Raw genomic sequence first — 72,089 nt, forward strand, 5'->3', positions numbered from 1 at the left:
TAATCATATTATCAAAAAAAGTAGATCTACTATTTATTGTGATGTTTCTAAGTATGTTGTGACAAGTTAAGAAATAACTTATCAGTTTAACAAAATAACGCAAGCATATAAACTGAAATCATGATAATTTTTAGAGAGATGATACTCCCGGTGGAAAGAGAGCTTCACTAGACGGTAGAGTAAGTATAACGTTGAACAACTATGGATGATCACTTTCTAGGTTTCCTATAACTTCAAACTACCTTAACAATTTCTAACCCAGGCTCCTCTTGTGTTTGAACTCTCCCACTTTTCACTCACACTATTCCAGTGTTTTAACAACGTTTATAACAATACATGTTTTACAATGACTTGAATCAACACACAACTAACTTTGTGATAAATCTCTAACAATCACTGTCAACAAAAACAGAGTATAAAACACACCTAGAACAGGGTTTCGGCGATGAAGACTGCAACAAAAATACCTAGATGTGTAACCCTACTAAAGGATAAAGCGACCCTTATATAAGACACAAACCAACGTAGTGTCCTTGGCTAGGGTTTTCCAATGCACTTGGAGAATGCTCATTGGACGATCGGAGAAAGTGCGGAAGCGAAACAGAAATAAAAGCATGTCAACAGAAATCCAAGTCACGGTATTGACGTGTAAAGCAGACACCTCATGTTCTAGGAGGATGTTTCCAACATCACAGAGAACAACAATTTTTCCATAACAAAAATAACCAACTCATCGTAGCAGCGATATATGTATAAACTTTTACCTTTTAATTAGTAATTTATTTACTTATTATTTTAATTATTTCAATATACCTTAAACATCTTTTTAGAGAAAACTTAAATAAAGCTCTAAAATTTTCAAGCAAGTTATATATTAAATTGACCAAATTTGCATTTAAATAAACATTGTGAAACTTTTTAAAAAATATTATGTGTGAGATTTTGCTTTTTATAAATTTCTCTTGTGTGTGGTACCTAGAATAGCCTAGTGGTAATTCTACACCACCTCCTGTGTGGAGGTCGTGAGTTTAATCCCCACTGCAGCGAAGCTGCCTTAAAAAAATAAAAAATATCTCTTGTGTGCTTTACCAAATAATTTATATGTCATCATACACAATTTTTATATATTCAATTTTTTTATAATGATAATTACAAAATTTGTATTTAGCTAATTTGTTAATGTAATTTTTTATTTTTGTTTAATTCTAACAATGTTTTGTTTTGTAGTTAAGGATATGAAAATTAAAATAGAAATATATATACTTTAGAGTGATTTTGTTTGGTTTTTTGGTGGAAAATATCTCATATGTACACATAGATATTTGAGAGAGAGAGAGAGAGAGAGAGAGAGAGAGAGAGAGAGAGAGAGAGAGAGAGAGAGAGAGAGAGAGAGAGAACAATCAGCCCAAATGCCCAATTGGTAAGGAAATGACAAAAGAGACAATTGTTAAAAATATACATATTTGTTTTCTCTCTTCTTCGACAATACAAATCGAGAATAAATGAAAGTAATAAGGGCCAAATAATAATTCAACTTTGCAAATTCTCCTTTAGTTATATAGAACAAGTTTAAATGCCCGTGCGTTGGGAAGTCTAATATTTTATTAGTAAATTAATTAAAGATAATAAATTAAAGGTCATAACTATTTTATATAATTTTTTTTTATTATAGGTACATTGATAAGATAATAAAACATAGTAGAAACAAATGATAAATGCAATAAAAAATTGTAATAATTTTGCACATCAAGAGCTTACTTTTGAAGATTAAGTAAAAATAAAAACTTTTAATCTGTTTTCATAACAATTAGATCTATAGAAATAGTTTAATGGAGTGATACAATTTACATTTATTAAGTATGTCAGTGTGTTAGGCTGTCTTCCATGACTTAAAATAACTGCATTATACAACTATAAAAGAGAACTCCGACCATGTATTTTTTCTTTATACATTCTAACCTGCATTTTTTGCATTTGTATTTATCCTATGAAAATTATTTAGTATTTGAATACTTAATGCTTACGGTCTGAGTATATCAATACCAACTTCCTTAGTTAGTACTTAGTATTGTAACTAATTCCGATGACTTTTTTTTCTTCTCTTAAATTAAGCTTATTAGTTAGTATTTTATTGTCTATGCTTTAATATATATATATATATATATATATATATATATATATATTTTAAAGAGAAGAAGTCGTTTAGTTATTCATAAAACATTCATAAATTTGTCAATACAAACACCTTAGACATTAAATTTTTTGAAGAAAAATACTCAACCTCTCGTCATATGTTAATGCACAACAAAGAGCTATGACTAAAAAAAAAATAAAAAAGAAGAAGAGAGAACTGTTACATTTTACAGGAAAACAAAAATCATAAACATTGTATACTTACAATTTAAAATTTTTTGTTATGTTATTTTTCCGGTAATTTAATTTATCCTAGAAAAAAAAACATATTCCTCAAATTCCAAAAAGATAATTGACTTCAATTATTATTTTATATTCATTTTTCAGGTTTGTTCGAAAGAGATCAACGACGTTTTATAAAAGCTACGTATATAAAAGTTAGTGTAATTAATTGATTTTTACATTGTCATGTTTTCATATCTTACCAGTAGTAGTATTTTATGAAAATTGTTTTTATAATAACATGAAAATATATATAATTTGTATAGTGTATCTTGCTTCTATGTCACACGTAATCTATAATCTATGCTTTTAAGAAATAGGGATATCATATATTTTTTACACGTCATCATACTTTTTTGGATCTTATTAAATACAAATGATTTATAGATCATTAACATTTTAATGATTTATATTATCATAATATCTGACCAAATAAGCCATCGAAAGTTTAAGAATTGATAGATAGTCAATTTTTTGTAAATAGCCAACTCAAATTATTTACAACACTCAAAATGACAAAAATACCCAAAAACATTCTCGCCTATTTTGGATTTTTTTTTTGTATTTTTAGTACTGTAAATAAATTAAAATGGCTATTTACAGAAAATTTACAAAAAATTTGATTATTATACAAAACGTTCTAAGTCAAATGACTATATAACTAAAAGAAATTCTATTAAATATTAATACATAAATAACATTAAATAAAGAGAGTCTCTTTTGCTTATTTAACTCATGCACACATTTAGGTAACACGTGTAGTTGCAATATTGCTTATACTTGATAGCATCATACATGTAAACACATATATGACAGTATACATAGCAGTATTGATATTGGCGACACGTGGCACGTCATGAACCTAATATTTTTGCATTGATTTTAGAAGTATAGTCGGTTACACAGCTCCGTGACATAGTATAAACATTGACTCAATGGCATTGAGTGAAAAAATAGCGATGTGGCTGTTGATAGTTGGAGAAGGGAGCTACTGTAGAAACTATATAGTATTTTCGTACTTTATTTTAATATATATAGAATGGATACGATATTATGTTTTATCTATAGTTTCTCGTCTAAAATATACTTACAGCTATTGTTTAAAATTAAGCAAGATTTGTGTTAATTCTCTTGAGTTTCTTGTATCCCATATTTTTAGTTACTAACTTCCACTTAATTAAGGAAAATTTGTCAAACGCTTGAAATAAGATGTCAGTCAAATCAGCAGTTTCAATAGAATCAATACAAGACCCTTTTCATTTTTTTTAATAAGACAAAAGGATACTAAAAAAACCAAAAGGAGCGTGACGTCAAACAAACTAAAGGATTAAGGTACTATTTACCGTTATGCGTCGCAAGTGTAATTTTACTGGTAAATCACGTAAGGCAGAAGAATTATATATATTAATAAAGATATAAATTATAATAAATCAAATTAATATTTTTGTGTTTGCTACCCTTTTTTTCATTTTTTTGGTCGTTGTTTTTCCTACAGTTTTCACGTTTTCCTAGCCGAATTTTGTGTAAAAAATGCCCGGATCAGCAGAATCTTAAACCATTAAACAAGAACCACCTTCATGTTGCTATATGTCACACTTCTGTAAAATTGAGTATCAAACCCACAATAGTTCATTTGACTACGCATGACTTATGTTAGTAAGTTATCGAATTGACTCCAAAATGTTGAGAGAATCAATAACTGATAAGGAGCCCCAAAAAATTAGGCCTCAGAGAATAACCAAATCGTCTATACAACGCCATGTTTCTTGAATTTTGGCGCTCCTAGATAGATAAGTCAAAGTCCATTATCATTCCCGAGTTTGAGGAGTGAAATCTCCACAAATGGCCTAGTATGCTCTAGCCTTAGATTCAGAGTGGCCTACTAACTGTTTTGAGATTAGGACCGCACGAAAAGAGCCCAAAAAGAAAATCCTTTAGCTTATAATAAATAGCCTGCTACATAAGGGTAATTTCTCACACCGTCAATTAATCCAACAAACATCCCTCACTAGCCGAGTCTGGTTTCGTATGTCTTGAAAGTTGAAACACTCAAGGCTAGAGAGAAAAGGTAGATGCTTGAATTTTCTCAAAACGAAAATAAAATGTTAAAGGAAAATATATAAACCCTAAATTTAGTCAGTTAATATTCCAACAAATTTCCTATAACTTTTTTTTCACCAAAATTCCCTACAGTATCAGCTCCAAGGCTTGAAAAATTAAAACCCAATTTCAATTAAATGTTTCCTTTTTTTATTTTCCCTTTCCCATAAAAATTCGAGTTCTAGATAGGGTTCACATGGTGTTTAAACTGCACAGCCTGAGTGACTACTAAACAATTTAAATTAAAACACGAATTATGCCTGAGTTTTGGGAACCATACTAAGCCCAAGAGTTTTGGTTATGTGTCTTTGCCTCATCAAATCTCTTGCCAAATTCACTGCCTGCCAATTACCAGCTCTCGCATATACGTTGGAAAGAAGCACATAAACCCCACTCCCCCGAGGTTGCAACACAGTTAAATGCTCTCTGATTCTATTCGCGAGTTCAACGTTTTCGTGTATCTCACACCCATTCAGAAGAGCACCCCAAACAACGACGTTCGGCTCGAACGGCATTCCTTCGACCAATCTCACCGCCTCTTCGAACCTCCCCGCCCTGCTCAGGAGATCCACCACACACGAGTAGTGCTCTTGCTCCGGGACAAGGCCGTAGACACGCCTCATCTCGTCAAAGTATCCGAGGCCCGGCTCGACCAGACCAACGCCACCGCAAGCCGACAGAACCCCGATGTAAGTGATCCGGTCCGGAGCCACGCCGGAGTCTCGTTTCATGGACTCGAAAGCGGTCAGGGCTTCCGAGCCCTGGCCGTGCCTCGCGAGACCCAGGATCATCGTGGTCCACGCCTCGGCGTCCTTGCTTCGCAGACTGTCGAAGACTCTCCGAGCGCTCCACAGGTCTCCCGTTTTCGCGTACATGTACACCAAGGTGGTCCCGAGCGTGAGGTCGTCTCTCGAGCGGGTTTTCTCGGCGCAGGCGTGCACGGACTGTCCTAACCCCGGAGCCGCGAGATTTGCGCAAGCACCGGCCACGACCACGAAGGTGGCTTGGTCCGGGGCCGGCCCGTCGGTCTTCATCTCGCGGAAGAGCTCGAGGCTCTCGCGGGGCCGGCCGTACTTGCTGTACGCCCCGATCATGGAGTTCCAGGCCACCGAGTTTCTCGCCGGCATTCTCTCGAAGAGCTCTCTGGCAGTTTTCAGGGTCCCGCATTTCGCGTACATGTCCACGATCGCGGAGGCGAGGATGACGTTGAAATCGCCGGATCCCGCGGAGTGCGAAAACGGGTCTCGCCCGAGAGCTTTGATCAGAGAGTGGGCTCGTTTTCCGGTTTCGATATCCCCGGTCCGAGCACTGGCGACCAAGGCGTTCACCGTGGCGATCTCGTTGAGCTCGATTCCCAAAGCGTCCATGCGCTTGAAGGCCCGGACGGCCTCGCCGGCTCTGTCGTTGTTGACGAGCCCGGATATGAGAGTGGCCCAAGCGACGACGCTCCACTTGGGAATATCGTCGAACACCTTGAGTCCCGATTGCATGTCCCCGCAACGAGAGTACATGTGAAGCAGCGCGGTGGAGGTGTGAACGCCGAGTCCGAACCCGGTTTTCACGACCCGGTTATGGACGGAAGTTCCGAAGGCGAGGTCGGCGGTGGCGGAGCAGGCTTTGAGGACGAAGGGGAACGAGAAATGGTCCGGCGAGAAGCCATTCCTCAGCAACCGCCTGTAAGTGATGAGAGCCTCCACTGGGGAATCGCTGTTGGAATAGCCTCTCATCATGGAGTTCCAAATGTAGAGACTCGGCTCAGCTATCCCCTCGAAAACCGACCTCGCGTACTCAAGATTTTGCTCGCCGCTCTTGTCGTCCGTGCAAAAATCAATGACCTTGCTCGCGTGAATCGTGCTTCTCATCACCGACGAGGTTATCATCACCCCGTGAAGTTGCTTCAACTGAGACATGTTTTTGCATTTGAGCAACAGAGAGAGAATGGTCTCATCGTTTATCTTCATGGCTTCTGATTTTTGGGTTACTCACTCACACCTAAATTGCATCATCACGCCTTGAGTCATCACCTTAAAATAATCCCGCCTTTTTTCATCACGGCGTACTTTAGTTAGTTAGTATACAATTCTTTTTCAACAAGGTTTCACGAGAAAAAAAATTGCATATTTCTATTTACCTTGCGTTATTCAGTTGTTTCATCGTCAGTTCTTCCATTTTTCTTTTTTCGTTTTTTCTTGTTGGAATAGAATTGTGTATATTCAAAATACATGAATACAAAACTGGGATCCTACGACGTTTAAAAACGGTCGTAAAAGCTTCTACACCGCTTGAATATCCGTTGTAGAAGTTTGGATTCTACAACGGATATCTAAGCGTTGTAGAAACTTCTACAACGGTATATCAAACTGGATATTAGAACCGATCAATAAGAAAAACTGGGTATTAGAAGTTGTGTATTTAAAATACTAATTTAGAATTTCGTTTTTAAACACATCAATTTGATGTTCTTGTTTACAAATGTGCTGACGAAAATGTAATTTGAACATGAGTTTCGTATCCGTTGACAAGTAATCAAATGTGCGTCTAAATTTACAAAGGTAATCTACCATTATAAAAAGTCTTGTACTGACAATAATATTGCAATGCGACGTGTTATGTTGTCATTTTCACAAACTAAAAACGACGAGACAAATCCACTAACAAGGCTCGAACCTACAAGCAAACCATCAAGTCAAACTCTCGGAGCGAAAACGATGAGAGCGCCTTAAACCCTTTGATCAAAATTCTCAAACGATTTTCAAATCCTAAAGTCAAACTCAAAACTAACCCGAAATCAAAACTCGAACTAAGTCTTCAAAATGGACTCTCGATTTTCAAACGATTTTCAAATCCTAAAGTCAAACTCAAAACTAACCCGAAATCAAAACTCGAACTAAGTCTTCAAAATGGACTCTTGAGTTAAGTGCTCAAAGACAAGTTCCTTGACCAAATTTTCAAGACGAAGTCACAAACAAGACCACTCGGCCAAGACCATCCGGCCACCAACCACTCGGCCAAATCCCATCCACTCCGTCAAGGCTACTACTCGGCCATCTCCACCTCCCGTCTATATAACTTGGAGAACTGTCTTCATCATGGTTGCATAACTGAGGTTTGGTTAGAACTATCCACCATCCAATATAGGTTTTATGAAAGAGTTTGAATTACACTAGAATATTAGTGCACTTTTTGATCTTCCTAGAATATTAGTGCACTTTTCATGAAATTATGCACAATTTAAGTTATTATCAATACTTAGTGTTAGATCTTATTAGATCTCGATCGTTGTTAAGCCTTGTTTCAAGTGATTTCATCTTTGTGTATGCGAATGTTATGCTCATACTCTAATAGAGTTGAAAAAGTAGATCTACTGTTTAGTATGATGTTTCTACGGATGTTCTAAGAGGTTAAGAAACAATTTATCAGTTTAGCAAAATAATCAAATATGTAAACTGAAAGTAAAAGAACACAAGAGATGGTAACCCAGTTCAGCCAATTATGCCTACTTCTAGGGGGATGATACATTCAATGAAAAGAGAAACTTCACTAAACGATATAGTAAATACAACTTCGGACGACCATGGATGATCACCTTCCAGGTCTCATCAACTTCAAACTACCCTAGTAATTTTTAAACCAGACTCCCCTGTGTTTGAGCTCCCCTCACTTTTCACTCACACTCTCCTAATGTTTCAACAACACTTGTAACAATATGTGTTTTACAATCACTACAACATTTACAACATTTACCGACGATTTTTTTCGTCGGTAATAACCCTAAAATCGTCGCTAAATGTATTTAGCGACGATATTAGCGACGATAAAAATCGTCGCTAATTCGCCGTGCCTAAATATATTTAGCGACGATTTAATCGTCGGTAAATATTTAGCGACGATATTAGCGACGATAAAATCGTCCGTAAATGTTGTGACGAGAAGTGTTTTTTCATTTTGAAACAGACAATTAGCGACGAATTTGTCGTCGCTAATTACCGCGGGAAAAAATCCCGCGTCAATTAGCGACGACAAAGTCGTCGCTAAATGTTGTGACGAGAAGTTATTTTCGTTGTGAAACAGAGTTTTAGCGACGACTTTGTTGTCGCTAATTCACGCGGGAATTTTTCCCGCGCCAATTAGCGACGACAAAGTCGTCGCTAAAACGTTGTGTGAATAATATTTAGCGACGATTTTATCGTCGCTAATTATTATTATTATAATTTTTTTTTCGTCGTTAATTATTTATTTTTTACGGTTTTTTGGTTGTGAAATTCTAAAATGAAAAATCAAATAAAAACTAAATTATATTATCCAAATCAACAACTATATAAAATCCGGTTACGTACGTTTTCGGTTATCGAGAAATATGTAAATAATAAATACACAAAACAACTAATAAACCACTAGTCGCGACGTTTGCTTTGTCGTCCCGCCACTCGTTTTCCCCCTCCTCGACGAGAAACGCTCTTCTGCTGGCGCTGAAGTTCTGCAGGCTGCGGCGCCGGAGTAGACTGACTTGGTCCGCCGGGCGTCGTCTGCTGGCTGGCGTCGGGAGTCCTCTGCTGGCCGCCCGTCGGAGTGTGGACGTCGGGCGTCGGAGTGTGGACGCCGGCCGTCGGAGTCTGCTGGCTGTGGGATGACGGAGCCTGCTGCGAACTCTGCGGAAATTGGGACATGAACGAGCTAAGGTTGAGGCCGGGCACCTGACTCTGTATTGTCTCGGCGAACGCGGCGAGGGTCGATGCCAACACCTCCTGCGAGACATATCCTGGTTGCGACGTCCCAGCCTCCGAACCGTAGACTTCGGCGACTTCAGCCGCCATCCGTGCTCCCTGTGGCACCAAACGTCCGACGCCGGTCAAGTGATTAGTCCGCGAACCCATAATATCGCGGATCGCCTGCTGCTCTAGAACGGAAATATCAACGTCCGCTCCTTGGTGCTCAGCCTCCGCTCGCAACGTGTTGAACCTAGCGACCAGTCGATCCTGATATAATTAACTAGTTAGTATATATTAATCGAAAAATAAGAAAAATAAATGTAAACTTACATAACGTGCGGAGGCTTCAGGAGTCAGCCATTCAGACTTGTCGGACTGATGTTGGCGCTTGTAGTTCGCAAACAAGCTCTCGAATGCGCCTGTCTCGACGCTCTTCTGCATGTAAACAAAACTTCAAGTGTTAGATAATTTTAACGATTTGATGTATCATATAAACATAAAACTTACGTTTTTCATGCGGTGGGTCGAGAACCCAATCGTCCCCTGTCGAGTCTTCGTCTTCTTCTTCGCGCGATTCGCCTTATTCTTCGCTTGTATAGCCTGTTGTAATATAAGTAAACGTACACGTAAATAACAAATCGTTTAATAAACATTCGAGTAACGTAAATGATTCGATATTACCTTAAATTCATCGCTCGTATATCGTTGTATCAGCGTCTCCCATTCGGTGTCGAGCTTAACGGTCTTCGGTTTCAGCGGCCGCGCCACTTGTACGCTGCTCTTGCAGTCGATGTCGAACCACGACCGCAATGTATGCCTCCAATCGCGAAGACGAGTCTTCGCGTCTCGAATGATTGCCGCATCGACAATCGCCTTCTTCTTCCCGGTTGCATCACCATCGACTCGAATGTCGTACTTGTCTCGAATCGCTGCTCGGATCTCGGCCTCCTTCGCCGGCCCCACGTTCGCATTCGTCCACCTTGGGACCGTAGGCGAGATCTTGTCTCGGACGACCAACCCGAGCGTGTTCGCGAACGTCGCGAGATCCGGATCCATCTCGCGCCCTGGCTGCAAGAACGACTGAAAGTCCTCGTTATAAATAACGACTTCCTTCACCCCGGGGCGCCGTGCACGCTCAGATCGAAGCCCGACCGTCGGCCCACGCACGACCGGTTCGATATCCTCGTCTTCTTCTTCGACGCCATCACGTACGGGCGCCGACTGGCAATAATTCGGGAGACGGGCTAAGAAGTCATCCCCGCCTCCGCTGCCTCCAGCTCCCGTAGCCGCAGCCATCTGAAATTAAAAAAAAAATTATTTAGTTATGCATTCTTAATGATTTAAATCAGTTAATTTAGTAAGTAAATGAAAAACGTTATATACTATCAATCATCGTCGTCTGACAAATCATCTTCTTCCATCAAATCTTCGTCCTCAGTTTCTTCATCATCGATAAACTCTTCTTCTTCAATATTTTCCAACAAGTTCACTGCGTCGTTGCTCACGGGCTCTGGTATCGCAGACTGATGACGCGTTGACAGTGAATCTAAATCTAACGGTTCTACTGACAACTGAACTGAAGACGAAGATTGACCAAGAATGAGGTCAATATCAGGAAGATCCCACACATTTCGATGATTACACTCTTCGACGATTCGCCAATCAGGACCATTCAAGTTATCTTCCAAGTAGAAAACTTGTTTCGCTTGAGTTGCCAAAATAAATGGCTCGTCTTTGTACCATTCTTTTGCCACATACACGCTTGTCAAGTTATTGTCGTTGCGTGTCCTTTTCCTCGGATCTTGATCACCGAACCAACAACATTGAAATAAGACGACGCGACAATTGTTCTGATACGTCAAGACAATGACGTTTTCTACTTGACCGTAGAAGTCGTGACCTCCTTCACTTGGTACACATACCCCGCTATTCTGAGTCGTTCTTCTGCTATCACGTTGACGGGAGATAAATTTAACCCCGTTCACTACACAACACGGATACGTCTGTGGTGCGAAATGTGGTCCCAATGCCAATGCATATAATTCGGAGGTAACGGATAATCCGTCTTGGCTCATGCGAAATACCTACATACAACCATTAACGAGTCGGTTATTAATTATCTCATATTCTTTAAGTTCGGTAGTGAAATACCTTTTCCCAAAACCACTTTGGGAACTCAAGTCGATTACGCACAAAGTTCTTGAGCGTTCCAAGGTATCTCTCAAATGGGTACATCCACCGCATATGAACTGGACCTCCGTTAATTGCCTCCTCCGGTAGATGCATTACCAAATGAACCATGATTGTGAAGAAATCAGGCGGGAAAATTCGTTCCAACTTACACAATATAAGCTTCACATCCTCTTGCGCCTTCTCAATGTCTGAAATTACCAGCGTTCTAGAGCAAATAAGTCTGAAGAAGTTGCAGAGCTCTATTATGGCATCTCGAATTGTTCGATCCAGAAAAGGACGAATAGCAGGAGCCAATAGGCGCTGCATAATCACGTGACAATCGTGAGACTTCAAACCCGTCAACCTCCCATCCGCGGTAACATTCTTCTTCAAATTCCCCGCAAAACCATCGGGAAATCTGACAGATCTCAAGAACTCAGTAAACCGCTTCCGTTCTGAAGGTGTCAGAGTGTATGACGAAGGCGGTTTCATCCATCTATCTCCTTCTTGGTACAAATGAAGCTCGTGCCTTATGTTCCAGTCCGCCAAAGTCAACCGCGCCTTATCTGTGTCTTTCGTCTTCCCCTCGATGTTCAGCAAGGTACCTAGAAGATTGTCGCATACATTTTTTTCTATATGCATTACATCGAGGTTATGCTTCAGCGTAAGACTCGACCAATACGGCAACTCGAAGAAAATACTTTTCTTTGTCCAATTCAGCTCACTCGCATCGCGCTTTCGTTTCTTCCCGCCGAAGTCAGGGTGCTTCCCCGGGGTTGCATCTCCCACTAATCGCAATTGTCGAAGTATATCGCTCGCTGATTTTCTCACTGGTGGTGGTCGTTTCTCATTTCGTACCTTGTACAGTTTGCTCTTCCTCATCGGGTGTAACAACGGCAAGAATCGACGATGATCGCAGTAAACAATCTTGTTTCGAGCCTTGAAAGATGGTGTGTCGTTGTTACATGTCGGACAAGCAAGGTACCCTTGACCACTCCATCCCGACAAACTGCTTCTCGCTGGAAAATCATTCACCGTCCATAGAAGTACGGAAAACAACCTGAATAGCTCACCGGTCGAACCATCTCTCAACACAACACCGGTTTCCCACAATTCCTTCAGCTCATCAATCAGCGGTCGTAAGAAAACATCCATGTCTTTACCCGGCGCACTACGACCTGGTATATGCAATGTTAACATCAAGTACAATGTTTTCATGCACAACCACGGCGGTAAATTGTACGCAGTCAAGACTACCGGCCACATACTGTACGATAAACTCATGTCACCAAATGGGTTGAAACCATCGGCGGCAAGTCCAAGCCAGACGTTCCTCGGTTCTGCCGCAAACATGGGATATTTTCGGTCGATCTCCTTCCACGTTGCTCCGTCAGCAGGATGTCGCAGTACACCATCCTCTTTAATGCGTTAATTCTCGTGCCACTGCATCTCTAGAGCTGTGTGCCGACTCGCGTACAGTCGCTTAAGTCGATCTTTCAGTGGAAAGTAGCGCAACACTTTATGCGCTACTTTTTTTCCACCGTCTTTCATCAGCCACCGGCTCTCATTACAAACTGGACACTCGTCTAGATTGGCGTTGTCCTTCCAAAACAACGCGCAATCATGTTTGCAAACGTGAATCGACTCGTAACCCATACCAAATCGACGCAATTTCGCCTTTGCTTCATAATGTGACTCTGGAATCGTGTTGTCGATCGGATGAGATTTTTTCAGTACTTTCAGAAGCTGATCAAACGACTTATTCGTCCACTTGTTCATCACTTTCAAATGCATCAACGTGACAACAAATGAGAGTGACGAATACTCCGTACAACCCGGCCATAATTCTGTGTTCAGGTCGCTGAAAAGGTCATCGAACTGTCCACTATGGTATTCTGCATTCGAGTCAATACTGTCATCGTCACCGTCTACGTCGTTGTGATCTAAGATATCGTGTACAACATCAAACATCCCTCCTCCTCTGTACTCCGTCTGATACTGCATTACGTCATCTTCTTCCTCCCCGTGAAAGTTCCACCTCGTGTAATTCCTCTTAAATCCTCTGATAAAGAGATGATTCTCTATATCAGGAATTTTTTGCATCAACACATTGTTACACCTCTTGCATGGACACTTAACTCGTCCTTCGACATTTACGTGTTGTCGGGCCATTGCCATGAACTCTGTCATGCCAGCCGCAAACTCAACGCTTAAACGTTGGTCCTCGATTATCCAATTCCTATTTGGATAACTCATTTTACCTATAGATTGAACATTTCAAAATTTAGTAGTTTTCGGATTTTATTTTATAATTTCACGATCGATCCTACCGAAATTTCGACATAACCTCCCCTATAAACTTAACAACCCGGCATCAAGCCTTTAACTTTAAAACTTGCATAGAAACATCCTAAAACTAACAATAAATCCAACCTCAGTGGTTCGATTATTTCATAATCCATCACATTTTTAATCATTTCTAACAACAATTAAATACAATTCCATTTAATTTACATAAACTAACTAATTGTTTTTACATAATTTTACCAAATATAAAATTTATAACAAATATATAATTCATTTATAATTTATAAAATTTATAACAAATATTTATAATTCATTTATAATTTATAAAATTTATATTTGGTATAACAAATATATAATTCTAAAAATATAAATTATAACAAATTTATAAACTAAAAATATATAATTCATTTATAACTAATTTATACTTATATAACTAAATAAATTATATTAGTTATATATAACAAACATTTATAACTAAAATTATATAATTCATTTATAACTAATTTATAACAAATATATAACTAAAGTTTATAATCCTATAACTAATTAAAATAAATTTATAACTAAAGTTTATAATCCTATATATATATTAATCATATATAACTAATATATAACTAATATATACATAAATTTATAACTAATATATATTAATCCTATAACTAACTAATATATATATATATATATATATATATATATAGTTTTTTAAAAAAAAAACTTACCAATCGGACAAAAAGAAGAAGAGCGCGCGCGGCCAGAGAAGGGGAGCGGCGTCGGCGTCGGTGGTGGAGCGGCGTCGGCGTCGGCGGCGGAGCGGCGGAGGAGCGGCGGAGGATGAGCTGTAATGGGAGAGAGAGAGACTTTAGGAGAGAGATGTGAGGAGAGAGAGAGAGAAGTAGTGAGGAGAGAGACTTACCGGCGAGGCACACGGCGGAGGAGCGTCGACGGCACACGGCGGACGAGGCACACAGCGGAGGAGGGAGAAAGTAGAGAGAGAAATGGAAGTTAGGGTTTCTGAGCGAATGGGGAAGCTGGGTCGCGTTCTGGTATTAGAAGACATTTACCGACGATTTTTTCGTCGCTAAATGATTTCAGTTCGTCGCTAAATGAACTTACGTTAACCAGACATTTAGCGATGATGAAATCGTTGCTATTAGTAAATTTCACACATTTAGCGACGATTTTATCGTCGCTAAATCATTTCGTTTTAATTTAATGGGAGGGATTTTTCCCTCTTTAAAATTCGTCAAAATTTGATAACATTTAGCGACGATTATTTCGTCGCTAATTGTATAGCGACGATAAAACAATCTTTAGCGACGATTTTATCGTCGCTAAATGTTTTCGTCTTAATTACATTGGAGGGATTTTTCCCTCTTTAAAATTCGAAATTAATTCAACGTTATTAGCGACGAAAATATCGTCGCTAAATGTATTTTGAAATAATTAGCGACTAATTTATCGTCGCTAATTATTTTCCCGCGAACTTAGCGACGACAAAAAAGAATTAGCGACGATAAAGTCGTCGCTAATTATCTTTGCCGCCAAACTTTAATATTTCTCGCACCAAAGAATTAGCGACGATAATATCGTCGCTAAAAGGGTTATTAGCGACGATATATTAGCGACGACTAAATCGTCGCTAATAGTGTCGTCGCTAAATGTGTTATTTCTTGTAGTGAATAACCTGAATCAACAATACAAAAAACTTTGTGATCAGCTCTAACGATGACTGTCAACTAAAACAGAGTAACACCAACACACCTAGGATGCAGAGTATCAATAATGACGATTGCAACAAGATATCAAGATGTGCAACCCTACCCAAAAGAGAAAGCGATCATTTTATATGACACATACATGCTTAGTGTCCCGGGCTAGAGTTTCCCAAAGCGTATGGAGAATGCTCATTGGACGATCGAAAATGACGCGGAAGCGAATTAGACAAAAAATATGTCAGCAAAAAAACCACATCACACTACTGACGTGTAAAGCAGACGACCTATGTTTTAGCAAGATGTTTCCAACATCAGAGAGAACAACAATTTCGCCATAACAAAAACAGCCAACACCAATAGTAACAACGGATTCCCTCTTTGGCTTTTTGTAGACAAACACATCCGGTCCAATGAACTTAGAAACTCACTAAGCAACTAGAAGCTCACCTGAGTAAGACTTAAAAATACACGGCCACAATTTGCATTTCACAGTGACTGACAGGGAGACACAACAAGCACACATCAGACTCACATGCAACAAGCACACAAAAGACTCACATGCAACAAGCACAGAGCAAACCAAGAGAGAACCATAATCAGAAAAGCAGCCAAGAGTAAAAAAAAACATAGAGAGTTTCACATAACACACCAGAATACCGAATTGCTCCCCTATTTGCCTCAAGAAAGACAAAACCAGGATAGGGAGATAGTATTACAGACGAGTAGACACCATTTTCACAACAAGCTAAAAAAGAATATTACAGAAGAAAATAGATAGTATTGTTCAGAGGATACTAAAATTAGAGGAGACTTAGATTTCAATTGGTGGTGGTAGGATCGTGATTGACATCATCAGGCACAACTAATGTAGAAGTAGCAGCAGGGGAAGAAGGAACCATCATCTTCAAAACATCCTCAATGTCTCTCTTTATTTTGAAGCTTTGGAGATCACTTCGTCAAAGTGCTTTAGCTCGCACATTAGAGTCCAAGCTGTTGAACCGATTTCTCGTTTCAACAATCTATACCAAATATATTCGAATTATCTCGTATATTTATTTATATGAACTAAGGGTCTCAGAATCCTATTATGAAGATTGAATCGAAATCCAAAATAAATTAATAGATAATACGATTAAGAATATAGAAAAAACGAAAGAAAATTCCTTTTATTGATTAAAGAACGCAAACTTTGCAGGAACATGAAATTATTTGGAATAAGCAACTAAAAACTCTAAATGAGCAAAGAAGAATATGGCGTAATCTCTCTCTCTAAAAATTCGGTCCCCAAAAATGAAAATGGAGTGAGATTTTATAGCCAGCTCGATGATTCCCATACTTCTTCAGATCGGTACACATGTACGGGCAGAACCGGTCTTTGATCCTTTAATCTCGCGTGCATCCCCCACCTTTAGGTGATTTGACCGTTTCTCAGATGATCATTCGTTCGAATTAACTGGTGAGACTGTCCAGGAACGTTCACGGGCCAAGGTCGAGTTGGGATTCGTCCTTTGATGAGATTCCTTGCTATTGTCTTGGGCCGATCTCACTTGCGCCTAGGATTTCTAGGCCGAACTAGGCTTGGGCCGAACTGATGTTTATCCTAGAGTCCCTTTTGGGCCGAGCTTACCTTGGGCTTAATCGGTCTAACAAACCTGGTGGAAGGGGACGATATCCACTCCCACAATCAGTCCCCCAGTATCTTTTATAATATAAATGTGTATAATATATAAGATACTTGTAAGGCGAACCGAGATTTCTCATAATCTGGTTGAATTCTAACGAAATATTCGAGTATTTCTACTTTTTGTTATTTTGGGGCACACGTCATCGACACGTGTCGTCACGCCCGCGCCTCGGGAACCCCAAGATTTTCATGATCATTGCTATTCTTTCGGGGTTCTCAAACGTCGATTTGACACTTAAATAGAACACTGACTCTTCGATTTTCTTCATCAATATCTATCCATTCGCCGCCCAGAGGTAAAACTCACGACTTTTCCCTTCTTCTTTTTTCTTTCTTCTTGAATTTCTGGTTTCCGCCATTTTTGTCCCAAAAAGAATTTCGAGTTCTTTTACCTTTCCTTTGTTGTATTAGCGGGTTTTGTGCCATCTAGGTTTAGTCGATTCTCATCTTTCTGTTCTCGTCTTTTAAATGTCGACATCTGATAAGAGAGGCGATGATCCCAATAGTGAGTTGTCGTTACCGTCGACACTGACGAAGCGCGACCTCGCCAAGGGATCGTCATCGACCTTCCTAGCAAGGATAAGAACTGGGGCTCGAAATATTTTTATTTCGAGATCAGTGACAAGATAGTCGAGGTGGAGATGGACGGTCTGTCCGTTCAGTGGAAGACGGACTCTGGTAATTAGGAAGGAGGTTTTCTGGCGATCTGCGAACTGGTTAACTCATGCCTGGAGCGAACTGACGCTTTGTTGTTTCTTTCTGCAGAGAAGATCATTGTTTTCCCGTCGGACACATTCGATCTTAAAGTCCAGAAGCTGCGTGCCTGTGAGGTGTCTTGGAAATCCTTTTCCAAAGCCCGATTTGCGGCAGCCGGTCTTTGGCCCGTTGCTTCTTCAGGTCGGTTTTTCATTCCGGATTCGTATTCTTCTTCTATCTTACGTTATTATTCATAAAAACTCTTTTTATCTTTCCTTAGACGACTCTTCGGATGACCTCTCCGCTTCGTCCAAGATGAATAACGAGGATGTTGAATAGCGAGCTAAAAAGAAGGCTCTCAGATCGGCCAGCAAGTCCGGAGCCTCTTCTGGATCGGCCGAGAAGGCTACCTCTTCGCTCCGACGGCACCACCTTCTGCCTCCGGCTTCCAAGAGCTCTTGGTAGTACGACCTCCGGCCACGCTGCTCATCGAGCTCGACGGTGAGACCGAGACCTCCAAGACTTCCCCCGCTGGGGTTAAGGCCTCTGGTGCTGAAGTCGCGAAGGTTTCGACCGCTGTGGTCAAGCCTACGGTGGTCCCGTCCTTTCAGGTTAAGAGAACGACCCCAAGAAAGGTCGAACTGAAGATCGCGGGAAAGCCGTGAAAGGATCTGCCCAGCAATCCCGCCAGCCGACCTCGCAGTCCGGCCAACCTCAGGGATCTCCGCCGGGCTCGTGCAAGCTGGCGTTTAATTGGAATCTAGACATGCTGGTTTGTGATGACCCGGTGGCGGCGGCGTGTCTTATGCGCCAATTAACTTTCCCGAGTACCGGCTCCCAATGGTCTCGAGGATGCACGGGGCGAGCTACTATCGCGCAGTCAACGCGGTGGGTTCTCGGGTAGGTTTGGATCTCCTGTTTTGGCTTCCATGTAATTTTCTCAAGGCTAACTTTCATTTTTGCAGTTCATGGCCGAGATGAACAAGGGCTTCCTCGGCTACGAGGTGATGTATGATCGCCTCTCCCTTGCGAACCAAGAGTTGCGGACTAAGCTGAAGGCGTCCGAGGACGAGCTTGCGAAGTGTCTGGGTTCCCTCGGCCAAATGGACCATCTTATTGCCGAGGCGGAGACGTATGCTCGTCGCGTGAAGGATCTCGAAGACCGCCTTCAAGACTCCGAGAGGACGCGGGTCGGCCTGAAGAAGGAGCTTGATCTGGCCAAGGCCTTTCACCGTAACCTTGGGTCCGAGCTAGACCGGGCGAAGGCCGAGCTGGCGAAGGATAATGCGGGGAACCGTTTCTTGTACCGGGCTTACCGTTCGGCTAAGGATGGCGGCATTTGCTCGGGTAGGAAGGTCGCTAGGGCGAAGTACAATGGGGTGCTGGTGGCCTACCGCCAGTTCGTCACGGACGACCATCCTGCGGAACCTCGATCAGGCCAAGGCGGCGTCATCGATCTTTCAGGAGGTCGTCAACAAAGATATCGCTGATGCTCCTGCTGAGATGCAAGAGGCCAAGGACGAGCTGGCGAAGCTTCAAGCTGAGCTCGACAGCGTGCCTTTGCCCTCACTTGCTGGGGCCGAGGATCTTGAGTTCACTCCTTACGACGATCGTTCGCCCCCCGACACGTCTGCGCCCAAGACATCCGAGGTCGCGAATCAGTTCAGCTCGATGCTCGACAGCTCGGAGGCCGTGCTTGCGTCGATCGATGAGGCCGGGGAGAACTCGAAGGAGGCCGAGCTCGCTAAGGACAAATCGGCCTATTCCAATATCTGAGTACTGGGATACCGTCGAGCGTTTCAAGCTTGTAGACGCCTGTTCGTGGGATTCCTGAGACTCGGTATGGTCCTTCCCAGTTTGCTCCCAATTTTCTGGCGTTTTCTTCGGCCCTGTTCTGATACACTTTTCTCAACACGAGATCTCCAGTGTTAAATTCTCGGAAGTTGACTCCTTTATTGTAGTATCGGGCGATTGATCGTTGGTATAAATTCATGCGCGTCAAAGCTTGGTTTCTTCTCTCGTTTGTTAAGTCGAGGGAGTCGCATACCATTTTATTGTTAGTTTCTTCGTGATCGTTCGCGTACATGGTGCGAATTGTTTGAATTTCGTGTTCAATGGGCAATATTGCTTTGACCTCGTAGACCAGAGAATATGGGGTTTCCCCCAGTAGGCCTTCGTGGACTCGAGCGGTAGGTCCACAGTACTCCAGGGAGTTCATCGGCCCATCGCCCCTTTTTTGGCTACAAGTTTCTTTTTCACGTTACTAACGATTCTTTTGTTGGTAGCCTCGGCGTGCCCGTTCCCTTGTGGGTATCGGGGCGTCGAGAATTGTAAAGTGATTCCTTCTGCTGCACAGAATCGTCGGAACTCTTTTGATATGAATTGTGCGCCGTTATCAGTGATTATCTCTTGTGGTGCTCCATGTCGACATATTATATTTTTCCAAATGAAATTTTTTACGTCCATGTCCCTTATTGAGACGAATGCTTCGGCTTCAACCCATTTGGAAAAAATAATCTGTTGTGATAAGGAGGAATTTCAGCCCTCCAGGTGCTTTGGTTAGGGGGCCGACGATATCCATGGACCATTTCAGAAAAGGGTATGGAGCGGATATGGAGGATAGTTCCTCGGCTGGCCATTTGATATTCGGGGCGTGTTTTTAGCATTGGTCGCATTTCCGTGAGTGTCGTTCACAGTCGGCGACCATGGCTGGCTTAAAGTACCCTTGATTTTTTATTTTAACGGCTAGGGCTCTTCTGGCCGCGTGGTTCCCATATTCTCCTTCGTGTATTACAGAAAGGATGCGTTTGGATTCTTCTTTTCCTATACATCGTAGGTAAACTCCGGAGAAACTTCTCTTGAAAAGCACTCTGTCTATTATGGAGAATCTTGCGCTTTGGCTAATTAGCTTTCGGCGCAATCGCTTATTGTTGTCAATGGTGCCTACAAGAAGAGTTGTAATCTTTATATTATGCATTTGATGTAATAAAGTCTCATGAAGACTCTTGCTTGTAATTGCTTATTCATTAATAAAAAAAGTTGAAACGTTCATTCAATCTTCCTTGTTTGAAGCTTTATGATAAAACCTTAGTCTTTAGTCCATAAAGAAACTAAACAACTTACGAAGAGACAAATGTAGATTTGCATGAACAAACTCTTCGTAGTTTGCTTAAAACGATATAATCGCAATCTAATGGTCAAAGGACTATTGACCTCAGTACGATTGTTAGGAGAATCTATGATGTCTGGTTATGGGGCATTGAGAGTTGGAGACTCTATAGTTCTTCTAGGTATCTTCCGAAGGTACTGAATTGACCAGTGCACTTCTAGAGACAAGATAAGAAAAACCATTTAACCTCTTATGTCTCGAAGTCACTATGTATGAATTGCATCATGCTTACCTTAATCCTGAAATGAGACATGCCATTTCACAGCTTACGTATTCTCATTTGAGAAATTCAGAGTTCGGACTCACTATGTGATTCCGAACAGGGCCTATTGGTGAAGTACTAAGTTGTGAGAATGTCATGAGTAACTTTGTGAAGTTCTCATAGATATGGAATTCATGTACAAGATTGCTGAAATGCAATGTATGTCACCTCATGCTTTGTTCCTTGGAGTGTGAATAAATGAACTGGCCAGTGTCCAGATTGAGTCCTGACTCTTTTGGATGAAACAATGTGACTTGTTAGCTCCTCGTCAATACATTGTTTCTAACTTATTCACAAGCGACAAAGGAGTTGAGGAAATAACAGCTAGAAGGGTAAAATGGTAATTTAGTAAATCCCGACTAGCTGATGACATTCATGAAGGGTAAACATAGATAATATTCAGTGGATCCGCTCATCATAATTAGGTTGAATTCTTGAGTAGAAAATAAATTCAGTTGAACCGAGAGATTTTCAGTGTCAACTCTTTAGTGGAGTCAGTTGACATTAAGCTAAACTTGGAAAAGGTTTGTGAACTTTTGAGTCCAAGTATTTTAGCTCAAGCTTTGTTCATTTGGATCCATGAGGTCACTGTCACGAATCACATCGAATAGGAATAGTTAAACTGGGAGCTAAGTCAAAACAAGAACGAAAATTGTCAAAAGGGTATTTTTGTTTTTTGAGACATAGGATGAAATGAATGTCAATAAATTTTTTGACATGGTCATTTGATGACAAGTAACACTCGGCCATAATATGATTAATTGGGCCTTGTGGATTAATTTCATTTCATAAGAATTTTATTGAAAATTCTTAATGGGCGTTTTTCATGTTGTCATGAATAAATGGAAAAGCTTCTAGAAGCCTTTTCTAGATGGTATAGGCGCCCAACATACCCAAATAAAGAGAGAATATTTTGTGCATGAATGTATGAAGATACTTGCCAAAAGAAAAAGAGGAAACAAATTTCCCCTAAGGGGAAACCAAAGTGGGCGCCCAAAAGAGTCAAGAGAGAAGCAAAAGAAAGAGGAAACAAATCCAAGGACTTGCTTGGCAAGTCTTGGCCGTGTGACTCTTTGAAGGAAAAGGGAAATTGGCTCATGAATATGTGATATTCTATAGAAGAGGAAACTACCTTATTGAAGGTAAGACCTCTCCTATAAATAGGAGCCTCATTCAACACTTTCCATTCATCCAAGTTTAAGAGATTTGAGAGACTCTCTCTCTAGAACTTGGCCGCCCATCTCTTCTCTCTCTCTAGTCAACTTCGTTTTATTGTTTTGGCACCTAGGTCCTCATTTGACCTAGAGTTTAGCTCTGCGACTTCAAGACTCGTTCTTAAGTCGTAGTGTTTAAAAGTGCCCACTCACTAATTCCTTTTATTTTGAGTGATTTAGTGATAGAAACTTTCGTGGTTGCTCGAGGTGCCAAGGAAAGAAAGAGATACGTGCTGCGAGGGAGACGAGCGTTGCAAACTTTCCAAAAGCTTCTCAAAGTTCAAGCTTCAAGAAAGGTTAGTAAACTTCTATGCTCATAATAGTTTTTATTTATATGTACTTGCTCTTTGTCTAGGTTAGTAAAAAACTGTTTTTACTTGAAAAGAAATTTTTTAAAATTCCGCCGCTTTGCGAAGCGTTAAACTTTTTCTTAAACCCTAGATCAATTCCAACACTTATCTGTCGGGGTATGGCCTTCGGAGATATATCTGATTATATCCCTTCTCCAGTCCCGCTCTTCTATTATTACCATTATGCTTGCGCTTTTGGTAGTGATAGAAGGTTGCTTTATTGCCTCGACCGGTATGATTTGGCTTATGTAAGGTCTGACGTTGAAGCTAAGGCAACGAGGGCGTCAGCGGTGGTGTTTTCTCCTCTAAGGATGCAGGTCAATTCAAATTTTTTGAATTGATTTGTCATTTCTTTTACTAATTGTGCGTATGCCTCCATACGCTCGTCTCTGGTTTCAAATTCTCCGCTGATTTGATTTGCAACGAGCTGCGAGTCACAAAAGGCGGATATGGATTTTGCTCCCACAACTTTTGCCAGGCTTAATCCTGTGATTAGTGCCTCGTACTCGGCTTCGTTGTTTGAGGCGGTGAAATCCAGGCGGAAGGATTGTTCAATCACTTCTCCATGTGGTGATACCAGATGTATCCCGATCCCGGCCCCTTGTTTTGTGGATGAACCATCGACTTTGAGGGTCCAATTTCCAGCGCTTGTTGTGGTCTCGCTTTTATTTGCGGGGAGCTCGATAAGGAAATCGGCTAGAACTTGTGACTTTGCGCATGTTCTAATACGTTATTCGATATCATATTCGCTTAGTTCGACGGCCCATTTGGTTAATCTCCCCGATTGGTTGGGGCTGTGGAGGAATGAACGTAAAGGTTGAGTGGTCATTACTACTGTCGAGTGTGACTGGAAGTATGGTCGTAGCTTTCGGACCGCTGTGATGACGACCAAAGCTAATTTTTCCATTGCTGGATATCTTGTGTCTGCATCAACGAGTGATCTACTTATGTAAAACACTGGTTTTTGGTCTCCTCGTTCTTCTCTGACGAAGACTCCACTGACCGCAGTGTGCGATACGGCTACATACTGGTAGAGCGGTTCTCCTACTTCGGGCTTGGCTAGGACCGGAGGTTCGGCCAGGTATTGTTTCAGTTGCTCGAATGCTTCTTCGCACTTTTCTGTCAATTCGAACTTCTTATTTTCCTCTCAGGAGCTTATAGAAGGGTAAGCACTTATCGATTGATCGGGAGATGAATCGGCTAAGGGCTGCCACGCGTCCTATTAGTCTCTGGATTTCTCTTTTGTTTCTGGGGGAGGGTAGATTTCGGAGTGCTTGTATTTGGTCTGGGTTGGCTTCAATCTCCCTCTGAGTTACCATGTACCCGATGAATTTTCCAGAAGATACCTCAAAGGTATATTTAGACGGGTTTAGCTTCATTTGGTAACTGTTTGGGCCTTGTGGATTAATTTCATTTCATAAGAATTTTATTGAAAATTCTTAATGGGCCTTTTTCATGTTGTCATGAACAAATGGAAAAGCTTCTAGAAGCCTTTTCTAGATGGTATAGGCGCCCAACATACCCAAATAAAGAGAGAATATTTTGTGCATGAATGTATGAAGATACTTGCCAAAAGAAAAAGAGAAAACAAATTTCCCCTAAGGGGAAACAAAGGTGGGCGCCCAAAAGAGTCAAGAGAGAAGCAAAAGAAAGAGGAAACAAATCCAAGGACTTGCTTGGCAAGTCTTGGCCGTGTGACTCTTTGAAGGAAAAGGGAAATTGGCTCATGAATATGTGATATTCTATAGAAGAGGAAACTACCTTATTGAAGGTAAGACCTCTCCTATAAATAGGAGCCTCATTCCACACTTTCCATTCATCCAAGTTTAAGAGATTTGAGAGACTCTATCTCTAGAACTTGGCCGCCCCTCTCCTCTCTCTCTCTAGTCAACTTCGTTTTATTGTTTTGGCACCTAGGTCCTCATTTGACCTAGAGTTTAGCTCTGCGACTTCAAGACTCGTTCTTAAGTCGTAGTGTTTAAAAGTGCCCACTCACTAATTCCTTTTATTTCGAGTGATTTAGTGATAGAAACTTTCGTGGTTGCTCGAGGTGCCGAGGAATGAAAGAGAGACGTGCTGCGAAGGAGACGAGCGTTGCAAACTTTCCAAAAGCTTCTCAAAGTTCAAGCTAAAGGTTAGTAAACTTCTATGCTCATAATAGTTTTTATTTATATGTACTTGCTCTTTGTCTAGGTTAGTAAAAAACTGTTTTTACTTGAAAAGAAAATTTTTAAAATTCCGCCGCTTTGCGAAGCGTTAAACTTTTTCTTAAACCCTAGATCAATTCCAACAAATGGTATCAGAGCTATGGTCAAAGATTAGCATGTACATGTATTTAAAATTATGAGCTTGAAAATCGTTTTCGAAAGTTTACTATTTTTGTGATAAGTTAGAATTGTGATCTTAGATTTTTTTTTAATTTATTGCTCTTGCCTTTAAATTAAATATCATGTTGATTTTCTATGAGTTTGGGATGTTTTTAAAACACATTAGAATCAGTTCTAAAAGTTTTTAATTTTTTATATTGAAAAACGTGTTTTAAAGGTTTGAGAAATTTCGAGTAAAATTTTGTGACTAGTTATATTGTCTTGCTAGTTTCTTATTTTTACTTGAATCGTTTTATGCTTGTTGTTATTTCTTTTATATCATGTTATTACCTTGCTAATAAAACACCAATAAAAGCTTTAACAACATACTAAAACGTTCCGTTACACTCGATTCTTTTTCGCACCTAAAAAAGACCAAGTTTTAATTATTTCTTTTTCTTCGAGCTGGAGTAAACCCGCAGTAAAAGTGAAATAACTCTCTGCTCAGAAATCGAAATTTAATGATTCTTAAATCAAATTAAATCTCTGTCTGTCCTTTGTCCAACGCCACCGGTTTCAGGTCAAAAGGACATCGGAGCCGCCAGTTATGGCGATTTTACTCCGAGGTGCGCGGCTGTTCCGAAACTCCAGTCTTTTAGAATTCCGGATTTTCAGCCCCACTACCATGAGTTATAGAACTCTAATGAGGAAAATTTCTTGAGCAAAAATGTTTTTCATAAGATTATAAACATGATGTGTAAGATTAAAATATTTTGATTTTTGAAAGTTTAATTGAAATTGAATTTTTACAAAACTAGTTTGAATTTTGAAAAACCGTTTTCACTTTCAAACTTGAAAAATATTTTGTCATCCAAATCAAATAAATTTTCAAAATGTTTTCAAAACTATATCTATATCACATATGTTCAAAATCTATATGCTCTTGAAAATTTGAGTGAGAGGTCTCCTTGTAGACAAGCCGAAAAATAAAAAGATGTGTAATCTCAAACTTTCAAGTGTTCGAGTGAGTTGAAGTTCACACTTCCCTCATGCACTTTCCCGAAATAGAAAATAGGAAAAGATCGAGTATGTACCTTGTGCCTTTATGCACTAATACTGCTCTGAACATGATGATCTAGGATTCTCTTCTAGTTGTCCGCTCTATCGCTGTATAACTAGGAAAACCGTTTCCGAACTTATAAGAATAGATGAACCAACTCCAAAAACTAAGTGGGAGGGTTATACTTGTTGTTTATAACCCACGATCTCCAACACTAATGAAAAGTGCAAGTGTCGCCAGACTAAGAGTCACCCTCGTGGCCCTCTCTTAAATGAGAGTACTCAAGGGCGCTTTGCACTGATCATTGCTCAATGAGCTAAATCCGAAAGTGAGACAATGAGACAAGACCTCCCCTTGGCGGATTGTTTTTCAAAGTCAATCTTTTGGACTAAGTGGTTGGTTACACACTTAGACTCAATCCCTAGTAATCCTCCCTCGAGGCCCTGCGAAAGGATGTGAGTGATCAAACCAATTTACAAGGTGGCTAGTCAAAATTGATGTATTGACATCTTGGCTAAGCATTAATGATGTGTCATTTACTTATAAATGGAGATTTTTTGCGGCCTTCCCTCGAAGGAGTAAATTGTCGTTTGGTTTATAACACCTTTGGATTTTATAAAAGTTTTAAAGAAACTTAAATCCTAAACCAAAGACTAATCATAAACTTGTTTCAACTTATATAGGCAATATGTCTCTCAACCTTCTCTTGTTAATCCTTTCCTCGAACAAACTCGAAAACGAAAACTACGTAGATTCGAAACATAACCTCGACATAATCCTTACCAAGCACAAATGGGTACTTACCACCTCGTGTCCTCCTCTGACGAATAATGATTCAACTCAAGAGGACAAAGACGCCTTGGCGGCTTGGCTCTGCTCCGATGAGATTGTGAGGTGCTATATCTTAGCATCAATGAACAATGTGTTGCAAAAACAACATCGTGACATCGAGACTGCCGCCGACATACTCACCAATCTCCATGAGATGTTTGGAGGGCAAAGGCGTCAAGCAAGGCAAAAAGCAGTACGACAGTTTATGAACTGTCGCATGAAGGCTAGGACTCCTGTTGGAGACTTTATGATATTGATCATTAGTCATCTGAGTAAAATGGAAATCCTAGGATCTGAGATTGATGGGAAGAACGTCATAGATGTGATCTTAGAAACTCTCCCCGCATCTCTTGATACCTCCAAGATGAACTACTCCATAAACAAGCTAGAGTACACTGTTACCAAGCTTATGAAGGAACTTCATACTGCTGTAGGTCTCACTAAGAGAAAGAGGAATAAAGGAGAGGCACATGCTACTGAGCACAAAGCCTCCGCCTCTGGAACTAAGAAGAGACCTCATAAGGCCGATAAAAAGAACTCTCTTGCCTATCTCAAAGCAAAGGAACATAGTATTGTACTAGTTACCGAAGCATGCTTAGTAACTGATAATGTATCAACGTGGATTCTTGACTCCGCTGCTACTAACCATATTTGTTGTTCCTTGAAAGGTTTCAAGAAAACCAAAAGCTTAGAGGAAGGCGAGTTCTGTTTCAAATGGGGTGATGGGAGCCTGGTGTCTGCGAAGGCTGTGGGATCCGTGACGCTGTCTTTTGAAGACCGCACTTTAAACTTGAATAATGTTTATTTTGTTCCTACCTTTGGGAAGAACTTAATATCCGTTGCTCGTCTTCTTGAGCAAGATTATTGTTTAAAGTTCATTAAGAATGGAATTCGTATTTCGTTTCCTGATAATTCTTTTGTCACTGATGCATGTATGAAGAATGCTCTTTTCTACATCTATCCCACTCAACCTTCTCTTTTAGACACCGAAATAGATAATGATCTAATTAGGGAGCCAAAGAGGATCAAACTTTCTGAATCCTCCGATCTAACAAAATCAACATACCTATGGCACTTAAGACTTGGTCATATCAGTCTAGATAGGATTAAGAGACTTGTGAGGGACGGTCCACTCCAAGCCTCTGCAATAGGTTCACTACCTACTTGTGAATCCTGCATAGAAGGAAAAATGACTAAGCGACCTTTCTTCGATAAGGGTCGAAGAGCCACTGAGTTGCTGGAACTAGTACATTCTGATGTATGTGGTCCGCTCAACCAACAGGCACGTGGAGGATACGAATACTTCGTTACCTTCACCGATGATTACTCACGATATGGGTTTGTCTATTTGCTGAAACACAAATCCGAGACCTTTAACGTATTTAAGGTCTTTAAGGCTTTAGTGGAAAAGCAAACTGGCAAAGTGATCAAAACCCTTCGATCTGATCGAGGTGGTGAGTATATGTCTGGAGAGTTCGATGACTTTCTTAAAGAAGAAGGTATCGCTTCTCAGCTTACCGCACCTGGCACACCTCAACAAAACGGAGTGTCAGATAGAAGAAACCGAACTCTTATGGAGATGGTTAGATCAATGATGAGTTACTCATCACTCCCTCTTTCCTTTTGGGGATATGTCCTCGAAACAGCCGCTTATATTCTGAACCAAGTTCCGTCCAAAACGGTTCCTGGTACTCCTTATGAATGATGGACTGGCCGTAAAGTAAATCTGGGCCACATCCGAATTTGGGGTTGCCCTGCACACGTGCTAAGGCAAAAGACTAGCAAGTTGGCTAGTAGGTCAGAATTGTGCCTGTTTGTGGGATATCCAAAGGAAACCAAGGGTTTCATCTTCTATAGTCCCGAGGACGATAAGACTTTCGTTAGCACGAATGCTCGTTTCCTTGAGGAGGACTTTATGAAGGATGCAAAACCTAGAAGCAAAATTGTGCTTGAAGAAAAGTTGGGTGAGGAAGCTTCTACCTCATCTGTAAGAACTGTTCTTACCCCAACTGAAACACAACCTAACGCATCAGAATCTCGTCAAGTAGTACTTCGACGTAGTGGGAGGGCTACTCAAAAGCCTGACAGGTACATGTCTTATGGAGACTCTCTCGTAGCCGTCTCTGACATGGATGATCCTGTTTCCTATAGCCAAGCGATGGCTTGTTCTGAATCAAACCTTTGGCTTGACGCCATGAAAGTTGAGATGCACTCGATGTATGTCAACAAAGTCTGGAAACTTGTAGACCTTCCTGAAGGGATTAAACCCGTAGGGTGTAAGTGGATATACAAGAAGAAAATGGGTCCTGATGGGAACGTCGAGACGTTCAAAGCACGACTTGTGGCGAAGGGTTATACCCAAGAAGAAGGGATTGACTATGAAGAAATCTTCTCGCCAGTCGCGATGCTTAAATCCATCCGAATGCTCCTATCCATAGCTGCAGCTCTCGACTATGAGATCTGGCAAATGGATGTCAAGACAGCCTTTCTGAATGGCAATCTTGACGAGCGCATTTACATGGCTCAACCAGACGGTTTCGTGGAAGAAGGTCAAGAGACCAAGGTTTGTGAGTTACTTAAGTCCATTTATGGATTAAAGCAAGCATCTAGGTCATGGAATATTAGATTCGATGAAACTGTAAAGAGCTTTGGCTTTGAACAGTCAATAGATGAGCCTTGTGTTTACAAGTTAATACACGAAGGCAAAGTTGTGTTTCTGGTGCTATATGTCGATGATATACTACTCATTGGTAATGACGTGGATAAGTTATCTGAGGTTAAGGTCTGGCTAGCAAAGCAATTCGATATGAAGGATCTAGGAGAAGCCACGTACATTCTGGGGATCCAAATCTTTCGAGATAGGAAAAACCGGACCCTGTCGCTCTCTCAAGCATCTTATATTGATAAGGTGATGGGTCGCTTCTCAATGCAAGACTCCAAGAAGGGTCAAACACCCTTTAGGCATGGAGTTTCACTCTCTAAGGACCAGTCTCCCAAGACTGCACAAGAGATTGAAGACATGAGGAAAATTCCTTACGCCTCTGCCGTAGGAAGCCTTATGTATGCTATGCTTTGCACTAGACCTGACATCTGTTTCGCCGTTGGCGTAGTTAGCCGTTTCCAATCCAACCTTGGACCCAAGCACTGGATTGCTGTTAAGCATGTTCTTAAGTATCTTCGAAGAACTAGGAACTTGATGCTTACATACTCAGGTACTGACCTGACTATGACGGGATATACCGACTCCGATTTTCAAGCGGATAAGGATTCCAGGAAATCCACTTCAGGATCTGTGTTCATCCTTAATGGTGGAGCTGTTGTGTGCAGAAGTATTAAGCAATCTTGCATTGCTGACTCCACAATGGAAGAAGAATATGTGGCTGCTTGTGAAGCATCCAAAGAGGCCGTATGGCTTAGAAAATTCCTTAAGAATTTGGAAGTTGTTCCAAACGTCGACGAGCCCATGACTCTTTATTGTGATAATAGTGGGGCTGTCGCTAACTCGAAGGAACCTCGAAGCCATAAGCGCTCTAAGCATATTGAGAGGAAATACCATTTGATTCGAGAGATCGTGCAGCGTGGAGACGTGGAAGTGAAGAAGATCTCAACGGTGGACGACCTAGCAGATCCATTCACAAAGGCCCTAGCGAACAAGGTCTTCGACCAACATCGAGAGGGATTAGGCATGAAAGACTACACACATCTTCTTTGAGTCAAGTGGGAGTTTGTTGTCAATGGTGCCTACAAGAAGAGTTGTAATCTTTATATTATGCATTTGATGTAATAAAGTCTCATGAAGACTCTTGCTTGTAATTGCTTATTCATTAATAAAAAAAGTTGAAACGTTCATTCAATCTCCCTTGTTTGAAGCTTTATGATAAAACCTTAGTCTTTAGTCCATAAAGAAACTAAACAACTTACGAAGAGACAAATGTAGATTTGCATGAACAAACTCTTCGTAGTTTGCTTAAAACGATATACTCGCAATCTAAGGGTCAAAGGACTATTGACCTCAGTACGATTGTTAGGAGAATCTATGATGTCTGGTTATGGGGCATTGAGAGTTGGAGACTCTATAGTTCTTCTAGGTATCTTCCGAAGGTACTAAATTGACCAGTGCACTTCTAGAGACAAGATAAGAACAAACCATTTAACCTCTTATGTCTCGAAGTCACTATGTATGAATTGCATCATGCTTACCTTAATCCTGAAATGAGACATGCCATTTCACAGCTTACGTATTCTCATTTGAGAAAGTCAGAGTTCGGACTCACTATGTGATTCCGAACAGGGCCTATTGGTGAAGTACTAAGTTGTGAGAATGTCATGAGTAACTTTGTGAAGTTCTCATAGATATGGAATTCATGTACAAGATTGCTGAAATGCAATGTATGTCACCTCATGCTTTGTTCCTTGGAGTGTGAATAAATGAACTGGCCAGTGTCCAGATTGAGTCCTGACTCTTTTGGATGAAACAATGTGACTTGTTAGCTCCTCGTCAATACATTGTTTCTAACTTATTCACAAGCGACAAAGGAGTTGAGGAAATAACAGCTAGAAGGGTAAAATGGTAATTTAGTAAATCCCGACTAGCTGATGACATTCATGAAGGGTAAACATAGATAATATTCAGTGGATCCGCTCATCATAATTAGGTTGAATTCTTGAGTAGAAAATAAATTCAGTTGAACCGAGAGATTTTCAGTGTCAACTCTTTAGTGGAGTCAGTTGACATTAAGCTAAACTTGGAAAAGGTTTGTGAACTTTTGAGTCCAAGTATTTTAGCTCAAGCTTTGTTCATTTGGATCCATGAGGTCACTGTCACGAATCACATCGAATAGGAATAGTTAAACTGGGAGCTAAGTCAAAACAAGAACGAAAATTGTCAAAAGGGTATTTTTGTTTTTTGAGACATAGGATGAAATGAATGTCAATAAATTTTTTGACATGGTCATTTGATGACAAGTAACACTCGGCCATAATATGATTAATTGGGCCTTGTGGATTAATTTCATTTCATAAGAATTTTATTGAAAATTCTTAATGGGCCTTTTTCATGTTGTCATGAACAAATGGAAAAGCTTCTAGAAGCCTTTTCTAGATGGTATAGGCGCCCAACATACCCAAATAAAGAGAGAATATTTTGTGCATGAATGTATGAAGATACTTGCCAAAAGAAAAAGAGGAAACAAATTTCCCCTAAGGGGAAACCAAAGTGGGCGCCCAAAAGAGTCAAGAGAGAAGCAAAAGAAAGAGGAAACAAATCCAAGGACTTGCTTGGCAAGTCTTGGCCGTGTGACTCTTTGAAGGAAAAGGGAAATTGGCTCATGAATATGTGATATTCTATAGAAGAGGAAACTACCTTATTGAAGGTAAGACCTCTCCTATAAATAGGAGCCTCATTCCACACTTTCCATTCATCCAAGTTTAAGAGATTTGAGAGACTCTCTCACTAGAACTTGGCCGCCCCTCTCCTCTCTCTCTCTAGTCAACTTCGTTTTATTGTTTTGGCACCTAGGTCCTCATTTGACCTAGAGTTTAGCTCTGCGACTTCAAGACTCGTTCTTAAGTCGTAGTGTTTAAAAGTGCCCACTCACTAATTCCTTTTATTTCGAGTGATTTAGTGATAGAAACTTTCGTGGTTGCTCGAGGTGCCGAGGAAAGAAAGAGATACGTGCTGCGAAGGAGACGAGCGTTGCAAACTTTCCAAAAGCTTCTCAAAGTTCAAGCTTCAAGAAAGGTTAGTAAACTTCTATGCTCATAATAGTTTTTATTTATATGTACTTGCTCTTTGTCTAGGTTAGTAAAAAACTGTTTTTACTTGAAATTTTTTTTTTTAAAATTCCGCCGCTTTGCGAAGCGTTAAACTTTTTCTTAAACCCTAGATCAATTCCAACACTTATCTGTCGGGGTATGGCCTTCGGAGATATATCTGATTATATCCCTTCTCCAGTCCCGCTCTTCTATTATTACCATTATGCTTGCGCTTTTGGTAGTGATAGAAGGTTGCTTTATTGCCTCGACCGGTATGATTTTGCTTATGTAGGGTGTGACGTTGAAGCTAAGGCGACGAGGGCGTCAGCGGTGGTGTTTTCTCCTCTAAGGATGCGGGTCAATTCAAATTTTTTGAATTGATTTGTCATTTCTTTTACTAATTGTGCGTATGCCTCCATACGCTCGTCTCTGGTTTCAAATTCTCCGTTGATTTGATTTGCAACGAGCTGCGAGTCACAAAAGGCGGATATGGATTTTGCTCCCACAACTTTTGCCAGGCGTAATCCTGTGATTAGTGCCTCGTACTCGGCTTCGTTGTTTGAGGCGGTGAAATCCAGGCGGAAGGATTGTTCAATCACTTCTCCATGTGGTGATACCAGATGTATCCCGATCCCGGCCCCTTGTTTTGTGGATGAACCATCGACTTTGAGGGTCCAATTTCCAGCGCTTGTTGTGGTCTCGCTTTTATTTGCGGGGAGCTCGATAAGGAAATCGGCTAGAACTTGTGACTTTGCGCATGTTCTAATACGTTATTCGATATCATATTCGCTTAGTTCGACGGCCCATTTGGTTAATCTCCCCGATTGGTTGGGGCTGTGGAGGAATGAACGTAAAGGTTGAGTGGTCATTACTACTGTCGAGTGTGACTGGAAGTATGGTCGTAGCTTTCGGACCGCTGTGATGACGACCAAAGCTAATTTTTCCATTGCTGGATATCTTGTGTCTGCATCAACGAGTGATCTACTTATGTAAAACACTGGTTTTTGGTCTCCTCGTTCTTCTCTGACGAAGACTCCACTGACCGCAGTGTGCGATACGGCTACATACTGGTAGAGCGGTTCTCCTACTTCGGGCTTGGCTAGGACCGGAGGTTCGGCCAGGTATTGTTTCAGTTGCTCGAATGCTTCTTCGCACTTTTCTGTCAATTCGAACTTCTTATTTTCCTCTCAGGAGCTTATAGAAGGGTAAGCACTTATCGATTGATCGGGAGATGAATCGGCTAAGGGCTGCCACGCGTCCTGTTAGTCTCTGGATTTCTCTTTTGTTTCTGGGGGAGGGTAGATTTCGGAGTGCTTGTATTTGGTCTGGGTTGGCTTCAATCTCCCTCTGAGTTACCATGTACCCGAGGAATTTTCCAGAAGATACCCCAAAGGTATATTTAGACGGGTTTAGCTTCATTTGGTAACTGTTTAGGACCTTGAAACATTCCTCTAAATGTGAGACGTGGTCTGTTTCTCGTAGTGATTTTACTAACATGTCGTCGACGTAAACGTCCATCGTTGTTCGTATCTTGTCGGCGAACATTCTGTTCACTAGGCGTTGATACGTGGCTCCGGCGTTTTTGAGCCCGAAGGGCATGACCTTATAGCAATAGATACCCTTGTCGGTTGTGAAAGCGGTTTTATCCTGATCATTTGGATGCATCAGGATTTGATTGTATCCTCAGAATGCATCCATGAATGATAGGATTTTATGACCGGCGGTGGCTTCCACCAAGCGCTCTATGTGTGGTAGGGGAAAGCTGTCTTTAGGACAAGCTTTATTAAGATCGGTATAGTCGATGCATACGCGCCATTTACCGTTCTTTTTCTTGACGACGACGGTATTGGCGAGCCAAACGGGGTATTTTACTTCGCGTATTAAACCGGATTTCAAGAGGCGATCTACTTCTTCGTTGACCACTTTAGCCCTCTCTGGACCGAGTTTCCTACGCTTTTGTTTTACGGGCTTGTAACTGGGATCGACGTTGAGTTGGTGCACGGCGATCTCGAGGTCTATGCCTGGCATGTCCTTTGTCGTCCAAGCAAACGTCTTTTTGTTCTTCTTCAAGAACGTTATCAGTTCTCAGCGTACGCTCCCTTTCAACTTGGCCCCGATGCCTACACATCTCTCGGGGTCAGTTCCGTCTATCTGAATCTGTGTTATTGACTCCGTATCGGGCTCATCTTTTTCCTCTGAACTTTCCATCGGAGACAGATGGATGATTTCGTTTCCGATGGCCATTAATTGCTATTGGCCTTCGCTGGTTTCTTCGCTAGATGGATCCTCTGAAATGTTTTCTTTTGGTTGGTGCTTTTCGATGATTTTTTTTATGATTATTCATATAACAAATTCGGGATGCCTCCTGACTCCCTCTGATTTCTTGTATCTCGTTGGGGAGTCGGAAATCGTACGCACATGTGGTAGGTTGACGGTACCGCCCTCATCCCATGTATCCAAGGTCTCCCTAGGATAGCGTTGAATGGGGACGGGCAGTCAAGAATGGTAAATTCGACCATCCGGTTTATGTCTCCAGCCCGTATAGGGAGTTCAATGATTCCTAGAGAGGGTGTTACTTCCCCATTGAACCCAGATAGCTGGTTAGGTTTGTGCTCGATTTCAGCCTCCTCAATGTTCATTCTATCCAAAGTGGTTTTGAATATAACATCTACGGAGCTTCCTCCGTCAATCAAGGTTATGGCTACTACGCAGTTACTCACTTCGAGTTCGATGATCAAAGCGTCGTCATGGGGCCCGTATAGCCTTTTGGTATCGTCTTCATTGAATGAGATCGTGGTATTTTCTTCCTTTTGACACCCAGATGACCTCGGTGTACCTTTAAGTTGACGTTGGTGTGCCTTAATCGAGATTATGCTATTCCTGCAAAACTTTGAACCTCTCATGATATAGTCGATCCGGGGTTTTGCTTGGGAGACGTCGTTATCGTCATCCTTTGCTCTTCCTCTTTTTGGGGAGGGATTTCCTCGGGTTATGTTATTGTTAAATTCCTTCTTCTGGGGTGGTGGTCCCAGGTCGACATTCTTCAGCTCTCCATTTTTATACTTCTCGATAAGTACCTTTCTGGCTACGACGCAATCCAGAGTTTCGTGTCCGTAATTCTTGTGGAAGTCGCAGTATTTTTTCTTGTCACGCGGTCATTTCGCGGTGCTTCCTTCGGGAACTCCCTTGTCTTTTACGTTAAAGGCGTGTTCCGGGATATTTGAAGGTTTCCTCCCTTCATTGTTTCGGTAAGGTTTCATTCCGGGTGTCCTGGCCATGGCCGGAACAGGCGTCATGGAAGGGGCCTTCCTTGGATTATGTTTCTTTGACAGGAGGGCCCTTTCTTCTTCGGCTTTCACGTAGTTCGAGGTGCGATGAATTGCATCCTCGATGGTGGGTGGTCTATTTACGGTCATTTCTTCTCGAAATCTGGACTCGTGCCACAGTCCATTTTTGAGAGCGTTCAGAGCCGATTCTCCCTCCACGGAATGGATTTTTGACATGACAGTCTTAAACCTTGTCATGAAGCTTTTCAGAGTTTCGTCTCGGGCTTGTTGGGTATTCCATAGGCCCGCCATGGTCGCCTCATCTTCTTCTAGCATTGAGTAGTGTTTGATGAATGCGGCCGACAGCTGTTGAAAAGAACTTATCGACCCTTCCTCGAGATGTGAAAACCAATCTAAGGTGCTTCCTGACAGGTTTTCGGCGAATAACTGGCAAAACCCTGCTTCTCGCTCGTTATCTCGCAGACATGCTCGCCCCATCACGATGCAAAAGGCCGTTACGTACGTTTTCGGGTTGGAAGTACCAGAGTACTTGGGTAACCTGGTCTTTCCGGTATCTCCAACTCTAACTTGGGTAATACATGGAGCAAAAGGGGTTCGCCCAGTGTCTGCCACCAGCCGGTCGATCTCGGGGGCCGAGCTCGTGGCATAGTGCATTCGGGAGTCTACAGCCCGTAACTTCTCCTCCACCATCTGACGGAAGGCATTGAACGCGGGGTGATCATCCCTCGGGATTTCTACGGCGAACTGTTCTTCCCTAGTTCGGATTTCTCCTCTCTGAGGGTTTTTTTCTTCTGGTCGAACTACCAGCTCGAAATAGTTCGGCTCCTCAGGAATTCCTTCCTCGCGGGGGAGGTTGATGACCTGAGGAACATATCCAGGAGGAGGGCCTCCCGGAGGCGGGGGCGGTAGATCGCCTTGAGTCGGTCTAGCTCGCCAAACACTGGCCTCGACCTGTCCATCAAACTGGCCCATTCCGGCCGTATTGCTGGGGCCGGCCGTGTCGGGTGACATGTGGATCCCGGAGAAGCTTAGCCGCCTCCCGGGTGGGGCGAACCTTCGTCCGTTTGCGGTAGGCGGACCGATTGAGCTCAACAGAATAGCTCGCTCAGCGTCGAGCTGCTCTTGAAGTGAAGATTGCGCAGCTGTCAAGCTATCGAGCTGGGATCGGGTTGATCTCTGGAATTCGGCAGTGGTTTCAACGAGTTTCAGCAAAAGAGCCCGTGTCTCCGGATCGGCTCCATAAACCGGGATTTTGTGCTCGCTGTTAGAAGACATTCTTTCAGATCCGATCTATGTTCTTCGGCGTTAGGTTTCTGATAAGTTTCCCACAGACGGCGCCAAATTGTTGAACCGATTTCTCGTCTCAACAATCTATACCAAATTTATTCGAATTATCTCGTATATTTATTTATTTGAACTAAGGGTCTCAGAATCTGATTATGAAGATTGAATCGAAATCCGAAAGAAATTAATAGATAATACGATTAAGAATATAGAAAGAACGAAAGAAAATTCCTTTTATTGATTAAAGAATGCAAACTTTGCAGGAACATGAAATTATTTGGAATAAGCAACTAAAAACTCTAAATGAGCAAAGAAGAATATGGCGTAATCTCTCTCTCTAAAAATTCGTTCCCCAAAAATGAAAATGGAGTGAGCTTTTATAGCCAGCTCGATGATTCCCCTACTTATTCAGATCGGTACACATGTACGGGCAGAACCGGTCTTTGATCCTTTAATCTCGCGTGCATCCCCCACCTTTAGGCAATTTGACCATTTCTCAGATGATCATTCGTTCGAATTAACTGGCGGGATCGTCCAGGAATGTTCACGGGCCAAGATCGAGTTGGGATTCGTCCTTTGATTAGATTCCTTGCTATTGTCTTGGGCCGATCTCGCTTGCGCCTAGGATTTCTAGGCCGAACTGGGCCTTGGACCGAACTGATGTTTATCCTAGAGTCCCCTTTGGGCCGAGCTTACCTTGGTCTTAATCGGTCCAACAGACCTGGTGGAAAGGGACGATATCTACTCCCACACAAGCCACATGAGATCTCAACTCAGATGACATGATGGGCACTGTAGGGGCCTCTGAAGAAGTCTAGAAAAAGATGAGGCATACGAACTGAGGGAAGTCTGTGAATATCAGCAGCATGATAAGCCTGGAAGAGCGTGTAGCTGAACAAGATCTTCCCTGGAACCTTGCAAGAAGACTTCCCTGGATGTTGCTTTAGCATAATCCCAAACAATAGAGATGGATAGGTAATAGGAAGTTTGATTGCCTCCAAGCTTGCGTGCCTTATAACTTGATCAAACACAAACTTTCCAAAATCTATGGCTCCGCATGTACCAACTTGATAGATGAACTGTGCCAGAGTGAGAGACTAGTGGAATGAGCAGAATGGGTCCGTTTCTTGACTTCAATCTTGTGCAAAATGGAGTACTTGAAACTTAATTTTGAAGAAGCGAAGAGACCCTTGGCAGGCCATCCTTGCGAATCCTTCCCACCATAAATCTCCTTGATCAGATCCAACTTAGAAGGGATAGGGCCCTCAGAAGAGGGAGTACGCCTTCCAAGAAAGTCGTTGATGACTCGAGGAGAGAAAGCAATGCACTTACCCCACACTTGCACCTTAAGGTAGTCAGGAGAGCTGAGATCATTCACCTTCTCAGGGAGATTAACAATGAACTCCCGTACAAGCTGGACATTGTAAGCACCAATGTTGGTCACTATCTTCAAGAGATCCACATTCTCAATGCACTCGATGATCTCCGTTCATTTCAAGGCTTCTTCTGACAACACATATTCTAGGGCAATGCTTCTTAGAATTATGAATCTCCATCTGCCGGCATTTTGAATTGTGTGAAAAAAGATGCCATTTATGAGAACTTCATGATCATCATTCATGGGCTTTTTCTTCTTTCTACCAGAAATTCTTTCTTCTTCTTCATCTTCCTCCAAGATATTAGAAACAAAATCTGCAACATCGTCAGAGGCAACATGTTCCTATGTCGCTCTCGTTCTTTTCTTTTTATCAACCTTCTTCGAGGAGTAGGTTTCTTATTCTTCTTCCGGTCAGTCTTATTCACCAGACTAGTTTTTTTCTTTTTGACCTTCTTCTTCTTCTCAGGACTTGTAAACAGTTGTGGACCTTTCTCAAACGTAGGAGTCCTACTGCTCATGGAAGATATGAGTTTTTCTTTAGTCACAAATCCTGCAAATTTGCTACCGCTAGTTGTCTTGTGGACATCCTCAACAACCTCTTCAGAATTATATCCACAATCTTTGATATCTCTGGCCATTTGGGCAAGAGTGAGACATGTCCAGTATTTTGATTGTATTCTATAGACAAGATGGAAGATGGCTCACCATCAACAAGGACATCAGATGGGGCTCTCTCTGTGTTGCCAAGAGCAGTTTTTTTAGGAAAATAAGAAAGATTGGTGCTCATGGAGTTGTCAGTCCCACCACCTAGACCCATCATAGCAGATACCACTGATTGTTCTACGCTCTCAATGGATGATGTAACATCACAATCCTTCACAACCTCTAACTGACTAGGTTTCTCTAAATCCCTAGAATCTAAAACCAGAGAAAGATGACCTTGTTCTTTGTCACTTGTAACACTTGTGATGAGATCTTCAGACTGGGACGCATGCACGACCGGATCAGAGATGAGTAGTTTCACTTTCTTTCTGAATCATTCCTCAAGCTGTTGGATGAATGGGAAGATCAGGTCAAAGATTCAAAATCCCTCTTTGGCCTGACCATCGACTCTCTTAGAGACCTTTCCCATGAAGATCTTGACCACTTGTTTATTCACTAATTTTTTTTAGAAACTCCTTCAACCACAACCTTCTTCTTAGGGCTTTCTCTCGGAACACCTGATGTCGAAGAGCTCCGATCAGTAGACGCCATTTTCACAACAACGAGCAATCTGACTGAAATTAGGGCATGAAAGTAAATCGCACCGAGAGGGCAAATCAGGTTTTTCAAAATTTCTCATAGATTATGGTGATTCTCAATGACATATGCACTCAAATTGTCCATTCTAAAAAAATAAACCGTCACATTGATCACCCTGTCAGAACACGTGTAATCACAGGGTTGAAAAAATAACTTCCCACTTTTGAAGCCATTGGGCCCCATAAAAAATATTTGGCCCACATAAGTTTTGACCAGCCCATTAATTGCTATAAGTCCGGAAGCATATACCCAGAGCTATTCTGAGTTTTTCAAATTGAGCTGTATCGAGAGCCTTGGTGAAGATGTGTGCAAGCTGATTCTCCGTGTTCACATGCCTAAGAGAGACGACCTTATAATCAACCAAATCCCTAGCGAATATCTATGTGCCTGGTATTGCTATGTTGAACAAGATTATTGGCGATACTGATGGAACTCATGTTGTCACAATAGAGATTCATGACATCCTGTTGAACATCATACTCATTCAACATAGATTTCATATACACCAGTTGAGAACATGAACTTCTTGCAATAATAAAGTCCGAGTGATTTTTCTTGATCCCGCTAGAGGGCTTCTTAACAGGAGCCGCTGTCTCATTTTCTTTTTCATCAGAGTCTGAATCTCCATCATTGTTGTTGTTGATTTCAGAGACAGCATGCCAGATATGACTTGACAGGGGAATCAGAGTAGTAACCCCATCATCTTCATCTCTGATCGATATAACCTTTTTTTTCATCATTTATGATCACATTGATAGACTCCATTACCATATTGGTGCGCTTGTTGAAGACCTTGAACACATGACTATTGGTAGAATAGCCTGAAAGATGCCTTCATCACTCTTAGCATCCCACTTCTTTCTCGAATCTCGATGTGCTAAGATGTTGCAGGTTCTTCCAAAATCATGAAAGTATTTGATCCAGGTCGAATGGAGACCTTATTGTGGATGTAGCAAGCAGTGTTCACAACCTCAACCTAAAACTCGTAGGAGATCTTCTTGACATGGAGCAAGACGTGTGCCATCTTCTGAATGGTCCCATTATTTCTCTCAAAAATACCAATTTGCTGAGTGGCTATAGAAGATGAGAACTCATGTGAAATTCTTTCTGAGTTACAGAATTCCGTGAACTGGCTGTTCTCAAATTCTCTCCCACGATCGCTTCTCATGCGCACAATTTGCCTTGTTGAAGTCTGAGGCACAAGGAATGAAACGCCTAAAAGGCATCAAATTTTTCTCACATAAAGTCAGCCTACGTGTACCTGGAAAAGTCATCAATATACACAAGGATGTACTTCTTCCCTCCTAGACTCTCCACTTGCATAGGACCCATTAGGTCTATATGAAGGAGCTCGAGAACTCTACCGGTAGTGAGGTGATCAACACTCTTGTGAGAGGATTTGTTCTGTTTTTTAACTTGACATTATCCACATATTCTTCTTTCCTTTATCTTCAGAGCATGAAGCCCACAAACCGCCTCTTTAGAGACAATCATAGCCAAACCTCTCGGATTTAAATGACCAAGCCTCATGTGCCATAAGTCTGTGGCATCTTCTCTACTTACTAGACAAGCAGTAGAAGGGAAGGTAGATGGAGCATTCCAAATATAGTAGTTATCTAGAGATCTTGATCCATTCATGAAGATGGAATCATCCTTGCGGATAACAGAGCAGTCATCTTTAGTGAAGGTCACAATCATGTCTTGATCACAGAGTTGACTTATGCTAATTAGATTTTCTTTGAGATCTTACACTAGAAGGATGTTGTCAAGAACAGGAAGTCCAGAGACATTCATCTTTCCCTTTCCAACTTCTGTTCATATTGTTCCACCACCAAACGTGACGTGTCTTCTGTTAGGAATTCTTGTCCACGAGAAGATACTTATGTAAATTCTCGTTGAAATTATTAATAAAATAAAGTTTGACATTTATTATCTATTTGAATTGAAAGCATTATTTCTTATTTAATGAGATTTATTAAACATTCATTATTCCATAGCCTCCGTATCTAACTGAGTCACGTGCTGGGCACCTGAGTTCGGGCGGTGTGCTAAAACATGGTCGATGACTAATATATGCCTGGAAAACTATATCTAAAGTCATATATGTGGAACACATGGGTGAAGGCTGATCACTATGTGGGAGCATTCTACACTTGTGGTAAGTGTACGACCTGGACAGGTCTTGGTGTAGATGTGTCGTTTAAGGACCGTTACGACACACTAACCGAGGCCACTGTGATGGTCACAGTGAGACTTGATATAAATCCTGAAGTGATCATGGACACTGGGTTATGTTACTGAGCTCTTTGACTCATTCGCTAAAAGGCTATTCATGCTAATCACAGCTTACGTCTTGGGAGTTTTCTCATAGCATAATTCGAGTGGGAAATGATTTACAGATACAGAATCCAGCCTTCCTGAAAGAAGGTTAATGTTCTCTCACCTAAGGGTTGATTCCAGAACTGATAGATTGCGCGCACTTTCGAAGTAAGTAACGTTCGAAAGAATCTTTCGCTAGGGAAGCAACAATGCTTAGGGATGATATGTATCAAGGGAAGTATAACGGAATAAATTGACTTATCTCGATACGGGTTGAACCTGGAGGATCTTGATCACGAACTGACTATATCAGTGGACACTCGTCACGATGAGTAAATATAATTCTAGTATAAAGGAGAGTTCAGTCTTGGCTTACAAGATGGAGTATTTGACCAAGATTAAACGAATCGATGGAAAAAGAGAAAGGACTATTTCGTCTTTTTCATCGGATTTGTTAAGCTTCTATTACTAGGTCCATAGTCCCCGATTCGGCTCTGATAAAGGCGGATAAGAACTTTTGTATAATAATGTTTATCATTATTATTCTCACTTGCTGTAATTGTGATTGACAGCATTAATTCTGGAAAACGGGTATTCGCAGAATTAAATAAATATTTATGGTAGAATTGTCTATTTATAGTTTGATCAAGTAAATAAACAATTATTAATTATTTGTTTATTGTTGGACCAAGTAAATAAATAATTAATTGGGTTTTAAGTAATTGGGCCTTGCACACATGAAAAAGTCGAATTAGGGTTTTGGCACTAGAAGTTGCGCAAATCCCCTTGGCCGTGTGCCTCCAAATCTGATTTTTTCAATATTGGTATTTACCAATATTTTCTCTTTAGTTGTTTAAATAAAGGAGAGAGAATAATATAAGATATTGTCCTATATTTTCTCCTTATTTAAAGGAAAGTATTTATGAGAATATATGAGAATATATTTAAAAGGAAATAATATATTCTCCTTTATTCTCTCACTAAATAAAATATCCTCTATTTAATTAGAGAATAATATCCAATAGGTATGATCTGATGGATGAGAGAAAAAGTAGCATTCACTTGTTGAGATCCAATGGCCTAGATTTAATCCACTAGTGTGAACACAATAAAAGGAAATAAAATATTCTGGAAGGTTCCATGAATATCTCCTTTTTACTACTATAAATAGGGGTTCATGAGAAGACAAAAATAAGCAATTATTTTGTGAAAATTTCGTGCATCACTAGCCTCCCTTGGCCGTGCATCTGCGTCTCCCTCCCCCCGGAAATTCGTTTTCATTCTTAGTAAAATAAGAGGGAGATCTCGAAACACCTAGTTTTGTGATCTAGTGAGATAAAGACTGTGCCCACTCATCTTTCTTATTCGTCTAAGAGATTACGTTTCGGAAGACTAAGGTGTCATCACATTGGGTCCTTGAAGGAGGAGTTCCTTATTTGATCGTGTGGAGGCTTGTACGTTCAAGACGAAGACGGATTATGAAAGCTTTCAGTTCGTGAACCGAAAATCAATGTAAGTACTCGTTTACTCTTATATAATTTTTAATTAACGTAAATCTAGATTTTTTTATATAATCATTGAATTAATTAGCTCATGATTAGCGTAATTAATTACTTTTCCGCATTAATATGGTTATATGGGGGAATCATCCCCGACATCTTCTGGTTATATGACTTTTACCCTGTCATATGACGCAAACAACCATAAAATACCAATCCTATCTAGCTGTAGCATTTAGAGACGTATACCACCATAGCTCTGTTGTTTGTCTTAACTCTCCACTCCATATTAACCATCGTACAAGGTTTATCAACGGTCTTCTCCTTCAGGTCAATCTTCACTTGAGGAAACCTGCTTTGAGCAAATGGAGTAGGATGCCTACGTCATGCACCTTGATGCTTTCTTTCCAAATACTTGCCATAGAGAGAGTACCAAAAAGGATAAATATGACCCCATCTCCCACAGTAGTGGCATTTCCAGTCTTTTTTGAGGTAGAGGAGAGAGGCTCCATTTCCTGATTTTTTTTACTTGGTGGAGACATTGATGGAGACATCTGATCATTGGTTTTTGGGGGAGATACAAACACTATTTTTTTTAGAAGAGTTGGAAGACGACTAATATCCAAGATCTATGTGACTGAAGGATGGTTTTCCCATATTCAGAATGTCATTCAAGTTGGATGTTCTTGAATTGAGCATTTGGACAGACTTCGTCATGGTAGAGAGATCAATTGACATTTTCACACTTCGCTTCTTCAAGTCAGTATTCACCTCCAATAGATCTGTCTTTTCAGTGAAAAATGACTCAATCTTTTCTTTTAGGGAATCAAGATAGTCTTTCTTCAATTCTACAATGGTATCCAGCAGACTTATCTCATTAGCCTCAAGATCTTCAATTCTCTTTTTCTGCCTAAAAAAAGACATTCGACTCATCTGCCCATTTTACAAAAAGAGTTTTGCATGCTTCAAGAAGCACTTCATCACTCAGTTCTTCATCATCAAAGAATGCCAAGAGAGGAAAAATAGAAGAACTATCTTGTGAGATAGTAGACATAGAATCCTTCTCCTCGGAGATAGGATATTCAGAAATCTTGCAGGTAAATGCAACAAAGTTGTTTATGCCATTCTCATTTTCAACATTGTCAAAGTCACTATCCTCATCACTAAGAGTGGAGTTGAAATTTTTCTGCTGTCTCTTTTGATAGTTTGGACATTTAACTTGAATGTGACCAAACCTCTCGCACTCTATGCATCGAATACCTTTCCTTTTGTTTTGTTGAGCATAACCACGATCTTATCTCCCCTTCTTGTAGTTGTTCCCAGGTTTGTAGTCCCGAGTAAGTTTGTCCTTATTGAACGGAGCAGAAGAGGGACCATTGCTGTTGTTAAGACGCATCTCGTACCTTCTCAGTACTTTGCCAAAGTTCTTGGCCATCATGGCTGTAGATTCTTCACATGGCTCACCGGGAGCATCAGACTTCTGGATGAAAGATTCTGAGTTGGCAGCATTGAAGGCCATCCCCTTAGATTTCTTTTCAGGTTGATCATCAAGAGACATCTCATAAGTGAGGAGTGACCCAATCAACTCACCTACTTCATCTTTGAGATATCATGAACCTCTTCAATGGTGGTGACCTTGATCTTGAACCTCGGTTTGGTGCAGTATAGTTTGGTTAGTTTTGGTCCGATTTAAGAATTGGAAATACTTTTTTTGGTATTTAAATTTTCAATTACTTGAGTAATTAAGCCATAAAAAGTTGGAGATTTTCCAAACAACCAATATTTTATAATTTTTTAAATAAATAATCATTATGTTGATATGACATTGTTTTGACGTTTTTTAGCATTCCATTTACGCATTTAGAGTCTGATAATTATTTACAATTATTAACGAATATTTACAACTATTATTGTCTTTTTGGGTTTGTTAATAAATCTCGGGACTATTTACTTAAAATTTATCAAAAGTTGGCTATGTTGCAAAACTTAGAGTATTTTTTTATGACTATACATCTAAAGAGCCCTTAATGTTTTGGACCAATAATAAGACCAAATTAGTCCAAAACTAAAATTCGGTTATACAAATTTTTGAATAATCGAATTTTAAAAAATCGATATCTAGTTTGAAAATCGATTTTAGAATGTAGTCATCCAAAATATTAGTTATCCGGTTCAAACCAATTTATTTCCTGTAATTTGGTGCCAATTTAGAAAAAAGAAAAAAAATCAATTAATAGATTTCATAACAGGTTATCCCGTTCAAAACGGTTCTCCGGTTTTATAAATTGATATCTGGTATACAAAAAAATATAAAAAAACAGGTTAAATAACTGAACATCCCAATTTTTGGATATCCAAAACCGATGGACGATCTAGTTTAATTTCATAAACGGATCCGACCGGTTTAATGATGGGTGTCCACATTTTGGTTTCAGATCAGTTTTGATAATCCATTTAATTGATTTTCAGTTAACTTTTTTACACTCCCAATAGAAATTAACACTACTACAAAAACAGTTTTCCGGTGCGGATGACTTTTGGGTGCGACTATTCGCACCTAAAAGTCGCACCAATAAGACTTTCAGGTGCGAATAGTCGGACCCAATGCTGTTTTTTGTACTAGTGTAAGCTAAAGATATCATTTTATATGAGAATTCACCTTCAATAATCTTGAAATTTCAAAATGAAAGTGTGGTCTTAATTTTAGCTAGGGGCCTCAAATTCTCGTTATATATCTAATTTGATCAAGAATTAAGAGAAAAAGTGAAAATGTGTAATAGAAATGTGAATGAACGTAAAATTACAATAAGCTATATAGCTCTATTCATAACATAAACGACAATACACTAAGGGGTAGAACTCAGGAACTCGATAAAACGAGATTAGTAATATCTAGATCAGCTAAATTATCAAATAGAAATTATAAGTCTAAGTTTATTGAATTTTAAATATATCTATAACATGGATTCTTCTATTTGGATTCGTGTATTGCAAAAGACAGATCGTAAATTGATATTCTCTAGATAGCTCGCGGCGGATATCCCTTCTTGATCCAAAATGAGGGAGCCAGTTGAGAAAAAAAATGCTTGACCAATCTTCGTCTTTGAATTTTGAGGAGGCCTGCTGCAAGCTTACCTCAAAGGGGCCTCGCTCCTCTACCATGAGTGGGTTGGATTGATTAACCCCATACTGGCAGATTTGGAACAGATGTCAAATGCTTGATGCCCAACAAAAATCATTGTTAAAGATAGACAAAGTCCTAAAACAACATAACAAAAATAATTGTTAAGACAAAGTCCTACGATAACATAATCGAATGTCTGTTAAAAGCAAGATATCATATATGGTTTGGTCGAAAGCCTTGATTGATGCAACGAAAAAATTGCTTTTACTTTATGAAATTTTGATCATCAACTATCAAGGGACCGATAGATCCAAAGGATTCAAATTTATGAATTTCTCCAACAAGCAGGCGATGAAGGACATGATCGAAGGGATGAACATACCAAACCTTGACGGCTGTAACATCATCGGATTTCTCGCATTGATCAATTTCATATCCTCCAACATATTTCGACGATCAGCGACTATCGAGCAAGCCATCGCGATGTCCCTCAAAATTCGAGCTCAAAGTCAACATGTTATGCCACCTCTCATTCCTCACGGCACCGGTGGCAAAGCCTAGATCATTTCCACCTCTGAGATGTCTCCTTGCATCCGCGTCGATGAAGCCGAGTTTTTGCAGAGTTCTAGGAAAAGGCTAAGAGTTTTGAGTGAGGGTTTTTGAAGAAAAGTTCAGTGAAGGAAGGCTCTTCATCTTCCTTGACGGAAATCGATATCGAGGTCTGGTGTGGGGTTCTACGGGAAGCCGGTAGAGGATCTGGACGATGATTAGCTAGACATGGAGTTCTACTGGGAGCCATCAGAGGATCTGGACGAGGAGTTGGAGAATGCAAAGTATTCCGAGGAGGAGTAGCATTGGTATTTATGGTGGTGGTTGACCTTGTGACATCGGGATTGTTAGGACAAAGAGGTGATGGGAATTCCTATCGCTATAATCGTGCGAAAAATAAATAACTAAGCTATAAGATCTAATTAAATATACGATTATAATAAAGATCTAGATTTCCTAATTGAATACTAAATAGTAAGGAGCAATCAACCATACAATTAAATTGCAGAGAAGGGATTTCTCGAGAAATTACATGTTGGGCATTCTACTACTGATCATGTTCGAGACTTCAAGATTCAATTCAGAACTCCAATTCTCGATCTTTAAGCTTTGAGCTACGGTCTTGATCATTCGAGCTTTCTGAATCTTGCTCTTCTTCTAGTTTCTGAAACTTTCACAACGACAATAGGATGTTTCGTCGTTAAGGATATCTAAAGATTACACCATAATCTTTCGAGTCGTAATCTCCAGAAGAATAAGAATAAAGTATGTGCACACTCGTTATCTCAATGCGATCATGTTTTTGCGATTTGAAATCACGAGTTCTAGAGGGAGAGGGAGAAAATAAGAGAAAGTTCGTTACCCACAGAGAAAGGGGGGCAAACTTCACTTCTATTTGGAGTGACACTACTAAAAAACCTACTTTTAGAAGAGACTGATACTATTAGAAGCGACTAGCCATTACTAATTAGAAGCGATATTTTCTAATTAGAAGAGATTAATCGCTTCCATCATAGTCAACAGAAATCCAAGCAATATGTATTGAAAATGTTAAAATTGTGAGATTAGAAGCGACTTTTGTTGCTTCTAAAGGCCTTTTTTTTGTAGTAGTGTGGGTATTAATGTTCTCCCTTACTACTATTTATAGTGATAGAAAATATATTTGTGAAAAAAATAATATCTTCCATAATATCTTTTTTTATTCATTCCTTTTATATAGTTAAATATGATTCAATTGATCTATAACTATAATTCATACTTCCTCTTTCAACCATTAGATTAATATCTTTTATTTAACGGTTCCTTATTTTTCTCCATAATATAAGAAAACCATTATAAGAGATTAAAGGAAATAAATTATCTCCGTATTTGATGGTAAGAGAATATATCAACCCATTATTATTCTCTTATAAAATAGAATCTTAACTAAATTATATAGGTAATATTTCATTTTATCCCATTAATATAATATAACAATTATGATTCTATTTCATTGTAAGGATATGAATAAAAAATAAAATAAAAATAAAGTGGTTTAGTTAAGAGATTTGTTAATAACTAGCCTATAGTTAGAGGAGATATTAAAATAGTAGCCAATCTATTAGTTTATTTAGCTAAATAGCCAATATTACACGTAGTACCAAAAATGTCATTTTCTCTAACTTCACCGTAAACAGCCTCCATTTTTTCTCCGCCCGATCTCGCTGGAGATCATGAGAGATCTGATGACAGTGACGACGAAATTGCCGCCGAAGAGCTCCGGCGAAGGACAAAAACTCACCGGATCTGGGGAGCGCCGACTCTCGTCGCACAGATCTGGAAAGGCCCGGAGAGGAAGCTCGGCGAGCCGATTTCCCGACAGTACCGCCGATTTCCCAAAGCTTATCGAAGAAGAGGAATCATCGGAGACCGTACCGTCGGACGAAATTGGAGAGGCAGACGAAGGAGAGAGTCGCGACGGAGGAGAGAGAGATTTGAACGACGGCGTCGAACGACTGATCGTGGCGGGAATCGCAGGCGTAGCAGGCGAGGAGGAAGTGCGAGGCCTCCGGAACGGCGATCGTGAAGACGACGAACACCGTCGTCGGACAGACACGCCGTCGCTGCCGTCGATTGGTCGATGCACATCCACCGGAGGTACGATCGGAAGCTCTGGAGCTCGTCCTGCGCGTGAGAAACGCAGCGCGTGAACTTCTTGTTGTTTCCGTCCTTCTTTCGGATTGATGACGAAACGACGATCGAATTCGCGTCGTTCGCGTTGGCCTCGCTGTGGATCAGAGGCTCTTCCATGGCTTCGTTCGAGAAATGTGCTCTGCTCATGATCTTCTTCTTCGAGAAGAAATAAGTAAGAAGAAGAAGCCCTCGATCTCGAGGCCCCCAAGCCGACGAGGAGACTGGTAAAAATAGACTTGATTGTTTTGTGGTTGAATTGAATTGAGCTAGTTTGTTTCTTTCTAGGTGACAATTTGTGCAAAATGTCGCTTTTTTTTTACTATCTTTAATTGGAGGATTTTTTTAGTTGTTTTAAATGTATGGATCTTTCTTTTGATATGAGAAAATATTTAGAAATTTTTGTGAAAAATAGAATTTAATGTTATGTGTATCGTAGGAATTTCGTTCTAAATAAAATCCGATTTACTGTTATATTTACCATAGAAACGAGTGATTTATTCAATGGTTAATATTATTTACTATCGGATTTTACTGTCTTCGATTGTTCACGGAAATAATTAGTAAATCGTATTTACTGTTAGATTAACTAGTCCTCATATTTGATACTTTTCATGTTAGATTAACTATAAAATGTTATGGTTAATCGTATTTACTATTGTTCTTGTTACGGTAAATAAGATTTACTTTTGTTCCTGTTACGGTAAATAAGATTTACTTTTTTTCTTGTTACGGTAAATAAGATTTATTGTTGTTCTTGTTATAGTAAATAAGATTTATTGTTTTCTTGTTACGGTAAATAAGATTTATTATTGTTCTTGTTACGGTAAATAAGGTTTACTGTTATTCTTGTTACGACAAATAAGATTTACTGTAGTTTTTATTATTGTTAATTAGATTTACTATTTCTTTTTGTTATGGATGATATTATTTACTATGATAGTTAATAATATTAACCTAAGGTTATTATTGGAATATTGGAATGCTATCATGATAAATTGGCCATTTTCCTAAATATATAAATAGTTGGGCTATAATTTTAAAGTAGGAGTGTTATTTTGGCTAGTTGTTTTGCCGGTCCTTTAGGTAAATACTTTGAAAGATTTTATATTGATTAGATTCTAGGTATTGAAAAACTATTAAGTAAAAGGTTGAGGTAATGGGATAAGTCGACCAGCACAGACCAAGCAACTTAATTTTCATTTCAATAATTCAAATATTATCTCTCTTACCTTGAGATCTATGAAACCTCATATTCACTTAGATGTGTTTCATTGTTAAAATGAATATTGCGTTGGTTAAATAAAACAAATAATGAGTTAGCCCATACTATTCACCGTCTGTCTATTTTTAGAACGATTTTTTTTTTTTTTTTTTTTTTTTTTTTTTTTTCTGAAGTGTTGATATGAGGAAGTATGTAGCTGAGCGATGAGTCAAAAAAGATGAGTCAATTATTTTAGTTTATGGCCGCGTTTTTATCGTATTGGCTATAGGTCATTACTTAATTTTTAGCTTTTTTATTTTACTTGCCAGTTGGTTGTTGCTCTTTCTTTTACTCTAGGCATTTCTCTAGTGACATCATCGAGCAATTGACTTGACTTTTCTTTAGCAGTGACACATCGACGTACATAACCTTGGCGCTGGTTGAATATTTTGTCTTATCGTAACACCACTACTAAGGAAGTATCCTTTCAATATTATAAAAAAAAAAAAAAAAAAAAAAAAAAAAAAAACTAAGAGTGCCTGAAGAAACATATATTCATAGAACAGCCAATAACAATTAATAAATCAATAAAACTGCTAGCATTAAATAAATGAAATGATCACTAGCAAACAATATTTTATATATAAGTTGATTAGTGATTACCCTCATTTGAAAGATAGTTCGGAAATCAATCATATGAATTCATTGGTCACAGCCGTTAAAAAAAGGCCTTCCATCATGTTCTATTCCTTATAGAGTAGCTAGAAGTTGATCTGGAAACATCTAGTGGTCCTATCTACACCAAAATTGAAGTCCTATATACCTGCGGTTGCACATGCATGCCCACAGACATATTTAATACATACATACATCAACAATTTAAATTTAATTAAATTCATAAATATGGGGTATTAATATCTCCATTATTATGGTTTATTTCAATGCATGTACAATAAATTTGTTTTATATGTTTGGAGTTGTTGATATAATTATCATATGGTCCTTCAACCTTCTTTGATTAAAAAGAAAATATGGTCCTTGTTCAACTCCATTTTATGTATAGCCTTAAATAATAGTGTCCACTGTCTATAATTTAGTTTTGCCTATAATTTTATACTGCTGTTCGTAAAATGTAGCAAAATATCTATAATATAGAATACTTGTTATCTTCTAATCAGATTCACCCAAAATTTCATATATCACGAAAATAGTTCAACTATAAAACAGTGGTAAAATAACTGTTGAAAATATGTATGCCCTGGATGTATGATATATCGGGTTATAATATATATATATATATATATATATATATATATATATATATATATTCCACGTATTGCTGCGCAATAATTAATATATTTTAGTTCGAAAGAAGAAATACATAGAGATATGTCCATAAATATTTAGGTTTGAAAAAAATGTATTTAAAATTTTATGAAAATAATTTTATTTTTCTGATAAAAAAAAATCGATACGAATGATCACTTGTGTTTAGGGTCCAATCTCTTATTAAAAAAATACCCACGGAACACTGTTCATTGAATAGTGTTTCATGAGAAGGAAGATCTCCTCCACTTTATTTATATATATATATATATATATATATATATATATATATATATATATATATATATATAATTCACAAACTGTTACAACTTGCCTTGTTGAATCAAGTCCCAGATTTTTATCTCTTTGATTGGTAGAAATTATAAGTGATGTGGCCGCATTTGTTATGGTACACGAAGAACTTGTTTTTATCCCTTTCGTCTAGTCTCTTTTCATTGTGTATAATTTTTATAAATTTGCCCACCCTGATTTTTTTTTCAAAATTACCCCCTCCCCACATTGGAATTCCTAGCTCCGCCAATTGATGCTATTTATATAAAAACATAGAGCCAGGGTTTTGTGATAGGAGTAGCCTCCATGAGCACAAATAGGAGCATGAGGCATGGAAAAGTGCATAACCGAGTGCCCATTTTGAGTGCCCGAGCGGACTTTAGTTGCAGATTTATTGAGGATCATGCGGCATGGGCCAAGTGTGGAGTTTGTTCGCTCGTGTTTAAAATGTCGATCAAAATATTTTAGATTTTTAATTTATAAGATTAAGAAAAATTTATGGTTCATACATATCAAACAAAAAAAGACATTTTTGACAAATTATAAGGTACGAGAGAAAGTGAAAATCATACCAATAAAGGGACATATAAAAATAAATGTATCCATTATATCAAAATATCATAAAAGAAGCGAGCTGCTCAAACAAAAAGTTAGCAATTAATTAATTATATAAGATGAGTATGGCTTAGCAGTTAGCTAGTTACTCAGTCTTTAAATAACACCTGTTAATTATTTTAAAGTAGCCATTTACTTAACAAACAAAAAAAGAGTAAAAAAAAATGTTGATGTTTTCTTTTAGAGCATCTTTAATGGTGTTTGACTTAGCAACTTGAAGGACTTGCTTGCAATTAGGAAAAATGTTAAGCTATTTGCTTAACCATTATTTTGCAATTTGGCTATGTGATTGGCTAGATAAATTAGCTCTATAGAGCTACTTGCTTAAGCCAAATACATGAGACCCATTTAAATTATTGAGAGCACATCTATTCATTGTTTATTTAAATTTTGTCATGCTATTATTATTGAAGTCTTCGGAAGAGTGTACAAGAGGTGACTATGGGCTAATATTGCCATTATGTTAGTTATTTTTCTTTTTCTTATTTGTGATATTGGTTAGTATTGTATCATCTTTTTAATAATGATGAAATGGATGAGAGTGATGTGGATGGGCACAGTCAATGATATCGCAAAGGACCAGGTACATATATATAGCTATATATATAACGCGTAAAGCGAATGGTAGTTATTCCGCAAATGTCCCATATTTTCGCAAATTCCGCGAAATAACTAGTCAAATCCCGCGGACCAAATTAAGAAAATATTTTTAACAATTTTTGCCCTAAACTCAGCCCAGCCAACACCATTATTAACGAGAGATTTACATCAAAGTCACAAACTCGGCTCCAAATTGCAAATGAGTCACGACGAAAAAAGGTGTTGCATAGATGTCACTTGGATAAAAGAAATAGGACCAAAATACCCTTACCCAGATTTCAAAATAGACTCGCAGTCAAATATTTCCAAAAAAAAGTAGACTCGCAGCAGAAATTACAAAGAGTAGACTCGCAGTCAAATATTTCGAAAAAATACTCACAGAACAAATTACAAAAAGTAGACTTGCAGTCAAATATTTCAAAAAAAAAAAGTAGACTCCTTCACAAATACAAATACATCAACACAGATTCCTTCGTCCTCTTCTTCCCCGATTCCTTCTCGATCTGGCTCCCGAGCCTCGCCGTCGACCACAGCCCCGACGGCCTCGCATTCTCGTCACCGTCGCCGGCGGTCTTCGCCGAAACCAGGCTCTTCCTCGTCGACGATGCCGATCGGAGAATCCTCTTCTCTAAACTCTCGATTCATTCTCGATCTTCCTCCCGAGCCTCGCCGTCGACCACAGTCCCGACGGCCTCGCGTTCTCGTCGCCGTCACTGGTGGTCTCAGCCGGAACCAGCCTCTTCCTCGCCGACGACGACGATCGGAGAATCCTCTTCTCCAAACTCCCGATTCCTTCTCGATCTGCCTCCCGAGCCGCGCCGTCGACCACAGCCCCGACGGCCTCGCGTAGATGCAAATGCAAATGAGTCACGACGAAAAAGGTGTTGCATAGATGTCACGTGGATAAAAAAAATAGGACCAAAATACCCTTACGCAGATTTCAAAATAGACTCGCAGTCAAATATTTCTAAAAAAAAGTAGACTCGCAGCAGAAATTACAAAGAGTAGACTCGCAGTCAAATATTTCGAAAAAATACTCACAGAACAAATTACAAAAAGTAGACTTGCAGTCAAATATTGCAAAAAAAAAGTAGACTCCTTCACAAATACAAATACATCAACACAGATTCATTCGTCCTCTTCTTCCCCGATTCCTTCTCGATCTGGCTCCCGAGCCTCGCCGTCGACCACAGCCCCGATGGCATCGCGTTCTCGTCACCGTCGCCGGCGGTCTTCGCTGAAACCAGGCTCTTCCTCGCCGACGATGCCGATCGGAGAATCCTCTTCTCTAAACTCTCGATTCATTCTCGATCTGCCTCCCGAGCCTCGCCGTCGACCACAGTCCCGACGGCCTCGCGTTCTCGTCGTCGTCACTGGTCTCCGCCGGAACCAGCCTCTTCCTCGCCGACGACGACGATCAGAGAATCCTCTTCTCCAAACTCCCGATTCCTTCTCGATCTGCCTCCCGAGCCTCGCCGTCGACCACAGCCCCGACGGCCTCGCGTTCTCATCGCCGTCGCCGGTGGTCTCCGCCGGAACCAGCCTCTTCCTCGCTGACGACGACGATCGGAGAATCCTCTTCTCCAAACTCCTGATTCCTTCTCGATCTGCCTCCCGAACCTCGCCGTCGACCACAACCCCGACGACCTCGCGTTCTCGTCACCGTCGCCGGTGGTCTCCGTCGGAACCAGCCTCTTCCTCGCCGACGACGACGATCGGAGAATCCTCTTCTCCAAACTCCTGATTCCTTCTCGATCTGCCTCCCGAACCTCGCCGTCGACCACAGCCCCGACGGCCTCGCGTTCTCGTCCTTGTCGCCGGTAGGCGGCCGCGTTCTTGTTGCTGTCGTCGGTGGTCTCCGTCGGAACCAGCCTCTTCTTTGCGGCGGCGGAGGAAGATGAGGAAGGGAAGAGAGAGTTGGCGAGCTTCTTCTTGTCGGATCTGACCGGGGAGTTTAAGAGAGTTGGCGAGCTTCTTCTTGTCGCCGGTGGTCTCCTATTATTATTTTTTTTACAACCGTTTACCATATGTTTTTGAGTTATTTCATGAATCATCTTTCCGTCGAATATTTAACATAAATTAAGGGTAAAATCGTATTTTGGATTTTTTTTTGTTCTTTTATATATTTTATGAATATCCCCAAATTAAGGGTAAATAAATATTAAAAATAAAATTAACAATTTCTTCCTCGTTGTTCTTGTTAAAGTTCTCGGCTGTGCTTCCACAATTTGAGCTTTAATTTTTTTTAATACACGGTTTGAGTTTTATACGAGCTAATTCGTAGAAAAAAAATGCTTCTTTTGAACAGAATTGTGATAAGTAAACAATGGAGATAGAAGCATGGTGAAAGCTTTGGATTAAGACGCTCATAAGTATCAAGGATAGTCCCACATCGACTGGGTATTACGATCCTGTGCTCTTTATAAGGCTTGTGGGTTACTCCTCTAATTACCAAGCTTGGTTTTTAGATGGAACCCTACACCTTTAAGATGGTATCAGAGCGGGGCCCATTCTCGGTTGTGGGCTACCTGATCTGGCCTATACTTCACGCTTCCAGTGCCTGTGCCAATGTGTGCCTATGCCTGTGCGCGTGAGGGGGTGTATCAAGGATAGTCCCACATCGACTGAGTATTACGATCCTGGGCTCTTTATAAGGTTTGTGGGTTACTCCTCTAATTACCAAGCTTGGTTTTAGATGGAACCCCACACCTTTAAGAATAAGCTGTTTGACGAAATGCGTGTGAGATAAGTGGTGTACTCGGCGATCGGACAATTTTCGGAGGCCCTTGAAGTTTTTCGGAAAATGTAAGGGTTAGGGGTCGAGCCCGAAAAGAAGAAGAAGAAGAAGAAGAAAAGAAAACGCAGAAGAAGAAATGAGGAATTTTGGACGGTTTCAAAAATTAATTCCAAATTGACATAGGTAATAAAATTAAAAGAAAAATGTTAAACTAAATTGAAAGGATATAAATGTAATAGCTCAATTTAAGTAGTCATATTTTAGGATTAAATTTGACTTATTTGATTTTGGTCCAAAACAATTGTAATAGTCATAGAATAAGAATAATCCCTTTTATCTCTTCCCGCGTTTTTGTTTTATTTTTTTATTTTAAATATATTATTTAAAGAAAAGTCACTATTTCTATACATACGACGTAGACACGCTGCATGCACGTAGGCCTTTAAGTGGTAAAAAACCAAATGGATACCTAGTTTTATCTCTTCCCGCGTTTTTTTTTTTTTAAATATATTATTTAAAGAAAAGTCACTATTTCTATACATACGACGTAGACATGCTGCATGCACGTAGGCCTTTAAGTGGTAAAAAAAAAAAAACTAGAAACCCTCGTTGACTCATTTCTTCTTGGCAGAAGAATGGTGTACATGGTGAGCGAAACGAAGAAACAACAAGGAAACTCAGAGATTTCAACACTCGGTGACTCATTTCCTTTTGGAAAAACAATGGCACAGCTGTGCGGCGGAGCGGAAGCTCACCGGCGACAGACAGAAGAAGAAACCCTCCGTCACTGCCTCGGAGTCAGCGTCGAGCTCGTGGTATCTCACTTTTTCAACCCTAATTAACTTGTCTCTGCTTCTTTTTGATCGATCCCGTCCCTTTTTCTTATATTACCTAATACGAGATGGGTCATTTAATTAGGTCCGTGAGCTAGAGAACATTCCAGACTTCAACGGTAGAGAACCGGTGTTAGCTTCCGACGGAACAGTCGAAATGGAGGCTTTTATTATGGACGAAAACACCAAGAATTGCGGTGCCGTTTGGGGACTCAAGACCGTAGTCAACCCCATATCTCTGGCGAGGCTGGTCATGGAAAAAACTCCTCACATTTATCTCGGGTTCGAGCAGTACGAGTACAGGGCGAACTCGAGCCTGGTTCTGCCTACAGAGTCGCGCCCACGCGACAGCCACGAGCCCACCCGCGAGCCCGAGTCTCTGTTGAGCAAGATCGACCCCAAGGGCTTCGGCCACCGCGCTTGGCGGCTTGGCGGGCAGCCTCTGGCCACCGCCGACGAGATCCTAGCGGAGAGCAAGCTAGTTCTTCTACTGGAGTTCGAGAAGTTCAGCCTCATCAAGTTCCTGATGCACAACCGCCTCAAGAATGTGTGGTGCACCAGGCTGGCCTGCGCCGGCGACCGGGAACAGCTGCGCTCCGGCGGGTCCGAGCTCGCCGCCATTCTCGAGCAGCTCCACGCCACACGCGCCACCGCCAAGGAGAGGCAGGATAATCTCGAGAAGAGCATCCGTATGGTGTATGAGACCGCCCTCTTCACGCCTGAGAAGACCCAGATCACCGTGACGACCCCTGAGAATTGGGATATCATCACGAAGGAGCACATCTGCCTCGTGGGACTGTCTGCGACGCTGCCAAATTTCGAGGGTGTGGCTCTGTTCCTGTGGGCCGACCCCAAGAAGCGGTGCCAAGAGAGGAGCGTCGAGACTCTGTTCGGCCTCGACATTGCTAGGTTCTGGTGGCTGGTGGGCCCGGGGGACGCGGTGGTGGGTGACACCAAGGCTAACTCGCTGCTCGTCATCAAGAGGCTCAGCAAATCCAAGGTCAAGCTCGTGAATTCGCGGCAGGAGCTGGGCAGAACGCTGTTCAATTTCATTCACCAATCTAGCCGCTGGAAGCAGGGGAGCCTCACTTCCCTCGACCTCATGGCCTACTCCGACGAGGTCGTATCCAAGACAAAGATGGAGGGCCTTTTCGAGATTCTGTCCTCGGCGGCGTCGGAGGAGGATGCCATGTGGAGGCTCATCCACCACCAGCGCTCGACGATCGACCAGAGGGAGACTCAGCTTCTGCAAGCCATGGTGGACGAGGTCAGAGCACACTTTCTGCGGAGCAAAGGCGTTTTCGTCTTCAAGGTCAAAACTTTTCCTTGCATATATAGGATTTTAAGATGCTGTTAGTTAGATCGTCTATGGAATATTTGTTACAAAAGTTCCTATGCTCAAAGTCAAACATGATTCCAAATTTAAAAACCAGAGGTAACACGAATATATCACACACACATATCTCATGTTATAATGTAATGTTGCATTTAACCTTATCCTGTATCTACCGTCTAACCATTGTATTTATTTGTTGCTTTAGTGACATAGATACTCGAAGTTGATATGTCTTTAAACCACTTACTCTTCAAATTTTTGTTTAGTGATGATAGTCTATAAATTACCTTTATATTTTACTTCATATTCATTTATTTGCAGTTGGACATCCGAGGAAGTGCGAGGCGAGGAACCGATTTCGAAGGCGCGCTGAAGCACATATTCGGGCAGACTAACGCGGAGGACCAGCGGACCGGAACGGAGTGGCTCGTCAGAGAAGGTCTGACTGATGCAAGCCGCGTCGGGCTCTATGGCTCAGCCACGAATCAAGAACGTGATCTTGCCATGTGGGAGCGAGACTCCATGGAGCTCCCCCACTTCACCAAGGAGCTCGCCAAGCGGTGCCAAGAGAGCAGCGTCGAGACTGTGATCGGCCACGCCAAGCGCCGAGACCTCCTCCATATGCCCGACTCAGAGCTCCTCGACATCGCCAGGTTCTGCAACATCGACATGGCAGGCGGAGAGGCAGTGGGCCCGGGGGACGCGGTGACACTGGTGCTGCTTCCCCAAGTTCAAGTTACAGACTTGGGTCGCATCGCTAGCCACTACTATATAACACATGGGACGATAGCTACGTATAATGACCACTTGAAACCGACGATGGGCGATACTGTACTCTACAAATCAGACGGAAATGTCTTGGTCGCCGCACCAACAGGGAGTGGGAAAACAGTGTGTGCGGAGTTTTCCGTATTGAGGAATCTCCAAACGAGCCCCGATAGCATGCGCGTGGTGTATATTACGCCCATTGAGGCTCTGGCCAAGGAACGGTACCGCGATTGGCAGAAGAAGTTTGGAGAATCTCTGAAGCTGCGTGTGGTTGAGCTGACAGGGGAGACGGCAATGGGCTTGAAGGTGCTGGAGAAAGGGCAGATCGTGATCAGTACTCCGGAGAAATGGGATGCCCTGTCGCGGCGGTGGAAGCAGCGCAAGCACGTCCAGCAGGTGAGCCTGTTGATCGTGGACGGGCTGCACTTGATCGGGGGGCAGGGCGGGCCCACGTTGGAGGTGGTGGTGTCGAGGATGAGGTACATAGCGAGCCAGCTGGAGAACAAGATCCGCATTGTGGCGCTGTCGACGTCGCTGGCGAACGCAAAGGACCTCGGGGAGTGGATCGGGGCCACCTCCCACGGGCTCTTCAACTTCCCGCCGATGGTGCGGCCGGTGCCGCTGGAGATCCACATCCACGGCGTGGATTTGGCCAACTTTGAGGCGAGGATGCAGGCCATGACGAAGCCGATGTACACGGCGATCGTGCAGCATGCGACGGGCGGGACGCCGGCCATCGTGTACGTCCCGACGAGGAAGCACGTGCGCCTCACCGCCCTCGACCTCATGACCTACTCGGACGGGGGGTTCCTGCTGCGATCCCTGGACGACCTCGAGCTCCTCGTGGACGGCGTTCACGACGAGATGCTCAAGTCCACTCTGCGCCACGGGGTCGGGTACCTGCACGAGGGCCTCTCCGCCCTCGACCAGGAGGTCGTGACGCAGCTGTTCGAGGCCGGCCGGATTCAGGTGTGCGTGATGAGTAGCTCCATGTGCTGGGGAACGCCCTTGTCCGCGCACCTCGTGGTGGTCATGGGGACTCAGTACTACGTCGGGCGAGAGAACATCCACACCGACTACCCCGTCACCGATCTGCTGCAGATGATGGGCCACGCGACCCGGCCGCTGCTCGACGACTCGGGCAAGTGCGTGATCCTCTGCCACGCCCCCCGCAAAGACTACTACATGAAGTTCCTGTACGAGGCGTTCCCGGTGGAGAGCCATTTCCACCACTACCTGCACGACAACCTGAACGCCGAGGTGGTCGCCGGGATCGTGGAGAACAAGCAGGGAGCCGTGGACTACCTCACCTGGACTTTCATGTACCGCAGGCTGACGCAGAACCCTAACTACTACAACATGCAGGAGGTGAGCCACAGGCACCTCTCCGAGCTCGTCGAGAACACCATCAACGAGCTCGAGGCCAGCAAGTGCTTGTTCAACTTCCAGCCGATGGTATGTCTTCATTCGCAATTTATAGCCTTTTTTTTTCACTTCTAACTTCTACTGTTCTTTACTTGACATGGGCTAATACCTTATTTGCAATATGTTTATTACACTGTTAGCTTTTTATTTTTATTTTTTTATTGCTTGCTGAGCCTGAACATGATGGATCGATATATGATACGTGTTAGCTAACCATGCTCAGATCTTCACCGTCCTTTACAACTCGGACGACAATGTCTTGGTCGCTGCACCGACTGCGAGTGGGAAGAAGCTCTATGCAGAGTATTCCGTACTGAGGAATCTCCAAAACAGCCCCGATGACATATGTCTGGTGTATATCGTGGTTTACGGCTTCGCCATTCACCATGCCGGCATGAACCGGACCAACCGCCAGCTCATCGAAGAGCTCTTTGCAGACGGGCACATCCAGGTCTGGTCCGACCTGGTATGTCTTCATTCACGTTTTACAGCTTTCTTTGTCCTAAATAACACCTCTGTGCCTTAATTATTTGACATTTGTTTATTCTCATTATTGCTTTCATATCTCATTTAGCTAACCGTGCTGTGCTGGTATTATGAGTATCATTTCTATTTCAATTAACATGAAAAAGTATTGTTTTTACTGGTTGGTTTTCTTCCGCTATCTACATTTTAAAGAGTTATAAGGCCTAATCTATTTCTCTATGAGATGTTATCTCTATGGTTTATTATTATTAATGTAACTTAGGCAACACGCTACTAGCATGCATAGTGTGTAGTGAATCAAAACCAGCTCAGCTGGTAGTTAGTTAGTTAGCCAAGTGGATGCCACGTAGGACAGCAGTTACGTCTAGCAGTGGCACACTTGTAAATTATCAGTCTCTTGTGTACATGTATAAATCCTCACAATCAAGCAATAACAAATCAGTCAAAATCAGTAGCTTGAAATCTCATTGTATCAGATCTAGTTTCTCTCTCCATTCTGTTATGTTTTCATGGTATCAGAGCTCTGGCTCTAGGTCAAATCTGATTCTCAAATCGACGAAATTCATGGCTTCCTCAAGCTCGGCGACTTTGGCGATGGAGAATCTCGCATCGGAACTTCAAGCAACTCAAGTACTACCGACTCACCTCAATCCTCTTTCTCTACGACTCGAGAGAGGCAACTTCAATCTATGGCGGTCTCAGGTTCTCCCTGCGGTCAGAGCTCACAGCCTCGACGGTATTCTTCTCGGCACAATTCTCCGACCGCCACAGTTCGTTGATTGTGTTGACGAAACTGGAATTTCAGTCCGATCGCTGAATCCTGAGTTCATGCGATGGCTTTGATTTGACCAGTTCGTGTGAGCTGGCTCTACTCATCAATTTCAGAGTCCATGCTTGGACATCTCACGCACTGTGTTCATGCATCTGAGATCTGGTCCACGATTGAGCGACTCTTCACCACAAACTCGAAGGCTCGAGTTCTTCAAGTCCGCTTTCAACTGAGACATTGAAGAAAGGCTCAATGTCCATTGATGAGTACATCATGAAGATGCGAGGATTAGCCGACTCTCTCCACGCTGCTGGTCAAGTCTTCAACGATGAGGAGCTAATTCTCTACATTCTTGGTGGTCTAGGCCAGGAATACAAGTCTGTTGTAATCAATCTGACATCACGCCATGATACTCTGACTCTCCAAGAAGTCCAGTTCATGTTGCAATCTCAAGAAATGCGACTTGAACAACTCAATACCTCACTTGGTGGAGACATTCACAACTCTCTCTCTGCAAATGTGGCGTACAGAGGTCGTGGTCAATCATCAAACAATCGGAGCAGAGGTCGCGGTCGTGGAGGACGCACCAATTGCCGTGGAAACTCTTGCAACCGTCCAGTGTGTCAGCTGTGTGGACGAGTCGGTCACATAGCCATCAAGTGCTTTCATAGATTTGATGTCACCTACGCTGGTCCAGAGCAAACTCAGCCTAGCTCCAACACACAGTCAACCGCCAACACAGGCTCAAGCGTCAACAACATCAGCTCGCAGGCGTATCTCACTGCAACAAACCATGAAGCTGAGCAGAATGATCATTGTTTTGATCCAGTTGATGCAAGTGCTGATGCCTCGTGGTACATTGACAGCGGCGCCACCAATCATGTCACACCAGACGTCTCCAATCTCAGCATCAAGTCCAACTACAAAGGCAAAGGAAAGCTCACTGTAGGTAATGGTTCTAAACTCAATATTTCTAACATTGGCAATCCCACTTGCAAAACACACATACCTGACAAAAATTTACATCTCAAGCACATTTTACATGTTCCTCACATAACCAAAAATCTGCTTAGTATTTCTAACTGTTGAATTTGACAATGTCTCTTGTTGTGTCAAGGATAAGACGACAAAGATTGTTCTCATCAGAGGTGTGCTGCAAAATGGCCTTTACACGCTTGATGTAGCACCTTCAGAGAACACGCCAGATTCTTCATGCTTACTTTCTCAAAAAGCCTTTGTATCTAGTATTACTCCAAAACAATCTGTTGTTGTATGCTCTTGTAACTCTGCAGATTTAGAGTCATCTTGCAACATTGATACTTGGCATGCACGTTTAGGACATCCGTCCAAACGAGTATTAGATCAAGTGTTAAAGTCTGTACCTGTGTCTAAACAACCAATAAAAGCTGACCAGTTTTGTGATGCGTGTCAAATTGGAAAACTTCATCAATTTCCTTTTCCTGTGTCAAATCCAAAACAAAGTCAATTTTTGAACTTGTCCATTCAGATATCTGGGGACCATCTCCTCACACTTCACGAGATGGTTTCAAATATTACATTCACTTCATTGATGATTTCAGTCACTATGTTTGGATCTACCCCCTCAAAGCTAAGTCTGAAACGTTTCAAATCTTCAAACAATTCCAAGCCTTAGTCAAAACACAATTCAACACCAACATCAAAGCCCTTCAAACAGACTGGGGTGGGGAATATAGACCACTCCTACCTCTACTTCAGTACTTAGGAATCCATTTCAGACATCCCTGCCCACATATGCACCAACAAAATGGCACAGCTGAAAGAAAGCATTTACACATTGTTGAAACTGGTCTAGCCTTGCTTGCTCATGCTCACATGCCTCTGTCTTTCTGGTGGGAAGCTTTTGTGTCCGCAACCTACACCATAAACAGATCCCAACCCCAACATTACAAAACATGTCACCATTTGAAAATCTCTTCCAAAAGAAACCAGATTACACCTTTCTCAGAACCTTTGGCTGCACATGTTTCCCATATCTTCGACCCTTTCAAAACAAAAAGTTTCATTTCAGGACCATAAAATGTTTGTTCATTGGCTACAGTCCACATCACAAAGGGTATCGTTGTCTACACAGCAATGGCAGGGTATACATTGTTCGAACCATCACCTTTAATGAGTCAGAATTCCCTTATCAAACACTCTTCCCAGAGTCAAACCATGAACTCACCAAAAACATCACTTCTGTCTTCTATCCCCCAGACTTTCCCAGGCTCACATCACACACTGACTCAACCAGATCTTCACAATCCCAACCTTCTCACACACATGATCCACCAAGCCAAACTCACTTCTCAGCTGATATTGAACCACAAATCTCTCCATATTTACACTCCCCTGTCTCATCATCTTCTCCAAATTTACACTCCCCTGCCTCATCATCCTCTTCCGCTCAACCAACCTCAGCTGATTCTCTCCCTAGTCCTCAACAAACAATAACCACACACACCATGATCACTCGGTCAAAGTCAGGAATTTTCAAACCAAAAGTTTTCAATGTGGAATTATCTTTGTTAGAATTATTGAGAGAACCATTTACTGTCAATGAGGCTCTTCTGGATCCAAGATGGACTGATGCTATGCAGGTGGAGCTCAAGGCATTGCATGCTAATGACACGTAGGACCTGGTTCCAGCTCAGGAAAACATGAATGTGGTGGCTAACAAGTGGGTCTACAGAATTAAAAGGAAAGCTGATGGCACTCTTGATCGATTGAAGGCCAGGTTGGTGGCCAAGGGGTTTCAGTAAACGGCTGGTGTGGATTTCTTTGAAACTTTCAGTCCTGTTGTAAAAGCACCAACAGTTCGAGTGATACTTTCACTAGCCATGACATATGGTTGGCAGATACAACAAATTGACATCAACAATGCTTTCCTCAGTGGTGTTCTCAAAGAAACCGTGTACATGAAGCAACCCGATGGCTTTGAAGACCCCTCAAAACCAACACATGTCTGCAAGCTCAAGAGAGCCCTATATGGCCTAAAACAAGCACCTCGCGCCTGGTTTGAAAGTCTCCGAGCTGCCCTTTACCAGTGGAACTTTGTCAACTCAAAGTCAGATAATTCCCTATTCTACAGAAAGTCTGCAGGCAAAATCCTACTCCTAATCATCTACGTTGATGACATCCTCATCACCGGAGATGACTCAGCTCACATAACTCAACTTATCGCTGACCTCAACCAGAAATTTTCTCTCAAAACCCTAGGAGATGTTAACTACTTCCTAGGCTTTGAAGCTCACAGAACACCCTCAGCCATGTATCTAACCCATCGCAGATATACCCTTGACCTACTCGTCAAAGCCAACATGATAAACGCAAAACCAAGTCCAACCCCCATGTGTCAAAACACTAAACTCCACATCACAGACATCCCTCCCTTTGAAAACCCCACCTTATATCGGAGCACAATTGGCGCCTTACAATACCTCACAAGGACTTGTCCAGATATAGCCTTCACTGTCAACATGCTTAGTCAGTATCTTCAAGCTCCAAGTGTTGTGCACTGGTCAGCGTGCAAACATCTTCTACGGTATCTCCGTGGGACTGTGACTCTTGGACTGACTTTCACACCGGTCACACGATTCAATATCAGCTGCTTTAGTGACGCCGACTGGGCGGGTGATCTGGACAGTCGTCGTTCCACAAGTGGCCACTGCTTGTTTCTTGGCAATAATCTCCTAAACTGGAGTGCACGAAAGCAACAGGTGGTTGCTCGCTCAAGTACTGAAGCTGAATACAGGTCTCTCACTGCTGCTTCTATAGACGTTGCGTGGTTTGAATCACTCTTCACTGAACTTGCGCTCCCAGTAGAGAAGCCACCTGTCATTTGGTGTGACAACATCAGTGCGAATCTCCTTGCCTCCAATCCGGTGTACCATCAACGCACCAAGCACATAGAGATTGATATTCACTACGTTCGAGATCGCGTGCTCGCCAAGAAACTGGATGTGCGATTTGTGAGCAGTGAAGAACAGGTTGCAGATGTATTCACCAAAGCGCTCTCGATTCCTCAGCACAACTTTCTTCGCGACAAACTACACCTTGCTGATGCCTCTCTGCCTCCACCGGAGTCCGAATTGAGAGGGGCTATTGATGTAACTTAGGCAACACGCTACTAGCGTGCATAGTGTGTAGTGAATCAAAACCAGCTCAGCTGCTAGTTAGTTAGTTAGCCAAGTAGATGCCACGTAGGACAACAGTTACGTCTAGCAGTGGCACACTTGTAAATTATCAGTCTCTTGTGTACATGTATAAATCCTCACAATCAAGCAATAACAAATCAGTCAAAATCAGTTGCTTGAAATCTCATCGTATCAGATCTAGTTTCTCGCTCTTCTGTTACGTTTTCAATGATATAAAGATTTATATGTCCAACCCAGCCACCATACATATATTTATTTATGTCTTTGTTTTGCAGATTCATTCGGCTGCAACCATCTTGGACAAGAACAACCCCCTGTTCCTGCTGCAGTCTCTGGACGACCTCGAGCTCGTCGAGAAGACCATTAACGAGCAGGTCATTGAGGATGACACAGACCAATCGACCTCGAAGACGAAGATCATTTGTGGTCATTTGGGAAAGGTAATTTATTTTAGAAAACTAATTAGTTATTTTTATTTGAAAATTTTAACTTTATTTTTGTTTTAATTTTTTATTTGTAAATTGATTTTTATATTATTCTTACATCAATACTAAATATTTATTTTAGTCAACAAATCGGGGAATTTATTGACGTATTTGTCAACAGATGCATATATGGTTTTTTTTATGCATCATGATGACACTTCTCAGCGTCGCGTTCGGCGACAAGAACTTGAGCACAATACCGACCAGAGACATACTACTGACTACAGATAAGATTTGCCACTACAGATGCCACCATTTACAGAAGACCGACATCGTTATGGTGGTTTTATTAGTTTCAGGTTTTTTTCTCTTTGCCGCCACGTTCGCGTTGGCAGCTTACTGTTTGTGGCGAAGAATATCTGTCACTAGAGAGCCGGTGACAGAGATACCAGTAGTTGATGATGGAGGTGTCCGTGTATGCATCGCGGACACCTTTTCTACGGTGAGGTTCCGAGTGGACGAAGAGTTGGGGTTCGGTGCTGATTGTTCGATATGTCTCTCCGACTTCATCGACGGGGAGGACCTCCGCAGCTTTCCTCGGTGCGGTCACCTTTATCATCATATGTGCATCAGTACGTGGGTCCAATCCAACCGGAATTGCCCTATATGCAGAATTAGCTTAGGTAGGTAATAAAATCTCACATTTACCTTAATAGATATTTAATGTTTAACTAATTATTTTTTATCTTTCATTTGCAGATGCTCCTCAGTGACTTCGGTTGTGTTTGGTAGTTAACTCAAACTGTTTTTTGTTTTTTGTTTTCTAATTTTTGTAGTTGTACTGAAAAATTGTTTTGCAGTTGTTTTCAAAAAGCTTTTTGGTACAGTTTTCATTTTTGTTTTTGAGAAATTGAAAAAACTGGAAAAACTGTTTGGTACAGCTTTCATTTTTATTTTGAAAAAATGAAAAGTGAAAACTGTTTGGTACATGGTAACAATTTCTTAACTCAAAATGATAAGCTTGAGAAACCGAGAAAACACTAAAATCCAGAAATTAAACGTTAAACTAGAGTCGAGATTTAATCCCTCAAAATCCTTAAACGAGCTTCTTGAAAATGATAAGCTCACTCATTATTACATTTTTTTTTCCTTTTCAACTTACATTCGAACTCGACTTAGAAAATAAAATAAAACGTCTTAACGCGCTAACTCGGAACGACTTAAAAATTAAAAAAATATAAAAGCGTCTTAATCTAGAATAATTGTACAAAATAACTTAAACGTTGTAATTACAAAATTATAAAAACGATAACTCGTTAAATCTAGACGAACACTTCGCGAGTCTCCGAGCCTAAACCGAAACGTCGTTATTCACCCGGTCTCGGTCTCGCCTTGTCGACGCTCGCGCGATAGCTCCGTCGTTTCCCGGTCATGCCCTCGTCGTCCCGAACTCGCTGTTTTGGGCTCTACGTAACCCACCTATACCGTACCTAGACCCTTGACACTAAACTCGTAAACGAAGACTAACACGTTAGCTTGTCATACAAATCTCCAAAACGTCATAACCCGATATTTCCGACCCCGAATTCCACAACAATTATACTCAAATCAACAATTATTCATACTCTGAACTTCAAAACCAACACCATACAGTTAATATAAACTCACGGCCAAGACAAAATTTCACACGGCCAACATCCATATACACGGCCAAGCACTTCAAAAATACCAAATTCATCACCAAAAATCCGACAAACCAGGAGAGACGAGGGAGAAAACCCACGAACGATTTCAATCCTCAACAACTCAGAAAATCCTAGTTAAAACTTTAATTTCCATCTCCAAAATTTCGACCAAGGAGAAGCAATGAAGGAATAATTCGAAACTGTACCTTGAGCGGAACTGGATTAGGGCCTTTGTTGCTGCTCCTCAGCACCCCTAAACGACGCTCGAAACCGAAATGAAGAAAAGCCCCAAACTGATTTCATTTTTTTTTCAAAGCCCCTCGAAGAATCCGGCGAAGAATTCTATCTCTCTCGGCCATCTCTTCACGCGCGCGAATCCGGCAAGACGAAGCCGTCGCTTCTGCTCCTGCTTCGTTCTCTCTCCCTCTCTCCTTCCCTCTCGGTCTCTCTCTCTCTCTTCTTTCCTTTCCCTCGGTCTTTCTCTCTTTCCTTCGTTCTCTTCTGCGTTTTTTTTTTCTTTTGTTTTGCTTCTTTGTTTCACGCGGCTAGGAAGAAAGAAGAAGAGTATAGAAGAAATCACGCTTAACGTTGTAGGGAGAACAAAATCGAAGCCAAATGCGTTTCAGAACATGAATGAAGAAGATGAACGAAGACAAATAAGAACAGATACATACGATAAGGACGAACGGAGAAGAAGAAGAAAAACTCACCCAAAACTCCGGCGTCTCTCTCTCTCTCTCTCTCTCTCTCTCTCTCTCTCTTCTGCGCTATTTTCCCACTTCAGTTTTTTTTTGCTCGACAATGAGAGGAATGAAAGAGAAGTTCGAGTACCACGCGAGAAAACAATTTCGAAAAACACCCTTTTTTATTTTCACTTTCCTTTACCCTATTTTCAAAACAACTTAAAATTTCTTTAAAAATTTTACCCGAAAAGTTAAACCAAACAACATATTCACTTTTTATTTCCAAATTTTTTAATTTAAAAAGTCAAAAACAGTATTTTTGAAATCTATACCAAACATAGCCTTCACTTCTCGTCTTTTTTTTTTCTTCCTCTCTATTCTAGTGTTGTGCAGTTAGTTATGGTTAGGCATGTTGGGTTTAAATGCTTAGACGAGTGATGTATTTGCTTTAAGTGTAATACGACTTTTATATTAAGTGTAGTAAGACATTTCTTAATGCAACTTGACGTAAAGCTGTTTAAATCAATAAATAAAATGAAACATTCACTCTTCCAAGCATATGTTATGATTTATTAGTCTTTTTTTCTTTCTCTTGAAACAACTTACAAGTGAAGATTCAAATTCAGATTTGCTTTAAATCTTTTCTATAGTTGGTTAAATGTAATATTCAATGTTAGGAACAAATGGACAATTAGTTTAAATACATGATTGTTAGGAAAACTCATGATGTTTAGTTATGAAACCTATAAAGTTGGGGACTAGTTCTTCCTAGATATCTTATGAAGATATTGAATATGACTAATGCCGTTTCTATGATTTTTTGTCGTAAATTCTTAAAGTCACGAAGTATGACACTCAAATTTACTTGAATATCGAGATGAGACATTGTCACTTATCGTGTGTTATTTTCACTTGATGAATCAATGATCAAAATTCTTCTATTAGAACTTACAATTAGGCAATTGGTGAAATGACGTAGTCATGTTGGGATGATGAATTTTAATTATGAAATTCATATTACATCATGTTGTTCTTTGATAGCGTGAATAAATACATTTGATATCTCGGAGTCACTTTAACCATATCCGAGGAGGTTTAGGACACTTTTCGATAATTGAAGGTTGGGGATGATCTCGAGGAAGACCAGCTAAGGAAAAATAATTTTTTTTAATTACATGATTTGAATATATTTTGTTTAATGTTTGTGACTTTTTTTAGGGAATTAATGTTTGTGATTCAATACAATGATTTGAAATATTTATAGCTCGATCTAGGTGTTCTCTCTCTCTTTGTGTGTGTGTGTGTGTGTGTGTGTGTGTGTGTGTGTGAGAGAGAGAGAGAGAGAGAGAGAGAGAGAGAGAGAGAGAGAGAGAGGGAGAGAGAGAGAGATTTCAGATTCTGTAGCTTGGTCTAATAAATTATGTTACTTAAGATATGTTATTAGTGGGTTGATTATTCACCTAGTTCTGACTAATTAGAAGTTCAATTCATTCCACTATATTTATGTTTAATCATAATTAATTGTTTTAAATAGAAAAAAAGAGCGAAATTTGAATTACCCGAATATTTAAATGATTTAATAATTTAACTTAATCAAAGTTATTCTTCACTGGTTCACATAGCAAACTTGATCACATAAATAATTTCTAATTTGCAAAGTACAATGAACGTTCAGATTTCAAAACTTTTATTTAGCTGAAAAATTACGATTCAAATTCGCGATTCGAACGTTAGATTTCGGGTGACATGGACATAACTTCTCGGGCCCACTTTTAGTCATTGATATGGAAGCCACTTCTCGTGCCCATATCGACACGCGCCAAAACCGTGAGAATGAGCAACAATGGCACCGTTTGACGTAGTTTTATTTAAAAAATAACGCTTTTAGATTCAGTTTTTTTTAAAAAAAAAGTAGTTTTTTTTTTAAAACTGACAGGTGTTTGGTGAAGAACAGTTGTTGCTGGTACAAATGTTGATTTTATGTTTGGTAAAATAAATATATTATAGTAAAAAAGACTTAAATAGACATATTTTTTAAAATTAAATAATAATTATTAATATGATTATTTATATGCATATATATGAATTATAATGATAAATTAGATATATATGGACAACAACAGATTTATTTTATTTTTAATATAAAGTTTTGTAATTATTAACAAAACAAAATTTAATAAAGTTTTTTAATAATTTTTTCAATATAAATTAGATAAAGTTTTTTTTAGGAGATAATTTCCAGATTTCACAAAAAATGAGGATATTAAAGTAATTGTATATCAAGATACATAAACGCTTTTTCCAAAAGCTAGGATTCTTAACTTTTCCGTTTCATGTACAATTTCTAAATCGCTTTTGAAGTTTTTTCTAAAAACTGTTTTACCAAACGCAAACAAGCGGTTTAGTATTTTTCTAAAAACAAAAACAGAGATTAATAAGCTGTGTCAAACGGGACCAATAACTGCATTTAGAGTTTCCATTGCTCTTTTTTTTTTTAATTATAAGAAAATCATTTTATTTAAATTTTGGAGCAGGGTTATTCTCGATTTGCAGAACATCCTCTATAAAGAAACTAAATTTTATTGTTTTGTTTTAGCGGGGAACGAAGAAATGATTTAACTCGATGCCTGTTTCGGTAAAGTGATGTATCAAACCAAAATCAACGTAAATATTGAGATCAGCAGATCCCGGGTTGTCGAGGAAGTCGACGAATTTATGTTTTATAATCGCATGTAATAAATGTAACATTTCAATATTACATAAATCAAAATCAAGGATGAAAAGATAATGCAAAATTTGTATAGAAAGCTCACATTGAATCTTCTGCGTCATGAACCACTTTCTCACACCAAATGTGAGAAGCTATCTGAAAGCAAGAGCAACAAGAATAAGATAACAAATTAAGACAGAAATATAAACTGTGTATAGAAGTAGTTAGCCGAAAATAGTGAACACTAATAAGACATTACAAAATAAAATTAAAAAATACACGTAAACTTGTGGTGTATACGACAGAAACATTGTACTTCATCGTTTAAAATATAAAAATTTAGGTAACTAACCAGTTTAAATG

The 72,089-nt window shown here is 40.8% G+C and overlaps 4 protein-coding genes and 1 long non-coding RNA gene across 5 annotated transcripts; all 5 read right to left on the reverse strand.

The window, feature by feature from the left end:
- Positions 1 to 4,642: 4,642 nt before the first annotated feature.
- On the reverse strand, positions 4,643 to 6,723 carry MEF19 (mitochondrial editing factor 19). Its single transcript, XM_089601138.1, has 2 exons — positions 6,647 to 6,723; positions 4,643 to 6,555 (listed from the first exon to the last, which is right to left on the reverse strand). Exon 2 carries the CDS (start codon positions 6,474 to 6,476, stop codon positions 4,770 to 4,772), a length of 1,707 nt encoding a protein of 568 aa, XP_089457264.1. The 5' UTR covers positions 6,477 to 6,555; positions 6,647 to 6,723; the 3' UTR covers positions 4,643 to 4,769.
- A 2,099-nt stretch (positions 6,724 to 8,822) lies between these two features.
- On the reverse strand, positions 8,823 to 17,461 carry LOC149381094 (uncharacterized). The gene is made up of 6 exons (XM_089601282.1): positions 17,410 to 17,461; positions 16,076 to 16,163; positions 9,906 to 10,041; positions 9,732 to 9,824; positions 9,555 to 9,659; positions 8,823 to 9,491 (listed from the first exon to the last, which is right to left on the reverse strand). Exons 1-6 carry the CDS (start codon positions 17,459 to 17,461, stop codon positions 8,910 to 8,912), a joined length of 1,056 nt encoding a protein of 351 aa, XP_089457408.1. The 3' UTR covers positions 8,823 to 8,909.
- Positions 17,462 to 23,037: 5,576 nt separating this feature from the next.
- On the reverse strand, positions 23,038 to 34,772 carry LOC149381095 (uncharacterized). Its single transcript, XM_089601283.1, has 6 exons — positions 34,554 to 34,772; positions 34,101 to 34,391; positions 33,620 to 33,916; positions 33,166 to 33,493; positions 23,629 to 23,912; positions 23,038 to 23,502 (listed from the first exon to the last, which is right to left on the reverse strand). The coding sequence occupies exons 1-6, from the start codon at positions 34,770 to 34,772 to the stop codon at positions 23,038 to 23,040; spliced, it is 1,884 nt and encodes a 627-aa protein (XP_089457409.1).
- A 308-nt stretch (positions 34,773 to 35,080) lies between these two features.
- On the reverse strand, positions 35,081 to 35,647 carry LOC149381096 (uncharacterized). Its single transcript, XM_089601284.1, has one exon. The coding sequence runs from the start codon at positions 35,645 to 35,647 to the stop codon at positions 35,081 to 35,083; it is 567 nt and encodes a 188-aa protein (XP_089457410.1).
- A 32,028-nt stretch (positions 35,648 to 67,675) lies between these two features.
- LOC149381097 (uncharacterized) lies at positions 67,676 to 69,171 on the reverse strand. Its single transcript, XR_016293818.1, has 3 exons — positions 69,044 to 69,171; positions 68,540 to 68,878; positions 67,676 to 68,152 (listed from the first exon to the last, which is right to left on the reverse strand). It is a non-coding gene; the product is annotated as an uncharacterized LOC149381097 (long non-coding RNA).
- Between the last annotated feature and the right edge of the window lie 2,918 nt (positions 69,172 to 72,089).

This window comes from Urtica dioica, chromosome 11, assembly GCF_054948205.1.
Source record: "Urtica dioica subsp. dioica isolate 48M chromosome 11, U.dioica_male_clone48M_v1_H2, whole genome shotgun sequence".
Classification (NCBI taxonomy): Eukaryota; Viridiplantae; Streptophyta; class Magnoliopsida; order Rosales; family Urticaceae; genus Urtica; species Urtica dioica.

Excerpts from the sequence above, each read along its gene's own strand:
- MEF19 (XM_089601138.1), bottom strand. The coding sequence starts at position 6,476 with ATGAAGATAAACGATGAGACCATTCTCTCTCTGTTGCTCAAATGCAAA.
- LOC149381094 (XM_089601282.1), bottom strand. The coding sequence starts at position 17,461 with ATGGCGGAAACCAGAAATTCAAGAAGAAAGAAAAAAGAAGAAGGGAAA. Across the intron at positions 10,042-16,075 it reads GCAAATAGGGGAGCAATTCG|GCATACATTGCGGTCGTGGT; the intron begins GTATTCTGGTGT and ends TCGCGATTGGAG. Across the intron at positions 9,825-9,905 it reads ATACGAGCGATGAATTTAAG|GCTATACAAGCGAAGAATAA; the intron begins GTAATATCGAAT and ends ATATTACAACAG.
- LOC149381095 (XM_089601283.1), bottom strand. The coding sequence starts at position 34,772 with ATGCCAGGCATAGACCTCGAGATCGCCGTGCACCAACTCAACGTCGAT. Across the intron at positions 33,917-34,100 it reads GAAAATTCCTCGGGTACATG|TTCGAATTGACAGAAAAGTG; the intron begins GTAACTCAGAGG and ends GAAAATAAGAAG. Across the intron at positions 23,503-23,628 it reads ACTTCCAGTCACACTCGACA|TCACAAGTTCTAGCCGATTT; the intron begins GTAGTAATGACC and ends ACATGCGCAAAG.
- LOC149381096 (XM_089601284.1), bottom strand. The coding sequence starts at position 35,647 with ATGAGAGGTTCAAAGTTTTGCAGGAATAGCATAATCTCGATTAAGGCA.